The sequence below is a fragment of the Nicotiana sylvestris genome, chromosome 6 (assembly GCF_000393655.2).
Source record: "Nicotiana sylvestris chromosome 6, ASM39365v2, whole genome shotgun sequence".
Classification (NCBI taxonomy): domain Eukaryota; kingdom Viridiplantae; phylum Streptophyta; class Magnoliopsida; order Solanales; family Solanaceae; genus Nicotiana; species Nicotiana sylvestris.
Window position 1 is genome coordinate 143590748 of NC_091062.1, and position 72089 is coordinate 143662836.

Consider the following 72089-nt stretch of genomic DNA (forward strand, 5'->3'; position numbering starts at 1 on the left):
CATTTAGGAATACGGACTGGGGTTCCGGTAGATCCCCGTGCATTGATGATTGGACTACGGGACGGTATCCCGGGAGATCCACTGGACAGTTGATGAAAGGGACTACAGGACGGTATCCTGGGAGATCCTCGTTGTTGCTATTGGTATTGAGTTGTTCTTATTCTGTGTTACTTTGTTCTTTGTATATTTGTTGTTGCCTTGTATAACCTATCTTATTTCACTGTTGTACTCATTTATATTGTCTATTTCATACTGTTAAAACTTTATATTATGTTTAACCTCAGTAGGGCCCTGACCTTCCTCGTCACTACCCGACCGAGGTTAGGCTTGGCACTTACTGAGTACCACGGTGGTGTACTCATGCCCTTTCTACGCATGTTTTTCATGTGCAGATCTAGGTACCTCTACCCAGGCGTATCACTCTTAAGGCGGGGAGATCTATCAGAGACTTCGAGGTACATTTGCCGCGTCCGCAGACCAAGGAGTCTCTATCTTATTCCATCTTTTAGTATTTTGCCTTCTTTCTTACTGTTGTTGTAGACATTCTGGAGTTAGAGCATTGTACTACGTTTCTTTCAGCGTGTGTTCTCGTGAGTTTCTTGGTTTTGGGATAGTATTGTAGGATTTTGTGATGTTGGTATGCCGAGCGGCATTTTTATATACAATTTTCTTCCAGTTGTTCAGTTTTGATTATTTATTTTGCAAGTTAGTTTATTTTCCGCATTGTTAGGCTTACCTAGTCATAGAGACTAGGTGCCGTCAGGGCATGTTCACAGAGGGTGAATTGGGGTCGTGACAAGTTGGTATCAGAGCTCTAGGTTCATAGGACTCACGAAACACATGCCGGTTTATTAGAGTCTCGCTGATCGGTACTGAGATGTTTGTACTTATCTACAAGAGGCTATGTAACTGTTAGGAAAAATCTTCACTTCAATTGATTTCCTTGTCGTGCGATATTTTGACATCACAATTCTAAACTTCTGTTTTCTATTCTCTCACAGATGGTGAGGACACGTGCTACTCGAGATGATCAGGCACCCCCGCCCCCTACTGTAGCCGTCAGATGTCGGGGCCGAGGTAGAGGCCGAGGATGCGCATGTGGTGCAGTGAGAGCACCTGCGCGAGCTACCGCCGAGGTACCGCCAGTAGATCCAACCAGAGTCCAGGCACCTAACACGCCTACTGCCACTACTACTCCAGCCCTTCAGGAGACTCTGGCTCAGTTCATGAGTATGTACACCACCTTGGCTCAGGCAGGGTTGCTTCTCCTTGCCGCAGCCATATCCCAGGCTGGGGTAAGAGCACAGTCTCCCACCACCCGCACTCTGAAGCAGCAAGTGCATGTTGAGCAGGTCCCAAAGATCATTCCAGCACCGCCTGCAGTGCCAGTTCAGCCCGAGGACGGGGCAACTGCTTCAGAGGACGAGCAGCAGAGACTTGAGAGGTTCAAGAAGTATGATCCTCCGGTATTCAGTAGATTAGCATTAGATGATGCCTTGGGATTTCTGGAGGAGTGCCACTGTATTCTTCGCACTATGGGTATAACAGGATCTAGCGGGGTTTGCTTTACTGCTTTCCATCTTCGGGGAGCCACCTATGACTGGTGCACCTATGAGTTAGACAGTCCAAATATGGCTGCTTCACTGACTTGGACCCAGTTCTTAGATATGTTCCTGAAAGAGTTTGTCCCTCATAGCCTCAGGGACGCATGACGCGCAGAGTTTGAGCATTTGCGCCAGGGTGCTATGACTGTTTCAGAGTATGTTATCCGTTATACCAGATTGGTTAGGCATGCACGGGCCTTGGTTGCTACTGTCCGTGAGAGGGTTCGTCGGTTCATTGAGGGCCTTATCCCACCCATCAGATCTAACATGGCTCGAGAGTTGGAGATAGACATTTCTTACCAGCAGGTGGTGAGCATTGCTAGGAGAATTGAGGGTATGCATGCTAGGGAGAGAGAGGAGAGGAAGGCCAAGAGGTCTCGAGAGTCGGGCCATTATTCTGGTGCCCATACCCCAGCTGCAGGTCGTCATGGTAGGGGTTATATGAGTCGCCCTGTTCATTTAGCTCTTCCAGTAGCCAGCAGTGCTCCAGCTCCTCCTAGATCTCAGAAGCCTTATTATGCACCTCCGGTTTCTAGTGCGCCTCCTGCGCGGGGTGCTTTTAGAGGTTAGTCCAACAGACCTGGACCTAGTCATTCACAGCCACCATGTCCTCCCAGATCTTGTTTTGAGTGTGATGACACACGCCATATGGTTAGGGATTGCCCTAGACTTGGGAGGGGTGCACCTTCACAGATTTCTCAGCCACAGCGTGCCCCGTAGAGTTCTCAGGCTATGGTTACAGCTCCAATTGCTGCCCCACCTGCTCAGCCAGCTAGAGGTAGAGGTCGGGTAGGTAGAGGTCGCCCTCGAGGAGGAGTCCAGGCTAGATACTATGCCCTTTTTTCCCTACTCGTACCGAAGCTGTTGCCTCTGATTCTGTTATCACAGGTATTGTTATAGTTTGTCACAAAGATGCATCGGTTCTATTCGATCTAGGCTCCACTTATTCTTATGTGTCTTCTTATTTTGCTCTGCATTTGGGTGTACCCCGAGATTCTTTGAGTTCTCCTATTTATGTTTCTACTCCTGTGGGAGATTCTCTTGTTATGGACCGCGTTTATCGGTCGTGTTTGGTTACTATTCGTGGTTTTGAGACCAGAGCCGATTTATTGCTACTCAGCATGGTGATTTTGATATTATTTTGGGCATGGACTGGTTGTCACCCCATTTTGCTATTCTTGATTGTCACGTCAAGACTGTGACGTTGGCTATGCTAGGTATACCGCGTGTTGAGTGGAGTGGTACTTTAGATCACACTCCCAGTAGAGTTATCTCTTTCCTTAAAGCTCACAGTATGGTTGAGAAGGGGTGTGACGCGTATTTAGCTTATGTGAGAGATGTCAGTATTGATATCCCTTCTGTTGATTCAGTCCCAGTGGTACAGGATTATCTCGATGTGTTTCCAGCTGATCTTCCAGGCATGTCGCATGATAGAGATATTGATTTTGGCATTGATTTGTTGCCGGGCACTCAGCGCATTTCTATTCATCTGTATCGTATGGCTCCTCCTGAGTTGAAGGAGTTGAAGGATCAGTTATAGGAATTGCTTGATAAAGGCTTTATTCGACCCAGCGTTTCACCTTGGGGTGCTCCTGTCTTGTTTGTGAAGAAAAATAATGGGTTTATGCATATGTGCATTGATTATCGACAGTTGAACAAGGTTACAGTGAAGAACCGTTATCCTTTGCCTCGTATTAATGATCTATTTGACTAGCTTCAGGGTGCACGGGTGTTTTCTAAGATTGATTTGCGTTCAGGTTACCATCAGTTGAAGATTCAGGAGCCAGATATCCCGAAGACATCTTTTAGGACTCGGTACGGTCATTACGAGTTCCTTGTTATGTCATTTGGGCTGACCAATGCCCCAGCAACTTCTATGCATTTGATGCACAATGTGTTCCAGCCCTATCTTGACTCGTTCGTCATTGTTTTCATTGATGATATTCTGGTGTATTCCCGGAGTCAGGAAGATCATGAGCAGCATACGAGGATCGTGCTTCAAACTCTGAGAGAGAAGAAGTTATATGCGAAGTTCTCAAAATGTGAGTTTTGGTTGGAATCAGTGGCATTCTTAGGCCACGTGGTATCGAGTAAGGGCATTCGGGTGGATCCGAAGAAGGTAGAGGTCGTGCAGAGTTGGCCCAGACCATCCTCAGCTATAGAGATTCGCAGTTTCCTTGGCTTGGCGGGCTACTACGTCGTTTTGTAGATGGGTATTCATCGATTGCAGCCCCTATGACTAGATTGACCCAGAAGGCTGCTCCATTTTAGTGGACAAAGGACTGTGAGGCGAGCTTTTAGAAGCTCAAGACAGCTTTGACTACAGCCCCAGTTTTGATATTGCCTACTGGTTCGGGGTCTTATACAATCTATTGTGATGCCTCGAGGGTTGGATTCGGAGCGGTATTGATGCAGGACGGTAGGGTGATTGCCTACGCGTCCAGACAGTTGAAGATTCATGAGAAGAACTACCATGTTCATGACATTGAGTTAGCTGTCATTGTTCATGCCCTGAAGATTTGGCGCCATTATTTATACGGGGTTCCTTGTGAGATTTACACTGACCATCGGAGCTTGCAGCATTTGTTCAAGCAAAAGGATCTAAATTTGCGCCAGAGGAGGTGGTTAGAGCTGCTGAAGGATTATAACAACATTATTTTGTATCACCCGGGCAAGGCCAATGTGGTGGCTGACGCCTTGAGTTGCCGGGTGGATAGTTTGGGGAGTTTGGCATATTTACCAGCTTTACAGAGGCCTATGGCGATGGATGTTCAGGCCTTAGGTAGTCAGTTTGTGAGATTGGATCTTTCGGAGCCCAATCAGGTTCTAGCTTGCGTAGTTTCTTGGTCTTCCTTATTTGATCGTATTAGGGAGCGGCAGTATGATGACCCTCATTTCCTTGTCCTCAAGGACAAGGTTCAGCACGGTAATGCCAGAGATGTGACTATTGGAGATGATGAGGTATTTAGGATGCAGGGTCGGATTTGTATGCCCAATCTTGATGGGCTTCGAGAGTTGATTTTAGAGGAGGCCCATAGTTCGCGGTATTCCATCCATCCGAGTGCCGCGAAGATGTATCAGGATTTGAGGCAGCACTATTGGTGGAGGCAGATGAAGAAAGACATAGTTGGGTTTGTAGCTAGGTGCCTCAACTGTTAGCAGGTGAAGTATGAGCACTAGAGACCGGGTGGGTTGCTTCAGCAAATAGAGATTCCGGAGTGGAAGTGGGAGCGGATCACCATGGACTTTGTAGTTAGACTCCCACGGACCTTGAAGAAGTTTGATGCTATTTGGGTGATTGTGGATAGGCTGACCAAGTCCACTCATTTCATTCCTATGTGTACTACCTATTCTTCGGAGCAGTTGGCGGAGATTTATATTCGGGAGATTGTTCGTCTGCATGGTATTCCAGTTTCTATAATTTCAGATAGAGGTACTCAGTTTACATCACGGTTTTGGAGGGCCGTTCAGCGTGAGTTGGGCACTTGAGTAGAGTTGAGTGCAACATTTCACCCTCAGACGGACAGACAGTCTGAGCGCACTATTCAGATTCTTGAGGATATGCTCCGTGCGTGTGTGATTGAGTTTGGAGGGTCTTGGGATCAGTTCTTGCCATTGGCGGAGTTTGCTTGCAACAATAGCTATCATTCCAGCATTCTGATGGCACCGTATGAGACTTTATATGGTAGGCGGTGTAGATCTCCGGTGGGTTGGTTTAAACCGGGTGAGGCCAGGCTATTGGGCACAGATTTGGTTCAGGATGCTTTGGAGAAGGTTAAGGTAATTCAGGATAGACTCCGTACAGCCCAGTCTAGACAGAAGAGCTACGCGGACCGGAAGGTTCATGATGTTTCCTATATGGTTGGAGAGCGGGTTCTGCTTCGGGTTTCGCCTATGAAGGGCGTTTTGAGGTTTGGGAAGAAAGGGAAGTTGAGTCCGAGATTTATTGGCCCTTTTGAGATATTGAGGCGTGTTGGGGAGGTTGCTTATGAGCTTGCCTTACCTCCCAGCTTGGTAGGAGTTCATCCGATATTTCATGTTTCAATGCTTCAGAGGTATCATGGTGATCCGTCACACGTGTTAGATTTCAGTTCAGTCCAGTTGGACAAGGATCTATCCTATGTTGAGGAGCCAGTGGCTATATTGGACAGGCAGGTCAGAAAGTTGAGGTCAAAGAACATTGCCTCAGTAAAGGTTCAGTGGCGGGGTCAGCCGGCCGAGGAGGCGACCTGGGAGACCGAGCAGGATATGCGCAGCCGTTACCCTCATCTTTTCACTACTTCAAGTATGTCTCTATGCTCATTCGAGGACGAATAGATGTTTAAGTGTAGGAGGATGTGATGACTCGGCCAGTCGTCTTAAGAATTAACGCCCCAATCCCCTATTAACTTCTTTCCCCAAGTTTATTTCTGCTAATTTGATTTGCCGGGATGTTCGGTTTTGAGTTTCGAAGAGTTTTGGGATACTTAGTCCCTAAATGAGAGCTGAAGTGTTGGAAAGTTATCCGTAGTCAGAACAGTATGAAGACGGCCTCGGAATGGAAATCCAATGGTTACATTAGCTCCGTTAGCTGATTTCGGGGTTAGGAGCGTGTCCGGAACATGTTTTGGAGGTCCGTAGCTAATTTAGGCTTGAAATGCCGAAGATTTGAATTTTGGAAGTTTCCGGTTTGGTAATGAGATTTTGATCAGAGGGTCAGAATGGAATTCTGAGAGTTGCAGTAGCTTCATCTTGTCATTAGGGATGTGTGTGCAAAATTTCAGGTCATTCGGACGAGGTTTGATAGACTTTTTGATCGAAAGTGTGTTTTATAGAGTTTTTGAAATTTTAGGCTTGAATTCGATGAAGAATGGGTGTTGTTTGTAGCGTTCCGAAGGTTGGAACAAGTTTGAATGATATTTTAGGTTATGTTGGTGCTTTTGGTTGAGGTCCCCGAGGCCTCGGGTGTGTTTCGAATGCTCAACGAGTCATTTTTAGAACATAGAGAATTGCAGAAAATATTGTAGCAGCCTAGTTCTGGTTTCCCTCTTCGCGTTAACGAGTAGGGTCTCGCGTTCGCGTAGGGGAACTGGTTCTAGGGGAGGATTATGCTTCGCGTTCGCGAAGTCTATCCCGCGTTCGTGAAGGTTTGTGAAGTAGAGTAGCTGTTATGTGTTTCGCGTTCGTGATGATGTCCCGCTTTCGCGAAGGTAAGGGCTCATTGGTCATCGCGATCGCATTATGGTCCACGCATTCGCGTAAGGTCTGCCCGTGTAAGCTACGCGTTCGCGAAGTGGCCTCGTGTTCGCAAAAGAGGAATTTGGCCAGCAGGACTTTTGCGCATCGCGTTCGCGATAGTAGCCTCGCGTTCGCAAAGAAGAACGCGCCCGAGCAGATATAAGATTTTAAAAATCGAGGGTTTAGCCATTTTTATCAAAACTTAAGCTTGGGAGCTCGGATTTGAGCGAGATTTTGAGGAATTTTCAGAGATATCGATTGAGTAACGATTCTAAACTCCTTTTTGCTTGTAACCCACTAATTTAAGCATGAATTCCTCCTCTAATTTCGGATTTTGAATGAAAATTGGTAAAACTTCATAGGCCGAATTATTGAATTTTGGTTGGGCAATTGGCATCGGATTTGGATAATTTTAGTATGGTTGAACTCGTGAGAGTAGAGGTTTCTAAAAATATAAATTTTACTCGATTCCCAGACGTGGGCCCGAGGGGCGTTTTGATCATTTTACATAATTTCGCGTATTAGCTTAGAATTTTATTGTAGAATCAGCTTCTTGAAGTATTATTTACATTATGAAATGGAATTGAATAGATTTGGTCCATTTGGAGTCGGATACTCATGGCAAAAGCATGGTTTCTAGTTGATTTTGAGCCAGTTCGAGGTAAGTGGCTTGTCTAACCTTGTGTGGGGGACCTTCCCCTTAGGATTTGCATATTTGGTGATTTAATTGTCTTTTGCATGAGGTGACGACCGCGTACTTGTGTAAATTATTAGAAATTTGGTTTTCTTAAAGTATTTATTAACATGTTCCCTTTCATGTTTTATTATACGTGCAAATTTAGCATGTTGTTAGTTAGAAAAGCATGTTTAGTTGACTTAAATTGCCTTGAGTGCACTACGTGAAACATGTTAGGCTAGAATTACTTGTTTTTCCTTGATATGAAATTTAATTTCTGAAATATCTTCTTGATGTTGCTGCGTATTTACATTGGGACTACGGATGTGGGATTCCGGTAGCTCCCCCCCCCATTGTTTGTTTACTTTGGGACTACGGGTTAGATTTTCGGTAGATTCTCCTGCACAGTTATATGGAACTACGGGAATGCACCCGGTAGATTTCCCTAGTACTGGGTATTTACATTTGGGACTACGGACCGGGGTTCCAGTAGATCCCCGCACATTGATGATTGGACTACGGGACGGTATCCCGGGAGATCCACTAGACAGTTGATGAAAGGGACTACAGGACGGTATCCTGGGAGATCCTCGTTGTTGCTATTGGTATTGAGCTGTTCTTATTTCGTGTTACTCTGTTCTTTGTATATTTGTTGTTGTCTTGTATAACCTGACTTATTTCACTGTTGTACTCATTTATATTGTCTATTTCATACTGTTAAAACTTTATATTATGTTTAACCTCAGTAGGGCCCGGACCTTCCTCGTCACTACTCGATCGAGGTTAGGCTTGACACTTACTGAGTACCACGGTGGTGTACTCATGCCCTTTCTGCGCATGTTTTTCATGTACAGATCCAAGTACCTCTACCCAGGCGTATCACCCTTGAGGCGGGGAGATCTATCAGAGACTTCGAGGTACATCTGCCGCGTCCGCAGACCGAGAAGTCTCTATCTTATTCCATCTTTTAGTATTTAGCCTTCTTTCTTACTGTTGTTGTAGACATTCTGGAGTTAGAGCATTGTACTACGTTTCTTTCAGCTTGTGTTCCCGTGAGTTTCCGAATTTTGGGATAGTATTGTAGGATTCTGTGATGTTGAGTTGTATATGCCGAGCGACATTTTTATATACAGTTTTCTTCCAGTTGTTCAGTTTTGATTATTTATTTCGCAAGTTAGTTTATTTTCAGCATTGTTAGGCTTACCTAGTCGTAAAGACTAGGTGTCATCATGGCATATTCACAGAGGGTGAATTGGGGTCGTGACATGTACAATACATTTTTTTTTAAATTATAAATAAGAATGTCAATAATTATAAAATATCTCAGTTTTTAATTATGAAACAATGACTAAAATTGGTAAATCAAACGAGAAGCGCTACATTTTAAAAGTATTTTTGTAACTTTTAGAGGGTGCCGTATCCTATATGTCATGTCATCATTAGATGCATTACTTAAAATATTTTGGTTATTGTCGATATATTAGATTGCTATATAAAAATATAAAATGTAAGATAAATAAAAACTCAAATCACATGACTTAGTAAAAGAATAAAAGAACTGACTATGCGATAGATCTATCTGTGCTCATTAATTTCATCTATCATCATCTTATTAAGAAGATTTTTATGCAACTAAAAAAATATGATGACGATGAAGAACCAAAAATTCACAAAATTTTATTAATATAGAGCAAAACCAGTAAATCAAAAAAGTAATGTGCAAGTTATATATCATCATTACGATTAAATTGTTATTATCTTATTTAAAAGTTTTAAAATAGGGACAATTTCAGAGACCTCTCTTCAGGTTTTGCTACATCAGACTGACTTTCCTTGTGATTTAAAATATTATGGTTATCTCCCTTATTTGCATTTTCTTATAACCATTCTTTAAATTAAATATAATATGACATATCTGACCCTATTAATTTCTTCCAATTAATGAACACAAAAAAAAAATCTTGCTTAACAAATTTCCTAAATATGAGCCAACACAAATAAGTAGCATAATCAACCAATGAGTAGTAACTTTCCATTCCAAGGCAAAGTCCTAATAGCTTGCGACTTTGGATGCTCACCGCAGCTCGCCAAATTTATGCCTACAGCAGGGTGAAAATCTCAAAATGGCTTGAAACTATAAGAAGAAGACCGTAAACGATGATCCACAACAGACGTATAATGAAATGAGAAAGCAGATCACTACAGGAAATAGAAGAGGAATAAGAACAAAAAAAAAAAAAAAAAAAGGAAACGTCGAGACAGGATTCCATTTGTACATAGCAGAATGATGCCAGAAATTTTTTGACAATGTAATAGAAATGCCTAATGTGGCTATTAGATGGCTGGGAACTGGGTTCAGGTAAGAAGCATCTTAAAGAAGATGGATTTGTTGATATCACACATAAAACACATTATTACTTATTTGTGTCGGTTTATTTTTAGAGCATTTGTTAAGTAAGATTTTTTTTATAGTGTCGATTAATTAGAAGAAATTAATAGGGGCAAATTTTGTATATCACAGTTAATTTAAAGAAAGGTTACAAAAAAATGCAAGAGGTAACTGTAATATCGTAAACCACAAAGAAAGTTAATGTAATGGAGCGAAACCTAGAGGGAGGTCTCGTAAGTTATCCATTTAAAATATTAACATCCTAACCTCTCTGCGTTCTTTCACCTAAAAAAGTTTTTTTGAGAACACTCATAAAATGAATGAGATAGAGAGAACTGCTACTTTCCACGGATGAAGAGATCAATATTTTGTATGCTTATATTTTATAGATAAAGTTTTTTTTAGGTTCAGTTTGATAGATTTCAAATATTTATATAAAAAAATAGAAAATTAATCTTAATTATCGATATGACTGTAGGATTACATCTAAACCTGTTTTCTAAAGGAAAAAACTAGGCGTAACTCCATCATGCTCAATTCAAAGTCGAGCACCTCCTCCTTTTTATTTTGCCTACTATTTGCTCTCATATATTTTTTCCTGCTAAAATGCACCATTTGTTTATTTATGTTATATTAAAAATACAAAAATCTTTAGCGACTTTTCCTTTACGGGCTGTCATTAGTGAGCTGGAATAAGAGATCTTCACTAAAAGTAATTAATTGTGTGTATCTGTCATTCTTTTGCTTTTAAGCCTTGCCTATCTTTGATTGCTACATATTATATTTCACAAGCTAAGTGACCGCTAATACTGATAGATTTTAAGTTTAAGTTTTAATAATGACAATATTATCCTATGTTATATTTTCAGAGCAAACAAAAAGGAAAAAATGAAGATGATTAGCAAGATTGCTACTGGGTTCAAAATAAAGGAAGAAGGAAGAATTAGTTACTGCATTAATGATCATTAAGAGGCAGCTTGACTCGTCCCTAATCAAGAATTGAATGAAAATTCAGTTACAAACATTAATGGTTAATCAATAAGCAGATTGACTCAATCAAGGGAACTCAGATTACCAATCTTGATCATTCCAGGTTCGAAGAACACACTCACTAATTAATCACTCTTTGAATTCAGCTGTGACAAGAAAGGTCACATTCGAATTTGGGTCAGTCAAAGAGCAAGATTCAAAGAGGCATCTCTTGGGTCAAATCCCTTAATTAAAAATCTTATGCCTCCCGTTTCAAAAAAGATTTAACGGCTCTTTTCTCTGGTATAAAAAGGCTGCTCTCTCAAGAAGAAGACCACGCAACTACAAAAAGAGTGTTCCAAATTTGTTTACTTCTTAGTTCAAATACTGTAATTCTGAGTTATTAGTGTCTCAAAAGATAGAGAGATCTAGAGTACAAAAGAAAGTTGTGTCACTTGATTAGATACCATCAACCGTGTAAATTTATTCAAAGATCTTAAGGTAACCCTTGTGACCCAAGGGAACTTGATGTAAGTACCACAATGGTACCGAACCAGTATAAATCGTGTCTGTCTTACTATTGCTCTTTACTGCTTTTACTCTTTCTGTCTCGTGGTTAGTCAACTAATACACATATTAGTCGACTAAATTTTAATTAGGCAATAATTCACTCCTCTCTTGTACTTTTAATTGGTATTAGAGTAAGGCTCACAATCTGTGTTTTAGCGCTAGTGAGAAAAAGATCAATGGGATCTAACACTGTCGTCGATACTCTCTTTCAAGAAGGAACCTCTCAGGTTCGACCTCCTTACTTCAATGGTCAGCATTTTTCACATTAAAAAGTTCACATGGAAACATACACCATGTCATACGACATCAAAGTATGGCGTGTGATAAAAAAGGGAAATCTTCCAATTCCTCCAACGAAAAATGCAAATGGTGAAATCATCACATCAACTGATCCTCTGAATTTGGACGATTACACTGATGAACAAGTTGTTGTCATCACTGTGAATGCAAAAGCAAAAAATCTACTATACAACGCTATCAGTGGAGAAGAATCTAAAAAAATATTCAGTTGTGAGACTGCAAAATAAATGTGGGATAAACTGGAAGTCACTTATGAAGGAACCAACAAAGTAAAAGAGACTAGAATAAATCTCCTGGTTATGGAATATGAATTATTCCAATTGAAGGATGGAGAATCTGTTGAAGAAATGTTTTCCAGATTCAGCAAAATCCTTGGAGACCTCAAATCATTTGGAAGACCTATTAAAAGTGGCAAACAGGTTAGAAAGATCCTCAGAAGTCTACCTACAATTTGGCAACCAAAAGTTATCGCCCTAGAATGTCAAGACCTGGACAAAATCTCCTATGATGAACTTAGAGGTGGCTTGATCGCTTTTGAGAAAACTCATCTTGATAGACAAATTCAAGAGAAAAAGAAAACCGTTGCTTTCAAGGCAACTATGGCTGAACCTGAAAATGAAGATGAAGTAGAAGGAGGAGAACAAGATGAAAACATTGCAATGCTCTCGCAAGTTGTGACCAACATGATGAGAAGAAACAAAAATTGCATAAGAGGTAAGTTTAATTTCAGAAAAGGAAGGGCGAGAAATGAAATAGATAAAAATGATGGAAGATGTTACGAATGTGGAAAGATCGGACACGTCCAAGCTGACTATCTTGAATTAAAAAGGAAGCTTAGCAAGAACGTGCAAAAGAAAAAAGCTTTTGGAGCATGGAGCGATGAGGAGGAATCTGATCATAAGGAAATTGCCAATATGTGTTTTATGGATCTTAGCGACAATGAAGAACCAGATAAACTTGCACTAATAATAGACAACAATGAAGAAAAAGATGATTCAAGAAAGACCCTATTCACCGTTGGATAAAGGAACTAGTGAGGTACGTACTCATTTATGTCCATCTTGTTATGAACTTCAAGAATTTGTTGATATTGCTCTTGTAGACATTGAAAGAGTAGTAAATGAACTCAGAAAAGTCAAAAGAGAAAGAGAAAGAGAAAAGAAGGATTGGGCCCTGAAACTAGAAATATGCGAAGTTGAACGTGATATACTTCAAGAAGAAGTAAACGAACTCAGGCTTCAATTGAATAGTCTACAAAAATCTTCAAGTTCTAGTTCAGTTCAAAATGTTCCTATTAGAAATAAAATAGCGTGCTCCTTGTGTGGTAAAAATGGGCATAGCACTAACAATTGCAGGAACAGAATTAGAGCTGAGAATAATTCTATAAACTTCAACATCTCACCTTGCACCTACTGTGGCAAAAGAGGTCACGCCTCAAATCATTGCAGGTTCAAAAATAACAGGATGTGTATTTGGAGACCAAAATCTTCAAATCAAACTAAAAATCTAACCAGTCAGGACCCAAGTAGGCTTGAGTACCTAAAAATAAGTAATTTTGTTTTGTAGGAACACCGCAAGAAGAGTCGAAAAGAAAAATGGTATCTCGACAGCGCGTGTTCCAGACATATGACGGGTGACAAACAATTGTTCAAATCAGTCACCAAGCTAGATGGAGGAACAATTACATTTGGTGACAAATCCAAAGGAAATGTTATTGGTGTTGGAAAGGTTCCTTTAAGCTCTACATGTGACGTGGATGGAGTTTACTTAGTGGATGAACTCGGGTACAATCTTCTCAGCATCAGTTAACTATGTGACAATATTATGAGGTTCGTTTTAAGAAACATGGCTGGTTCATAGAAGATGAATCAGGTAATATTATTCTCTCTGGCAATAGGGACAAAAATGTCTATACTATCAAAAACCTAGAAAACTTTGGGGATCAAATTTGTCTTTCTTCTATAATTGAAGATCCCTGGGTTTGGCATAGGAAACTTGGGCATGCAAGCATGCACACCATTCAAAAACTTTCAAAACATGACCTTGTCATTGGTCTTCCAAAACTGAATTTTTCAAAAGGTCATATCTGTGATGCATGTCAATTAGGAAAACAAACTCGATCCTTTTTCAAAGTTAAAAACATTGTTTCTACATCTAAACCTCTTCAACTACTGCATATGGATTTATTTAGCCCCACTAGAACTGCTAGTATTGGAGGTAAGAAATATGCTTTTGTTATTGTAGATAATTTTTCTAGATTTACATGGGTTACATTTCTTAGTCATAAAGATGATGCCTTAAAGAATTTTGAAGTCTTTTGTAAGAAGGTTCAACGTGAGAAAGGTTATTACATCTCTACAATCAGAAGTGATCATGGAGGAGAGTTTGAAAGCAGAGCATTTGAAAATTTCTGCAATGATAAAGGAATCTCTCATAATTTCTCTTCACCAAGATCTCCTCAGCAGAATGGTGTAGTAGAGAGAAAAAACAGAACCTTGCAGAATATGGCAAGAACGATGATAGTGGAGAACTATTTACCTCACCATTTCTGGGCAGAAGATGTAAGTACAACATATCATATTATCAATAGATGTCTCATTCGTCCTATTCTCAAAAAGACTCCCTATGAACTATGGAATGGTAAGAAACCAAACATCAACTACTTTCACCCTTTTGGATGCAAATATTTTGTTCATAACAATGGTAAGGATAATCTAGGAAAGTTTGATCCGAAGAGTGATGAAGGTATATTTCTTGGTTACTCTCCCTCTAGTAGAGCTTACAGAGTTTACAATAAGAGAACCTTATGCATTGAAGAATCTGTTCATGTTATTTTTACTGATACTAACCCTCGCCTAAGGAATGAGCATGTTCCTGAAGATGAGGAAATTTTGTGTGCTTCAAAATCTGTTATTATAGGAAAATATCATCAAATTGAGTCAGCTAATCAATAGAATCTACCAGCTGAAGCACCTTCAAAAAATCATGACTTATCTCAACCAGATCAGTCGACTAACATATCTTCTGGGAATACTCCAAATGAATAGAGGAACGAACCAGGATATCCGTACAAATTCGTTATTGGAGATCCACGGGAAGGAATAACTACAAAGGAGATCACAAAAGAACAAGTCTCATGTAGCTCTCATTTCTCAAATTGAGCCCAAGAAGATTGATGAAGCTCTAAAAGATTCACATTGGATCAACGCTATGAAAGAAGAATTAGATCAGTTTGAGAAAAACAAAGTCTGGGAATTAGTTCCAAAACCCCAAAACTCTTCTATTGTTGGGACTAAATGGGTGTTCAGAAACAAATTGAATGAATCAGGCGAAGTAGTTCGAAATAAAGCAAGACTAGTGGCTCAAGGTTACTTTCAATAAGAAGGAATCGACTATGATGAAACCTTTGCACCTGTGGCAAGACTTGAATCCATCAGAATTCTACTTGCCTTTGCCGCCCACAAAGGATTCAAATTGTATCAGATGGATGTCAAAAGTGCGTTCCTAAATGGTTTTATATCTGAAGAAGTATACGTAAAGCAACCTCCTGGATTTGCAAATGCCACTCTTCCAAACCATGTATACAAGCTTACTAAAGCCCTGTACGGTCTCAAACAAGCTCCACGAGCTTGGTATGAAAGGTTAAGTTCTTTTCTTTTGAATCAAGGTTTCAAACGAGGTAACATATATACAACTCTTTTTATTAAGCAATCAAATTCTAGTAATCTCATTACTCAAATTTACATTGATGATATTATTTTTGAAAGCCCTAACACTACTCTTTGTGAAGAATTTGCTCTTTCCATGAAAGGTGAATTTGAGATGAGCATGATGGGAGAACTAACCTTCTTCCTTGGACTTCAAATCAAGCAGTCTCCTAATGGAATCCTTATCAACCAATCTAAATACACCAAGAAGCTTATCAAAAAATTTGGAATGGAAAATGCTAAGGCTATTGGTACTCCTATGAGTCCAATTACTATGCTAGATGATGACAGTAATGGAAAAATGGTTGATGAAACCATGTATAGAGGAATGATTGGATCTCTACTTTATTTAACTACTAGTCGACCAGATATTTTGTTTAGTGTATGTAACTATGCTAGATTTCAGTCAGCTCCTAAGGAATCACATTTGACTACTGTTAAACGCATTATTTGATATTTAATTGGTATTACTGAATTTGGCCTATGGTATTATCATTTTAACAATTTCTCTTTAAGAGGCTTTTCAGATGCTGATTTTGCAGGAGACAAAACTGATAGGAAAAGTACCAGTGGGACATGTCAATTACTGGGAAATGCCTTAGTATCTTGGTACAGCAAGAAACAAAATTGTGTTGCTCTTTCAACAACTGAAGCAGAATACCTAGTTGTTGGAAGTTGTTGTACACAAGTTTTATAGATCATGCATCAACTCCTTGATTATGATTTATGTCTTACTGCTACTCCTATTTTTTGTGACAACACCAGTGCTATTTGTCTATCTAAAAATTCTGTGCATCATTCTAGAGCGAAGCATATAGAAATTAAACATCATTTTATTTGTGATCATGTTGTAAAAGGTGATATTTCATTAGAATTCATTAGCACTGATTCGCAACTTGCGGATATTTTTACTAAACCTCTTTTAGAAGAAAGATTTTGTATCCTTCGAAAAAAGATTGGCATTCTGCCAAATTTGTAAACCAGTTGCTTGTTTAATTAGTTAAATTATTCTATATGTTTTCAGTATATTTTATTTCCTTAATTATCCGTGTACTAATTAATTTTGCTGTGAAAGTGTAATTATTACTTGCTGTCATTCAGAACCATCACTTCCGTCTGTATTTGGCCCTTCCGATAACCAAGATGCCTCTTCACTTATCTCAAATCCTTGATAAAAAAACCTCCATCTTCCAAAACACCTTCCTCATTCCTTACCAAACACCCTTCCGATTTCTCCATGGCCAAAAGAAACCCTTCTTCTGCAACCAGGCGAAGCCATAGGTTTCAAAAACCTCTCAATACAGAAGGAACGGTGGATGTAGAATCGTTTACTAATTCAGACCTTCTCAAGACTGATAATGATAGCAGTGCCTCATCTGAAAATCAACCCATTAGCTAGAAAAAGGCCGGAAAACGACCCATGGAGCAAACCCCCAAAAAGGCTTCATGCAAAAAGGGCAAGATAGAACGCTTGGATTTTGGTCCAAAAGATAAGTTAATCTTTTATGGCCCCAGTGAAAAAAGCAAGGTTTGAGTCCTATAAGTCAAAATCCATGGCTTATGGACGATGTGTAATTCTCTCTCTTATGCAAAGTCTTCATTGTGATGTGACTGAAATTTTTGATTTCTAGCACTTTTTCCCTGTGTTTAACACTCTTGGAAATTCTGTGTATGAAGAACCTGTGAGAATGTTTTATGCAAGTCTGTTTGTGAATGATAAGGATGACTTAGAGTCTATGATCTTAGGTACTAGAATTGTGTTGGACTCCTACCAATTTGAAAAGATCTTTTCTGCCAAATTTAGTGGGTATGATGCGTTTGTCCAAAATTCTTGGCCCAAAAACTTTGACATATCTCTTGAAGAAGCAAAAACCTTCTTGTCTGATAATCCCCCTGACATTGGCCCCAAAAATTTAAAATTTGAACACCGGGTTTTGGCCCATATGATTGCCACTACTTTACTTTCCAGGTCTGGGTCCCTAAGTCCGTTGTCTACTAGAGATGTCTTTGTACTCTACTATCTGGTCAACAACAAGCGTCTTAATTGGTTTGTGTGGATTCGTCAATATATGCTTGAGAGTATCAGGGATATTTCCTCTTCTGCTGCTTGTCTTCCCTATGACATTCTTGTCTCTCATATTCTGGAAGTTATGAAGGTTGATTTAGCACCCTTTACCCCCAAACACATCTCCAGTACCTATGACAAAACTATTTTCTCTATGATGGGTTACTCGTTGGGTGAAAATGGATGGGTTAAAAGGGCCAAGGTTGAAAGTTCTCCAGCTCCGGTAGATGTTCAAGTTGATCAACCAGTCCCTCAGTTGACTAACAACACCTTTATAAAGTCAAGTTGCTACTGGTGGGAATGAAAGAACAGGTAGATAAAATCAGAGAAGTCACTAAGGAGACAGGTTCAGATGTAGCAAAGCTACATATATACATAAGGGCTATAAGGAGACAGGGAACAAGGGCCTTCAATTCCATGGCTGAAAAAATGGACAAGCTTGTCAAGGATGTTGACAACTCCTATGACTCCTTCTGCACCAAAGTGATCAACACCCTCAAATACTTTATGGGACGTCATTAATTATATTTGGCTGTTTTTGACAAACAACTTATGTTTTTTGTGGTTTTTAGACTATTATCTTTTGGGCTGTACTAACTTAAGCCTCTACTGCTCTAACCCCTTTAGTATGTTTATTATATTGCTCTGTGTTGTGTTTCTATATGTTATGTTACTCTTTCCTTTTTGATTAATGTCAAAGGGGGAGAAAAAATGTGAGTAAACACTTAGGGGGAGACATGAGCACAACTTTCCAAACATAGGAATAATTCAATTCACGGGAAGCACTAGCTTAGGGGGAGCAACTCCTAAAGGGAAGTATCTTAAGTTTCTTTAAACTTGTTTACTCCTTCTTGATTGTCATCATCAAAAAGGGGGAGATTGATAGGTTTTAAGTTAATTTTCAATGATGACAATATTATCCTATGTTATATTTTCAAGGCAAACAAAAAGAAAATAATGAAAATGATTAGCAAGATTGCTACAAGGTTCAAAATAAAGGAAGAAGTAAGAATTAGTTACTGCATTAATGATCATTAAGAGGCAGCTTGACTCGTCCCTACTCAAAGATTGAATGAAGATTCAGTTACAAACATTAATGGTCAATCAAGAAGCAGATTGACTCAATCAAGGGAACTCAGATTTACAATCTTGATCATTCAAGTTTCGAAGAACATACTCACTAATTAATCACTCCTTGAATTCAGCTGTGACAAGGAAGGTCACATTCGAATCTGGGCCAGTCAAAGAGCAAGATTCAAAGAGGCATCTCTTGGATCAAATCCCTTAATTAAAGATCTTATGCCTCTCGTTTCAAAAAGGATTTAATGGATCTTTTCTCTAGTATAAAAAGGCTACTCTCTCAAGAAGAAGACCACGCAACTACAAAAAGAGTTCCAAATCTGTCTACTTCTTAGTTCAAATACTGTAATTCTGAGTTATCAGCGTCTCAAAAGATAGAGAGATCTAGAGTACAAAAGAAAGTTGTGTCACTTGATTAGAACTCAACTGCTTATTCTAAATGTTGATGGTAAACACAAAAATACCATAAATCATGTAAATTTATTCAAAGATCTTAAGGGAACCCTTATGACCCAAGGGAACTGGATGTAAGTACCACAACGGTACCAAACCAGTATAAATCGTGTGTGTCTTACTATTGCTCTTTACTGCTTTTACTCTTTCTGTCTCGTGGTTAGTCAACTAATATCCATATTAGTCGACTAAATTTTAATTAGGCAACAATTCACCCCCCCTCTTGTACTTTCAAATATCTCATTCACGTCCTATTTGAATTGACAAATAAACCTTTTTCCTTATGAAATTCGGAATGGAGATATATAAAACAAAACATGCATTTGTTAATTAGGTTTTATTTAGTGGCGCCTTTATTGGATTCAGACTTGACATCCATCTTAAGAAAGCTTGAGGCTGAATTCCATACATAAACCACTTGGAATAAATTAATATATTAAGAAATGTAGCTCAAAGTAACAATATAAAACAAGAAGATAAGTAGAATAAGAGAAGAAGAGATAACTTTCTTATTTCATCAAGCGTTCAAGTGTATTCCATCTCACATTTCATGCCTCTATTTATACTATTACATATGAAGGTTACAAAATGATTGTCTGAAACATGACATTAACAATTGAGATCATGGGGGAAGATCATAGGGAGAGGTTATGGAGGTGTGAGAGTTACAATCATAATAGTGATGAGTAGTGAAGGTTATTCACATCATGGGTGAAAATAGTGGGAGTAGTGGACATCTACATTAACTATAGGTTTTACAACACTCCCCCCTGGGTGTCCAAAAATAGATAATATGCCTCGTTAAAATCTTACTAAGAAAAAATCATGTGGGAAAATCTTAGTGAAGGAACACATATCTGTAATACGCTTTATTTGTTACCTCGTTAAAAACCATACCACAAAAACCCAGTGGGACAAAACATAGGCTAAGGGAAAAAGAGTACAACACGTATCTTACTCCCCCTCATGAAAACATCACTTTATTTCCCGAAGACGGCGCATTCCAATCTTTTGTCCCAACTTCTCAAATGTTGAGGTTGGTAATGCCTTGGTGAACAGATCAAACAATTTTTCACATGAACGAATCTGTTGAATATTTATTTCACCATTTTGTTGAAGATCATGCATGAAAAAGAACTTTGGTGAAATATGCTTTGTTCTGTATCCTTTGATGTATCCTCCTTTCAGTTGAGCAATGCAAGCAACATTGTCTTCATATAGTGTAGTTGGATTATCTGTTTTCATAGGAAAACCATACATTTACTGAATATGCTGATGCCATGATATAGTTGTACCTCTATATGTAAACAAATAGTCTGTTTGAGATCGGGATTTATGTGGATCAGACAAATAACCTGCATCGGCATAGCCAGTCATTTCTGACTTGAATTCATTAGAATAAAACAATCCCATATCTATAGTTCCCCGAAGATATCTAAATATATGCTTAACACCATTCCAATGTCTTCTTGTTGGGAGGAGCTGAATTTTGCTAATAAGCTTACTACAAAAGCAATATCTGGTCGGGTATTGTTGGCAAGATACATCAGTGCCCAATTGCACTAAGATATGGAGTTTCATCACCAACGAGCTCTTTATCATTTTCTTGAGGCCGAAATGGATCTTTATTTATGTCAAGCGATCTCACAAACATTGGGGTACTCGAGAGATGTGCATTATCCATGTAAAATTGCTTTAAAATTTTTTCAGTGTATGTTGATTGATGGACAAAAATTCCATTTGGTACATGCTCAATTTGTAGGTCAAGATAAAATTTTGTCTTACCAAGATCTTTCATTTCAAATTCTTTCTTCAAACATTCTACAACCTTTGAAAGCTCTTTAGAAGTGCCAATGATATTCAAGTCATCAACATATACAACTATGATGACAAATTCAGATATAGACCTCTTAATAAAGACACAAGGACAAATAAGGTCATTTTTGTACCCTTCCTTTAGCAAATTCTCGCTAAGGTGATTGTACTACATCCTCCCTGATTGCTTCAATATGTACAAGAATTTCTGAAGCTTTATTGAACAAGTTTCTCTTGAACTTTTATGTGCTTCAGGAACTTTAAATCCTTCATGGAATTTCATAAAAATTTCATTGTCCAGTGAGCAATATAAGTAGGCTATGACAACATCCATCAACCGCATATCAAACTTTTCATGGACTGCCAGATTTATTAGATACCTGAAGGTAATTGCATCTACCACATGTGAATATGTCTCCATATAATCAATGCCAGGCCTCTGCGAAAACCCTTGTGCCACAAGTCATGCTTTATATCTTACGACTTCACCTTTCTCATTTCGTTTTCGCACAAAAACTTATTTGTATCCCACTAGCTTGACACCTTCAGGCGTTCGGACTATTGGCCCGAAAACTTCACGTTTTTTGAGTGAAACTAATTCCGCTTGAATTGCATTTTTCCATTTTGGCCAATCATTTCTTTGTCTACATTCATCGACAGATTTTGGCTCAAGATCCTCATCTTGTTGCATTACTTCATCTGCAACGCTATATGCAAAATTATGGTCATCAACAATATTATTCCGGTTTCACCTTTTTCCCGTAGAGACATAACTTATTGAGATCTCTTCATTTTCATCATTTTCAGGTACTAGAACCTCCTGTGAGGTCTTATCAATTATTATATCTTTATGCTCCTCTTGAGCAATTGCCTTTATGTTATAATCAACTTGATCATTTGCTCCTTTCTTTTTTCGGGGATTCTTATCATTGGAACCAATTGGTCTACCACGTTTAAGGCGTGGACTAGACTCATTTGCATTATCATACTGTCCAGCTGGGACATCAACTTGAATTGGAGCATTTACACCTGGAATATGCGATTTAGTAACACGTGGAAGGTTAGTAAATGCATCCGGCAATTGATTTGCAGCATTTTGCATATAAATGATCTTTTAAACTTCTTGTTCACATTTGTACGAGGATCCAAATAAGATAGAGATAATACGTTCCAATCTATCTCTTTTTCCAGCTATTTATTTTCTCCCCCTAATGTTGGAAAAACTGATTCATCAAAATGGCAATCAACAAATCTGGCTATAAACAAATCTCCTATCATATGCTCCAGATATTTAATAATAGAAGGAGATTCATAACCAACATATACTCCCAACCTTCTTTCGGGACCCATCTTTGTGCGTTGTGGTGGAGTAATTAGAACATATACCGCACATCCAAAAATTCTTAGATGAGAAATATTTGACTCCTGACCAAAAGTCAACTGTAATGGGAAGACTTTATAATAACTAATTGGCCTTATGCTCACAAATGCTGCTGCATGCAAAATAGCATGTCCCCACAATGAAAGGGGAAGTTTTATCCTCATTAGCAATGGTCTAGCTATTAGTTGGAGGCGTTTAATCAATGATTCTGCTAGACCATTTTGAGTATGAACATGAGCAACCGAATGCTCAACTTTTATTTCAGTGGCCATACAATAATCTGTAAAGGCCTGAGATGTAAATTCACCAGCATTATCAAGACGAATTGTCATTATTTTATAATCTGAAAATTGTGCTCTTAACCTTATTATTTGGGCCAACAATCTCGCAAATGTCATATTACGAGTTGACAATAAGCACACATGTGACCATCTTGTAGATGTGTCTATCAAGACCATAAAATATTTGAATGGTCCACATGGAGGGTGTATAGCCCCACATATATCACCCTGTATATGTTCCAGAAATGCAGGGGATTCAATCCCAACTTTAGTTGTTGATAGTTTAATAACCATTTTTTCTTGATAACAAGCAGCACAATAGAATTTCTTAAATTGAAGAATCTTCTTGTTCTTTAATGTGTGTCTATTTGAATTCTCTATTATTCTGCGCATCATGTTAGAACCGGGATGGCTCAACCGGTCATGCCAAATGATAAAATCATTAGAAGTAGTAAACCTTTTGTTTACTATGGCATGTGATTCAACCACACCAATATTTGTGTGGTACAACCTAGAAGAAAATGCGGGTAATTTTTCGTGCACATATTTTTACCCACTTTTATTGTAGTAATATAAAGGTATTCAACATTTCCTTCATTTGAGGTCTCAACATGGTACCCATTTTGGCGAATAGCTTTGAAACTCAACAAGTATCTTTGAGACTTACTACAATATAATGCATTATCAATAGTTAATATCGTTCCTCCAGGTAGTAATAAGGCCGCTCTTCCAGAGCCCTCAATTAACTTTGTACTACCAGATATTGTATTAACATAGGCATTTTTCATAACCAAATAAGAGAAAACTTTCTTTTCTCTTAATATTGTGTGAGTTGTAGCACCATCCAAACGGCATAAATCTTCATTACTCATCTTGAATTCAATTGAAAACTGGAAAATTTTATTTTCTTCTTAAAAATAAAAGTACACCATGAGAAATATGGAAAAACTAACACCACCAACAACAACATAAGACAACTTAAGTACTACTTGAAAATAAAAATAACTTTAGAAGAGACAAAAAAACACTGAAAATAAAAATAACAAGATAATTCCATTCCCCAGTAAAATGATCAAACTTTAGTTTTGATCTCCAAAGAAGTCTTTAACTTTCAAATGAGTAAGATCATCGAGGCCTTGAAAATCATCATCATTCAAAGCAAGATTTGCCTCAGCATTGTCATCATTTTTATTTGAAGGCCCTGCCTCAAAATTATTTTTAACGGTCAAGTGAGACTCCACTGGGGCATTAGCAGAAGATGCTCCAACATTATTTGCGTTTCTTTTGATGCAGTTTTGATAAAGCCTGACAAAATGCTCAGGTGCACGACATTCAATTTTCCAATGACCTTTCATGCCACAACGGTGACAGTTACCGCTTTTGCCTATTGAAGGATTGTTTTGAGAACCCATATTATTCTCTCGTTTGCCATGACCACATGATGACGACTATTATATCGTCTCTTACCATTGCCATGACCACGTTCATTCATATCGCCATGATTATTATTCTATCTTTTTCAAGAATTATCACGTCTAGCTGCCATATTCGCTTTAGGAAGTGGAGCTGACCCTGTGGGACGGACTTCATAATTTTTCAGCAAAAAAGTATTATGTTGCTCAACCACCAGAAGGCATAAGATCAATTCAGAATACTTTTTAAAACTCCTTTCACGATATTGCTGCTGTAATACCATATTTGATATATAAAAAGTCGTAAGAGTCTTTTCCAACAAATCCTCATCATTCATAACATCCCCACATAATTTCAATTGGGAAGTTATTAATACAACAGAGTTATACTCACTTACGGTCTTAAAATCTTGCAACCATAAGTGCATCCACTCATATCGAGCCCTTGGCTATACCGTAGCCTTAAGGTGATCATACCATTCCTTCAGGCCAGTCCACAATTCAAGTGGATAGCACTGTCAAATATTCAACCTTCAAACCTTCATCCAAATGATGACGAAGGAAAATTATGGCCTTCGCTTTGTCCTGGCCTGATGCCTCATTACCCTGAGTAATGGTGTCACCAAGGCCTTTAGCGACTAAGTGAATCTCAGCATCGAGAACCCATGATAGGTAATTCTTTTCAGAAATGTCAAGTGCCACAAACTCAAGCTTTGACAAATTTGACATAGTGAAAACTATCAAAGAAGATAAATAATTAGAAATCATTAGGATAATAGCATAAAGAATCTTAAAAATTGACATAATATCAAATTTGTGATCTATATACACTAAAATGATAATTCCATAGAAAAGAATACTATTTTTTTCTTCAAATTATTAGTATATCTTTGGTGTTAACTAGAACAAAAATGTCTTCTAACTTTAACACAATTTCAAATGTCGAACAACATAAAACAAGTATTCTTCTTTCAATTAATTCTATTAACATGAAAATTAGCAACTTTCACATGACAATCATGCAAATAACTTAAAATAAAGAAACATATAGGGTGTATTTGGCATAACGAAAATATTTTCCAAGAAAATGATTTCTTGGAAAACAAGTAGTAATCTTATTCATTTTCTGGTGTTTGGTATGCAAATTAAGGAAAATGACTTCTCAAGAGTATTCATAAATAATTTAGATATAATAAACATGAAGCCATAAACTTTCAAACCAATAACCTTCGAACCCACAAATTTCATAAACTTTCGAACCGCTAAACTTTAAAAACCACAAAATTTCGAACCCGTAAATTTTATAATTTCTAAACCCGTAAACTTCCAAACACATAAACCTCCGAACTAATAATTTTGGAACTTACAAAATTTTGAGCCTTTAAACCGATAAATAATAAAATAAAAACTGAAAAATATATTTAAAAAATATTTCTGGGAGGGGGAGCAGGGCTGGGGGTGGGGGACAGTAAAACAAAAAAAATAGAAATTTAAATTACAAAAAGAAAGTAAAATTTCTTTTTTGTGGGGTTGGGGGTAAAGGTGTTTATCGGGCGGGCTGGACGGGCTGGACACAAAAATGATCAGCCCGTTAGGGTTACGGGCGGGTTGTTAGCGGGCTGGAGTTAACGGGCTGGGATTTTTCGGGTCCTATAGGGCCCGTACGGGTTCGGGCCTAGCGGGTTCGGGCGGGTCGGGCTTTCGTTTTTATTTTTTTTATTTTTAACTATCTTATATTTTTCTTTTTCAATGTTATTGATAGTTAAGCACTTAAGTGTTTTCAAACTTTTAAGGGTTAAAATTAAAGATTAGAATTAAACTTTTAAGGGTTAGAATTAAAAGAACAAACTAAAAGTCTAAAATTTGCAAACTAAAAGTATAAAACATAAAACATATTAACATAAATGCATAAGTCTATATAAAAAATATTGAATAAGAGTATAAGACATTATGCAATATAAAAAATTCACAATATTTAAGTAACTTTGATATTTTTATTGAATAATATATAGTACTTCTAATTAATTTGCAAGTTCTTTTTTGATTTTTTAAATATTTGAACTTGCAAATTAAAAGTTTACAACAATTGTTAAAAAAAGAAGTAATAGTAAATCAAATGTTTTGCATCATCTTTGTAAGCTCTTCCATGTCAATGTGAGGTGCTTGGTTTTCGGTATTATAATCGGTACCATAAACCATTATATCTCCAATTTCTTGGTCTTCCTCTTCATCTACCTCGTCGCGCCCTTGATTTCGCCGTTCTGATCTAATCCAATCTCTGAAGCACACTAGAACTTCCAAAGCGTTGCTGCACAATGAATGAGGGTATCTCCTAGCTGCTGTCTTGCTTGGCTAAATGCGCTCTCTGATGCGACTGTTGAAATAGGCACATTTAGAACGTCTCGAGCCATGGCCGAAAGAACAGGAAACTGATTTGCGTTGCTCCTCCACCAACTCAGAGGTAAAAAATCCTTTGTGAGGGCTCCGGTGACTTTTTCAAGTAGAATTGGAGTTCATCAATATTCCGGCTACTGGTTTGTTGATGCTCTCCTAGTGTAGACCAAATCAAATAATCTTGAACATTATCATCATCTTCCAAATTTGTTCCAGATGTTGAAGTATTACTTGAAGGAATATTTGCATCTACAACCGAAGAAGCATCAACAATGTTAGCATAATAATTATACAAAATTTGTAAATGTTTGTGCAGATCAGAAATACAAGTCTCAGTATCAGGAGTTTCAGTTGGTCCAATATCCATATAAGTATATAAAGCACTGATTAATTGGCGACACTTTATCATTTTGATAGTAGGGTTTAAAATAGCACCAATTAGGTAAATAGGGGGAATTGGGAAGAAATATTTTTTAAACTTATCTAGCATGGTTTCAACAACATTAGTATATCCCTCTTTCGCCTTCAACTTATGTAGTAAAAGAGAAATTTCAGCAATGTGAACTAAACCATTTACAATAGTAGGATAATAAGCTCCAGAAAACTCAAGTGTAGCCACATAAAATTTTTGTAAAAATTGTACAACACCATGAACGACATCCCAATTTTTAGATGTTAACAGACGGTTAGGACCGGCCCGATTAACACCTTTAGTTGGGGGGTAGGGCAGGTGGTTGGGGTGGGTGGTGGGTGGTGCAGAAAAATAAAAAAACAGAAATTTGAAATTGCAAAAAAAAATTAATGTAAAAAAAATATTTTTTTTGCAGGGGGTGGGGATGGGAGTGGAGAGGTAGTAGGGTGGGTGAGAACGGAAAAATTGAAATTTAAAAAAAACTGTTTTTGGAGACGGGGTGGGGTGGGTTGGTGAGGGTGGGGAAGGTTGAGAAGGAGTTTTGGAAAATGTTTTTCCTTCTCTTGATAAGGAAAACATTTTCCTCCAATTGGAGGAAAATGAGTTCATAAGGAAAATGTTTTCTAAAATATTTAAGCCAACCAAACATGGGAAAATTGGAAAATATTTTCCGGAAAATGTTTTCCTTCATACCAAACACACCCATAGTTCTTTATTTTTACATATATCTAGAGATGTGAGAAATTATAAAACTACATATTAAAGACACTAATCATGAAATTAAAATATACAACAAAGAAAACTAAATGAACAAATATACCTGAACAACGAAAAGAGCTCAACTTCGTACTGATAACGTATTAAGAAATGTAGCTCAAAGTAACAATATAAAACAAGAAAATAAGTAGAATAAGAGAAGAAGAGATAACTTTCTTATTTCATCAAGTGTCAAGTATATTCCATCTCACATTTCATGCCTCTATTTATACTATTACATATGAAGGTTACAAAATGATTGTCTTAAACATGACATTAACAATTGAGATCATGGGGGAAGATGTAGAAATGTAAAGAAACCAACGTTGAGAATTTTCCTTTTTGTATTGAATTGATAATCTGCTGTACAGAGATGATGTATAAATACAAGGAAGAAAAGAATCTAGGGTAAAAACAGAAAAGCCAAGTGATATTCTATTACTGACTACTCTATAACTAATTTTTATTCTCTATAACTGAATAGAAGATAAATATAAAAGATAAATAATCACAAGTATAAAATGTAATGTATTCTGATCTTCTAGAAGAGTTAGCCTTCCAGTTGCTTCCAGCGATGGTCCAGTAATGAGCCCAATAGAAATGTCCCAGTAGAAAATAAGGCCCAAGTCCAAGTCTTCTTTACAAATCAAAGCATAAAACATATTAACACATTTCAGACAAAACAAAGTTAACCTTAGAAACATCAAACTACTTCTTCGTCTTCTCTAACTTTCTTAGAAACTAGGGTAACACCAACACCCCCCTCAAGTTGGAGGGGAAGGTACGAACACCCAACTTGCCCAATAGATTCCGATGACGAGGACCGGTGAGAGGTTTAGTGAAGAGATCTGCAAGCTGAGAATCAGATCTAACAAAAGAAAGAGAGATAAGCCCAACAAGAAATTGTTGTCGCACAAAGTGACAGTCGATTTCGACATGCTTGGTGCGTTCATGGAACACGAGGTTCTTCGTGATATGAAGTGCGGCTTGACTATCAGAATGAAGAGGAACATGAAAAGAAATGAGGATGGACAGATCTTCAAAGAGGCGAACCAACCAAGTGAGCTCAGCTACTACCCGTCTCATGGAAAGGTATTCTGCCTCAGCAGAACTAAGAGAGATGTAAGTTTGTTTCTTGGACTTCCAAGAAATATGAGAAGAGCCCATGGATATGTAAAAATCACTGACTGATCGGCGGGATTCAGGACAAGTGCCCCAATCAGAGTCACAAAAAGCAAGGAGCTGAAATGAAGGTGAGGCAGACATAAAAAACCAAGGCCTGGGTCTTTTAAAAGATAACAGAGTACTCGATAAGCAGCATCAAGATGTGGTTGGCGTGGGTCTTTCATGTATTGACTGAGGTGTTGGACGGTGAAAGACAGGTCAGGCCTGGTGTGGGTAAGATAATTATGCTTACCGAGAAGATGACGATATAAGGTCAGATCCTTCACAGGATCCCCTGTTTTGGTGAGCAATTTGATAGAAGAATCAAGAGGTGAGGAGGCAGGAGACAAATGCAAAGATGCAAATTCATGCAAAAGATCCAAAGTAAACTTTCTCTGGGATAGGATCAATCCTTGAGGTTCTCGAATGACTTCCATGCCAAGAAAAAAAATGCAAGAAACCAAGATCCTTAATTTTGAATTCCTGATTGAGAAACTCTTTTAAAACATGTAGTTCAGCATCATCATTACCTGTTAATAGAATGTCATCTACATATACCACAACAATAGAGATAGAGGAACCTGTCTTTTTGAAGAATAATGAATAGTCATTCAAAGAGTGAGTGAAACCTTTAAAACTCAAGGTTGTAGTAACCTTGGCATACCACTGACAAGAATCTTGTCAGAGTCCATATAGAGATTTCTTTAATTTGCATACATGATTAGGAGAAGGTGGTGTGATACTACCTGAAAATTTCATGTAGACTTCTTAATTTAAATTCCCATGTAAAAAGGCATTATTCACATCTAATTGATAGAGTCCCCATCCCTTTTAACAGCTGCAGCAAGTATGCACCTTATTGTGGTCATCTTGACCACAGGGGAATATGTTTTATTAAAATCAATGCCTTCTTTCTGAATGTCTCCCCTTACAACCAACCTGGCCTTCAATCTTTCCACAGAACCATCAGAATGTTGTTTAATTTTGTAAACCCACTTACATGGCAAAGCCTTCTTCCCTGGTGGTAACTCTATCACATCCCAGGTCTTATTGAGCTCAAGAGCCTCAATCTCCTTTGCCATAGCATCCTGCCACCCTGAATGGAGTGCTTCTTATGTAAAACTAACAGGTTCATGAAGATTAGAAAGAGAGTTGAGCATATGTTGGTTGGTAGAAGAAAGACCACTAAAAGAAAAAAAATGAGGTGTCACAGGAGTGAGGAACCAGGAAGTGCTCACATTTGTGAGATGTAGGGCATTGCAAATGTAATCCTTGAGATAGGCAGGAGGGTTGTGTGGCCTGGAAGACTTTCTGATGAGATTTTCTAAGTGAGGTTCAGTTCCAAAGGAAGGAAACATAGGAATAGGACTATGTGATGGAGATGAAGTTTCTAAGGTATAGTCAGAGGTAAGGTGTGTTGTAGGAAGATGAGATAACATAGATGAGGCAGTAGGAAGACTAGAGACTGGTGAGGTGAGTGGTGTGTTGGAGGCATGAGAAGAGGGAGCAACTGGTTTAAGTTCTGAAATAGGCACATGAGTAGGATGGAAGTTAGTAGTAGGCAAAGTAGGATTAGAAGAAAGACTGGAACTAATTGTAGCAAAAGGGAAAAATTACTCATGAAACACAACATCCCTTGGGATGAAAGTTCTCATAGTTTTGAGATTAAGCAATTTATAGCATTTCTTACCATGTGGATACCCTAAGAAGACACAAGCTACAACCCTAGGTGCAAACTTGGTTCTGTGATATGAAGGAGTAGAAGCAAAACATAAACAACCAAAACACCTTAACATGGAGTAGTTTGGCTTGGTTCTGAAAAGTATCTCATAAGGTGTTTTAGATTGTAAAATTGTTGAAAGAAATTTGTTGATTAAATAGGTAGCAATGAGTAGACAATCCCCCCAATATGCTATGGGTAAGTGTGATTGGTATAACAAAGCCTTGTAAGTTTCTAACAAATGCTTATGCTTTCTCTCCACAACTCCATTTTGTTGTGGAGTATGTACACAAGTGGTTTGGTGTATAATTCCTTGGGATTGAAAAAATTCTTATTGTATTTTGCCACTGCCTAACTCAAAAGCATTGTCTGTTCTAACAATTTGTACCTTTGTTTTAAATTGCCTTTCTACCATAACTAAGTAGGACTTGAGAACTGTAAAAGCATTAGATTTGGTACTTTATAAGTAAGTCCAAGTACCTCTAGTAAAATCATCTACAATGGTGAGGAAATAGGTAAAACCATCATAAGTAGGGGTGCTATAAGGTCCCTACGTATCCACATGTATCATTTCAAAAGTATTCTTGATTGATATAGAACTTGTGGGGAAAGGAAGCTTAGATTGTCTTGCCATAGGGCAAATAGCACAAGGACTAGAAAAACTAGAACAAAAATGAACATAATCTGATGAGATTTTCTTCATATTTCTCAAAGGTAAATGGCCTAATCTATAGTGCCATAACTTTTCTTTTACATTAGGATCAGAAAAGACAAAACAGGAATTAAAAACAACATTGGAATGTGCATTCCTTTTTGAAACAGAAAAACTACTAGACTTAGACAGATTCCTAGAGGCAATTGCTGAATGACTAGTTCTGAGAATGTAAAGCCCTCCCTCTTCTTTACCAATCTCCATAGGGCTCTTCAGTGAAGGGCCCTGCAACAGAATACAAGAATAAGGAGTGAATAAGACATACTTCTTGAGTTGTTTGCATAATTTATGTACAGATAAGAGGTTATATCTGAAAGATGGTATATACAAAACATCATGTAAAACCATATTAGGAAACAAAGAAACTGAACCTAAGTGTGTCACCTTAACTCTATAGGAATTTGGAAGCTTAACCATAAGGGGTTTAGGTAAGGCTTTATAGTGAATAAAGAATTCTTTGTTGAAACACATATGCTTTGTTGCTCCACTATCTAATATCCATGAATTGCTGTTAATTTGAATAAAACAAGCATAAGAATCAAAGAATTTTATCATACCAGCACAACTCATATTGGCTGAAGGTTCAGAGGTGCTTGCACTCTGTTGTCCCAACTTCACCCGTTGAAGAAGCTGCAGCAACTCTGCCACATTTTCTTGGGTAAGAGACTGAACATTTTCTGCAGTATTACATATTTGCACACTTTCTTCATTTGAGCTGAAAACATTACTTGCTTGCACCTGTCCTTTTCCTTGAAACTTTCCCTGATTTGTAAACTTGAAATCAGTTGGGAAACCATAAATTCTATAGCACTGATCAATGGTATGGCATGGTTTTTTTACAGTAGGCACAAATACCAGTAGCCTTCTTAGAGTTGAAGAAACCATTCTGACCTCTGTTATCCTTGAACCTTTTGAAGTTTGTTGCCTGATTGTTATTTGCTGCCTAATTGTTAGCAATAAAAGAAGCTGATTCCCCGGGATAAACTGGTGTAGCATGGATTTCTCTTTGTTTTTCATCTTGAATGACCAAGGAATAAGCTTGTCCTATAGAGGGTAAAGGGGAAGATAGGAGTATGTTGCTCCTTACCCCAATGAAGGTGTCATTTAGACCCATTAGGAATTGTAGAAGTCTTTCATCTTGATGTGCTTTGTGTGACTTATCCTTAGCCCCACACTTACAATCGCAGACACAAGCAAAGAATGTGTTAAGTGCACCAAGTTCATCCCAAAGACTTTTCATCTTAGTGAAGTAAGTAGACACACTTGTGTTCACTTGGACCACACCACTAAGTTCCCTTTGTAATTGAAACAGCTTTGCTCCATTTGTCTGACCAAATCTGTCCTCCAAGTCACTCCACAAGTCTTTTGCACTCTGGGAGCAGAGCACACTTTCAGCTATTTCTTTTGACAAGGAGTTCAACAGCCAAGAGAAGACCATATCATTGTTACGAGCCCAACCTTTTTGCAGTCCAGAATCTGCCTCAGGAACAACTAGGGATCCATCAATGAACCCTAGTTTGTTCTTAGCAAAGAGAGCAATCACAATAGCTCTCCTCCAACCTCCATAGCCTTTGCCATCAAAGACTGGAGAAACTAAGTTCATCCCTGATAATCTGAGGGATGAAGGTAATAAGGGTGAGCTGAGTCAACAATACCTGCTTTGAGAGAAGCTGCAGGTGCAGTGACTCGCGTAGTGGAAGAAGAATTGTCTGGGGTTTCAGTAGAACCCATTGCTGAGTGAATCAAGAAAGGAAAATGATGAAGATTATGTGATAGATTTTGAGATGTTCAGGAGCAGATTTAAACCTACTCTGATACCATGTAGAAATGTAAAGAAACCAACGTTGAGAACTTTCCTTTTTGTATTGAATTGATAATCTGCTGTATAGAGATGATGTATAAATACAAGGAAGAAAAGAATCTAGGGTAAAAACAGAAAAGCCAAGTGGCATTCTATTACTGACTACTCTATAACTAATATTTATTCTGTATAACTGAATAGAAGATAAATACAAAAGATAAATAATCACAAGTATAAAATGTAATGTATTCTGATCTTCTAGAAGAGTTGGCCTTCCAGTTGCTTCCAGCGATGGTCCAGTAATGAGCCTAATAGAAATGGCCCAGTAGAAAATAAGGCCCAAGTCCAAATCTTCTTTACATATCAAAGCATAAGACATATTAACACATTTCGGACAAAACAAAGCTAACCTTAGAAACATCAAACTACTTCTTCGTCTTCTCTAACTTTCTCAGAAATTAGGGTAACACCAACAGAAGATCAGGGGGAGAGGTTATGGAGGTGTGAGAGTTGCAATCATAATAGTGATGAGTAATGAGAGATTATTCACATCATGGATGAAAATAGTGGGAGTAGTGGACATCCACATTAACTATAGGTTTTACAACATAATAGTAATTCTTAATCATTTGTTGTAACATTAACGTATATTTCCTTAGGAATTTGGAATTTTTAGGGGGGCAGTTCGTAGGACTAAGTGATCATTTAGTAATTTATATTTTATCAGCTCGTAGGACTATGTAGTGTGTGCCAGTGGTTATTTTAACTAGGTATGCAACATTTTCTAAGTTAAAACTAAATGAAAAACAAATTTAAACGAAAAGAGTGGTGTTAATTAAAATTAGAAAGAGTTGTGGGGCTTTATTAGAAGGGTTAACAAATAGTAATCAAAGATGGGAACAAAGCAATGATTCGTCCAGAATGCTTTGTCTCTAATCAGGTTTTAACTGTGTAACCATTTATGGTTAAAGCGTCAAGCTTTAGGCATTTTAGCTCTTATCTACTTGAGTTTGTCAAGAACTAAGGATCATGCTAATATATTATTTTTCCCACTAAAGGTAGAGATTAATTATAATAAATAAATAATTTGAGCAAAGGTGCGTAGGGGTGTACAAAGAAAACCGAAAAATCACACCAAACCGATAACCCGAGTCAAACCGAGAAAAAAAACCCGACCACAATTGGTTTGATTTGATTTTAATTAAAAAAAGTCAAACCGAAACCAAACCAACCCGACATTACATGTATACAAATTTTAAAATATTTTATACATAATGTGACGACCCGACCCGTCATCACGTGAGTTACTGCCCTGTTTCTCCCATTTTATGCTTCTTCATGTTTCGTTATCGGTATTCGGTGTGTTAGAGTTAAATCGGATTGGTTTTGATAGGAAATGAGACACTTAGTCTCTTTAAGGAAGGCTTGTTTTGGAAAAGTCAACCGGATGTTGACTATTGAGTTAGAGGGCTTGGATGTGATTTCCGGTAATTCAGTTAGCTTTGGGGGTTGATATGTGGCTTAGGAGTGTGATCAGAATTGATTTTGGAGGTCCGGAGTAGAATTAGGCTTGAATTGGCGAAGTTAGTATTTTGGCGAATTCCGGTTGGTGGGTGAGATTTTGATACGGGGGTTGGAATGGAATTCCGAGAGTCGCAGTAACTTCGTTAGGTGATTTTGGATGTGTGTGCAAAATTTCAGATCATTCAGAGGTGTTTTGGTCGGGTTTTTGATCAAATGCGTATTTTGGAAGTTTTAAAAGAACTTAGGCTTGAATTCGATGTAATTCGATGGTTTTGGTGTTAGTCGAGGTGTTTCGATGATTGGAGCAAATTTTGATGATGTTTTAGGATGTGTTGGTGCTTTTGGTTGAGGTCCCGGGGGCCTCGGGGTGATTTCGGATGGCTAATGGATGATTTTTGGGCCTTAGGATGTTGCAGAAATCTGCAGATCAGTGCTGCAGGGTTTTGCTCTATGCGATCGCAGGAGTGGCATTACAATCACATAGAAACATTTTTGAGGGGTTGTTTGGTTGTTCAATGCAATCGCATAGGGAGGCATGCGATCGCACAGTGTAAAGTTAATCCGGGATTTTCGTGGAAATTTGTTCAATGCGATCGTAGGAGCAGGTGTGCGATCACATAAGATAAGGTCATTGTGCTATGCTATCGCAGAGGATAGGATGCGATCTCATAGGGTAATTCTGGAGCTGCAAATTTTTATGCTATGCGATCGCAGAGTATTGTGCCGCGATTGCATAGAGTTTGCTACAGTGATCCGGGCAGAATGTTAAAAACATTTCATCCACGAACCCAAACTCATTTCCTCCATTTTTGAGTAACCTTGAGAGCTTTTGACGAGGATTAAAGAGGGTTTTGACTGGGAATCAATTGGAGGTGAGTCATATGGCCTAGAAACATCATTTAATTGTAGATTCAACATCTAAATTCATGGAAATTTGATTTAAAAGGGAAGAATTAGGGCTTGACTTTTGAAATAGAAATTTGGGGGTTTGAGGGAGCATTTGAGCTCGAATTTTGGTAAATTTGATATGTATAGACTCGTGGCGAGATAAGGAATCCGGTGATGTGAATTTTCTGATTTTTCGAGAAGTGGGCTCGGGGCTCGGGTTTTGCCAACTTCGTGATTTTCGATATTTTTCAAGTCTTTTCGATTGGGTTGTATTCCCTTAGCCTATTGTAATGTATTACTTGTGGTTTTGATCAGATTCGACGCTCGAGGAGGTTGATTTGCGAGGCAAGGGAGTAGCGAACTAGGATTTCGGCCTGCTTGAGGTGAGTAATGGTTATAAATGATGTTCTGAAGGTCTGAAACCTCGGATTTGCATAACGTGGTGCTATGTTGAGATGAGACACATGCTGTATGATGAGCGTGGGGTATGTTACTACCGGGGATTTGGACTCGGTCCATCCCGTTTGATGACTTTACTGTACTTTTGACTGAAACTTAATTAATATCATTATATTATGGGCTAGTTGCCATGTTTGGGGCCTTGTGCCGATCTGTAGAACCCTTAGGGGCATTTGTATTGGTTGAACTCACTTTTCTTGTCGAGATCATACCCTCAGTCATGTTCTTAACTGATAAACATAATATGAACCAGCTTTAGAAATTGTTAAATCCTAATTAGAGTAACGGGTGGGTTGAGAACCCCGTCTTATCTTAGTGTGCCGAGAGGCTAAGTCTATATCGACTGAGAGGGGTTGAGAACCCCATTGTGAGGGTATTTGATATGCTATGGATCGGTCTGCACGTCGCAACAGTGTATATATTTATATGGATCGAACTGCACGCCGCAGTAGTATATTATATGGATCGGACTGCACGTCGTAGTAGTATATTATATGGGTCGGACTGCACACCGCAGTAGTATAGCGCTTGGGCTAAAGGAGCCCCTCCGGAGTCTGCACACCTCTAGTGAGCGCAGTCGACTATTCTCTGATCGGGATGCGCGCCGCAGCATTATACTATATGGATCGGGCTGCATGCCGCAGCAGTACAAATATGAATTCGGTTATTGTGAGGAGTAAATGAAATGAATACTGGCTTAAAGGACTTTTAACTGACTTCTTCATTCAGTTGCTATTTTTGATATTCTCACTGTTTTAATATAGGACGTAGTGTTTTTACGAGTTTTCTTTCCGTCAGTCATTATTTATTGCTATTACTCACTGAGTTGGAGTACTCACTTTACTCCCTGCACCATGTGTGCAGATACAGGTATCCTGGAGGCATAGTTTGAGCTTTCTGCTGCCGTTGAGCTTATTCCGGAGTAATCGAGGTAGCTGCATGGCGTCCGTAGGACCCGATTTCTCCCCTTATCCTCTTTATTCTCCGCATTCTAGACAACTCTATGTATGGGTTGCTACACAGACTTGTATTAGAGGCTCTTGGCTCGTGACATCAGATCGGTGGGATTTATATTGATATTTTATGGATTTTCCGTACTGTTTATCTATTGCTACAGAGTTATAATCATTTTAATTTGGCATTAAATCCTATTAATTGGTAATGAATTCTACATAAGGGATTGTGAGTGACGAATTGGTCGGGCTTGCCTAGCATCGTGTTGGGCGCCATCACGACCGGGGATTGGGGTCGTGACAAGTTAGTATCAGAGCCTAGGTTACTAGGTCTCGCAAGTCTTGAGCCGGTTTAGTAGAGTCTCGCGGATCGGTACAGAGACGTCTGTACTTATCCTCGGGAGGTTGCAGAACCTGTTAGAAAAAATTCCACATTCTTGAAATTCTTGTCGTGCGAACTCGTTGGTCCGAATACTAAATTTCTCTTTATTCCATTCTCTCACAGATGGTGAGGACTCGAGCTACCGGACGTGCCGGACGACCACCAGTACCACCTACTGAGGCTACTAGAGGCCGTGGACGCGGTCGTGGTCGTGATAGAGGCAGAGCAGCAGGGGCAGCACCTGTGGATCCTTTAGTTGCCCTAGCTCAGGACCAGGCTCCAGCAGCACCAGTGCAGGCACCAGCTGTGCCCATTGTGATACCGGGTCTCCAGGAGACATTGGCCCAGATATTGACAGTTTGTATGGGCTTGGCTCAGGTGGTTTCAGCCACTACAGCAGCAGCTACTTCACAGGTCGGGGGAGGAAATCAGACCCCCGCTGCTCGCACACCTGAGCAAGTAATGCAGGGACTACAGACGCCGGGGGCTCCTCCAGCTCAGCCGGTTATACCAGATCAGAAGTTCATAGTACCAGCTATGCCGGACGATGAGCAGCGTCGCCTCGAGAGGTTTAGTAGACTTCAGCCTCCTTCTTTCAGTGGTGCTCAGGGCTAGGATGCCCAGGGTTTTCTCGACAAGTGTCAGCGTATGCTTAGGACAACAGGGATTCTTGAGTCCAGCAGTGTGACTTTTACTACATTTCAGTTTACTAGAGCGGCCTTCACTTGGTGGGAGGCGTATGAGCGGCGTAGGCCGGCAGGTGCATCACCTTTGACTTGGCAGGAGTTCTCCACTCTCTTCTTGGAGAAGTGGATACCAAAGTCTCAGAGGGAGGAGCAACGTAGACAGTTTGAGTGGCTTCGCCAAGGAGATATGACTGTGTCTCAGTATGAGGCGAGCTTTTCTGAGTTGGCTCGTTATGCCTCATGGATAGTTCCGACTGATCGGGAGAGGATTAAGAGGTTCGTGGATGGTCTTAATTACCACCTTCGTATTCTGATGACTCGAGAGAGAGTTATGGGTATTTCCTTCGAGGATGCAGTTGATATTGCTCGTGATATTGAGACGACTCGCCGTCAGGAGAGAGAGGAGAGGGAGGCCAAAAGGCCTCGAGGTTCTGGCAGTTTCAGTGGCGCTCCTTCGAGGGGCCAGTTCCAGCAGGGTCGGGGTCGTTCTTTCAGGCTCGCTCAGTCAGCTCGACCTGAGTACCGAGGTGGATCTTCTGGTCGTGGTTATTAGGGTTCTAAGTAGAGTCAGCCATTTCTCAGCGCTCTTCCAGCACAGAGTTCGTCTCGTGCTCCATCTGCTCAGGGTTCTTCCAGGCCGAGTGTATCAGCTAGCCACTCTGCTACAAGGGGTTCCCTTTAGTCCCAGTTCCCAGCACCTGGAAGTTACTATGAGTGTGGAGAGTTCGGGCATATGCGGAGGGAGTGTCCTCGCCGTGCTGCTAGCTCATCTCAGCAGAGGGGTCAACCCTCGACTTCTGCTCCAGTTACTTCACCACCCGCCCAGCCAGCTAGGGGTAGAGGTCAGTCAGCCAGGGGTCGCCCTAGAGGGGGAGGTCGATCAGGGGCGGTCAGGCCCGTTTCTATGCACTCCCAGGCAGACCCGACGCCATTGCTTCGGATGCTATCATTACATGTATTGTTTCAGTCTGCCATAGAGATGCCTTTGCATTATTTGATCCCGGTTCCACCTATTCCTATGTGTCTTCATATTTTGCTCATCATTTGGGTACGACCTGAGGATGTCTTGCCTTACCTGTTCATGTATCTACCCCAGTGGGTGATACCATTATTGTAGACCATGTATATCGGTCGTGTTTGGTGACTATTGGGGGTCTGGAGACCCGAGTTGATTTATTGCTGTTGAGCATGGTGGACTTTGATGTTATTCTGGGCATGGATTGGCTATCTCCATATCATGCTATTCTTGACTGTCATGCTAAGACAGTCATTTTGGCTATACCGGGTGTTCCGAGGATCGAGTGGCGTGGCGTGACTGACTATGTGCCTAGCAGGGTGATTTCTTTTCTAAAGGCCCAGCGTATGGTTGGGAAAGGTTGTCTATCATATTTGGCTCTTGTGAGGGATGTTGGACCTGAGACTCCTAGCATTGATTCGGTTCTAGTTGTGAAGGAATTTCCCGATGTGTTTCCTGCAGACCTGCCGGGCATGCCACCGGACATAGACATTGATTTTGGTATTGACCTGGTGCGGGGCACTCAGCCCATTTCCATTCCTCCATATCGTATGGCACCGGCAGAGTTGAAAGAACTAAAGGATCAGCTTCAAGAACTCTTGGATAAGGGGTTCATTCGGCCTAGTGTGTCACCGTGGGGTGCACCGGTTCTATTTGTGAAAAAGAAGGATGACACAATGAGAATGTGCATTGACTACATGCAATTGAACAAAGTAACAGTGAAGAACAAGTATCCCCTGCCTCGTATCGATGATTTATTTGACCAGCTTCAGGGGGAAAGGGTATTCTCAAGGATTGATCTTCGTTCAGGCTATCACCAGTTGAAGATCAGGGATTTAGATATTACGAAGACTGCTTTCAGGACTAGATATGGGCATTATGAGTTTCTTGTTATGTCCTTTGGGCTGACTAATGCCCCAGCCGCGTTCAAGCATTTGATGAACAGTGTATTTCGGCCATATCTGGATTCGTTCGTGATTGTTTTTATTAATGATATATTGGTTTACTCGCGTAGCCAGGAGGAGCATGCACAACATTTGCGAGTGGTATTACAGAGATTGAGGGAGGAGAAGCTTTATGCAAAATTCTCCAAGTGTGAGTTTTGGCTCAATTTAGTGGCTTTCTTGGGGCACGTGGTGTCCAACGAGGGTATTTAGGTTGATCCAAAGAAGATAGAGGCGGTTTAGAGTTGGCCTAGACCGTCCTCAGCCACAGAGGTTCGTAGTTTTCTTGGGTTAGCAGGCTATTATCGCCGGTTTGTCCAGGGATTTTCATCCATTGCATCGCCCTTGACCAAGTTGACGCAGAAGGGTGCTCCGTTTGTATGGTCGGACGAGTGCGAGAAGAACTTTCAGAAGCTCAAGACAGCTTTAACCACAACTCTGGTATTGGTGTTACCATCAGCTTCAGGTTCTATACCGTCTATTGTGACGCTTCGAGACTTGAGATTGGCTGTGTGTTGATGCAGGAGGGTAGAGTGATTGCATATGCTTCTCGTCAGTTGAAGCCCCACGAGAAGAACTACCCTATTCATGACTTAGAGTTGGCTGTCATAGTTCATGCTTTGAAGATTTGGAGGCACTATTTATATGGCGTATCTTGTGAGGTATTCACCGATCATCGCAGTCTTCAACATTTGTTCAAGCAAAAGGATCTTAATTTGAGGCAGCGGAGGTGGCTTGGTTGCTCAAGGATTATGATATTACCATTTTGTATCACCCCGGGAAGGCCAATGTGGTGGCTGATGCATTGAGCCGGAAGGCGGTTAGCATGGGGAGTTTGGCGTACATTCCAGTTGGGGAGAGGCCCTTTGCAGTTGATGTTTAGGCTTTGTCCAATCGGATGGTGAGATTAGACATTTCATAGCCTGGTCGGGTGTTGGCTTGTGTGGTTTCTCGGTCTTCCTTGTATGACCGCATCAGAGAGCGCCAGTATGATGATCCACATTTGCTTGTCCTTAAGGACAGGGTTCAGCATGATGATGCCAGGGATGTGACCATTGATGGTGATGGCGTGTTGAGGATGCAGGGCCGGATTTGCGTTCCCAATGTGGATGGGCTTCGGGAGTTGATATTGGAGGAGGCCCACAACTCGCGGTATTCCATCTATCCAGGTGTCGCGAAGATGTATCAGGATTTGAGGCAACACTACTGGTGGAGAAGGATGAAAAAGGATATAGTAGGGTATGTGGCTCGGTATCTCAACTGTCAGCAGTTAAAGTACGAGCATCAGAGACCGGGTGGCATACTTCAGTGGATGATTATTCCTGAGTGGAAGTGGGAGAGAGTTACTATGGATTTTATGAGTGGTCTTCCTCGGACTTTGAAGAAGAGTGATTCGATTTGGGTGATTGTGGACAGGTTGTCCAAGTCCGCGCACTTCATTCCAGTATGTACTACCTATTCTTCAGAGCGGCTGGCAGGGATATTTATCCGAGAGATTGTCCGATTGCATGGGGTTCTAGTGTCTATTATCTCAGATAGGGGTACTCAGTTTATTTCACAGTTTTGGAGAGCCGTGCAGAGAGAGTTGGGTACTCGGGTAGAGTTGAGCACAGCGTTTCATCCTCAGACGGACGGACAATCTGAGCACACCATTCAGATACTGGAGGACATGTTGCACGCCTGTGTTATTGATTTCAGAGGTTCTTGGGATGAGTTTCTGCCGCTTTCAAAGTTAGCCTATAACAACAGCTATCAGTCCAGCATTCAGATGGCACCATATGAGGCCTTGTATGGGAGACGGTATAGATCTCCAGTTGGTTGGTTAGAGCCTGGCGAGGTTAGGATGTTGGGAACAGACTTGGTTCAGGATGCCTTAGAGAAAGTGAAGGTGATTCAGGAAAGACTTCGTATAGCTCAGTCACGTCAGAAGAGTTGTGCGGACCAGAAGGTTCGAGATGTGTCCTATATGGTGGTGAGAAGGTCTTGCTGAAGGTTTCGCCCATGAATGGTGTTATTTGGGAAGAAAGGCAAGTTGAGTCCGCGGTTCATTGGGCCTTTTGAGGTGCTTCGGAGGATTGGGGAGGTGGCTTATGAGCTTGCTTTGCCACCCAGCCTGTCGAGTGTGCATCCGGTATTCCATGTTTCTATGCTCCGGAAGTATGTTGGGGACCCGTCTTATGTTTTAGACTTCAGCATGGTCCAGTTGGATGATTATTTGACCTACGATGTGGAGCTAGTGGCTATTTTGAGTCATCAGGTTCGGAGGTTGAGATCAAAGGATATTGCTTCGGTGAAGGTGAAGTGGAGAGGTTGGCCCATGGAGGAGGCTACTTGGGAGACCGAGCGGGAGATGCGGAGTAGATATCCTCACCTGTTTGAGGCTCCATGTATGTTTCTTGACCCGCTTGAGGACGAGCGTTTGTTTTAGTTGGGGAGGATGTGACGACCCGGCCCGTCGTCACGTGAGTTACTTCCCCGTTTCTCCCATTTTATGCTTCTTCATGTTTCGTTATCGGTATTCGGTGTGTTAGAGTTAAATCGGATTGGTTTTGATAGGAAATGAGACACTTAGTCTATTTAAGGAAGGCTTGTTTTGGAAAAGTCAACCGGATGTTGGCTATAGAGTTAGAGGGCTCGGATATGATTTCCGGTGATTCGGTTAGCTTCGGGGGTTGATATGTGGCTTAGGAGTGTGATCGGAATTGATTTTGGAGGTTCGGAGTAGAATTAGGCTTGAATTGGCGAAGTTAGTATTTTGGCGAATTCCGGTTGGTAGGTGAGATTTTGATACGGGGTTCGGAATGGAATTCCGAGAGTTGCAGTAGCTTCGTTAGGTGATTTTGGATGTGTGTGCAAAAATTCAGATCATTCGGAGGTGTTTTGGTCGGGTTTTTGATCAAATGCGTATTTTGGAAGTTTTAAAAGAACTTAGGCTTGAATTCGATGTAATTCGATGGTTTTGGTGTTAGTCGAGGTGTTTCGACGATTGGAGAAAGTTTTGATGATGTTTTAGGATATGTTGGTGCTTTTGGTTGAGGTCCCGGGGGCCTCGGGGTGATTTCGGATGGCTAACGGATGATTTTTGGGACTTAGAATGTTGCAGAAATCTGCAGATCAGTGCTGCAGGGTTTTGCTATATGCGATCGCAGGAGTGGCATTGCAATCGCATAGAAACATTTTTGAGGGGTTGTTTGGTTGTTCAATGCGATCGCATAGGGAGGCATGCGATCGCACAGTATAAAGTTAATCCGGGATTTTCGTGGAAATTTGTTCAATGCGATCACAAGAGCAGGTGTGCGATCGCATAGGCTAAGGTCATTGTGCTATGCGATCGCAGAGGATAGGATGCGATCGCATAGGGTAATTTTGGAGCTGCAGATTTTTATGCTATGCGATCGCAGAGTATTGGGCCGCGGTCGCATAGAGTTAGCTACAGTGATCCGGGCAGAATGTTAAAAACATTTCATCCGCGAACCCAAACCCATTTCCTCCATTTTTGAGTAACCTTGAGAGCTTTTGACGAGGATTAAAGAGGGTTTTGACTGGGAATCGATTGGAGGTGAGTCCTATGCCTAGAAACATCATTTAATTGTAGATTCAACATCTAAATTCATGGAAATTTGATTAAAAAGGGAAGGATTAGAGCTTGACTTTTGAAATAGAAATTTGGGGGTTTGAGGGAGCATTTGAGCTCGGATTTTGGTAAATTTGATATGTATAGACTCGTGGCGAGATAAGGAATCCGGTGATGTGAATTTTCTGATTTTTCGAGAAGTGGTCCCGGGGCTTGGGTTTTGCCAACTTCGTGATTTTCGATATTTTTCGAGTCTTTTCGATTGGGTTGTATTCCCTTAGCCTATTGTAACGTATTACTTGTGGTTTTGATCAGATTCGACGCACAAGGAGGTTGATTTGCGAGGCAAGGGAGTAGCGAGCTAGGATTTCGGCCTGCTTGAGGTGAGTAATGGTTATAAATGATGTTTTGAAGGTTTGAAACCTCGGATTTGCATAACGTGGTGCTATGTTGAGATGAGACACACGTTGTATGATGAGCGTGGGGTATGTTACTACTGGGGATTTGGACTCGGTCCATCCCGTTTGATGACTCTACTGTACTTTTGACTGAGACTTAATTAATATCATTATATTATGGGCTAGTTGCCATGTTTTGGGCCTTGTGCTGATCTGTAGAACCCTTAGGGGGCATTTGTATTGGTTGACCTCACTTTTCTTGTCGAGATCATACCCTCAGTCATGTTCTTAACTGATAAACATAATATGAACCAGCTTTAGAAATTGTTAAATCCTAATGAGTGTAACGGGTGGGTTGTGAACCCCGTCTTATCTTAGTGTGCCGAGAGGCCAAGTCTATATCGACTGAGAGGGGTCGAGAACCCCATTGTGAGGGTATTTGATATGATATGGATCGGGCTGCACGCCGCAACAGTATATATATTTATATGGATCGAACTGCACACCGCAGTAGTATATTATATGGATCGGACTGCACGCCGCAGTAGTATATTATATGGGTCGAACTGCACGCCGCAGTAGTATAGCGCTTGGGCTGAAGGAGCTCTTCCGGAGTCTGCACACCCCCAGTGAGCGCAGTCGACTATTCTCGGATCGAGCTGCATGCCGCAGCAGTATACTATATGGATCGGGATGTACGCCGCAGCAGTACAAATATGAATTCGGTTATCGTGAGGAGTAAATGAAATGAATACTGGCTTAAAGGACTTTTAACTGACTTCTTCATTCAGTTGCTGTTTTTGATATTCTCACTGTTTTAATATAGGACTATGTAGTGTTTTTACGAGTTTTCTTTCCGTCAGTCATTATTTATTGCTATTACTCACTGAGTTGGAGTACTCACTTTACTCCCTGCACCATGTGTGCAGATACAGGTATCCCAGAGGCATAGTTTGAGCTTTCTGCTGCCGTTCAGCTTATTCCAGAGTCATCTAGGTAGCTGCATGGCGTCCGCAGGACCCCATTTCTCCCCTTATCCTCTTTATTCTCCGCATTCTAGACAACTCTATGTATGGGTTGCTACACAGACTTGTATTAGAGGCTCTTGGCTCGTGACACCAGATCAGTGGGATTTATATTGATATTTTATGGATTTTCCGTACTGTTTATCTATTTCTACAGAGTTATAATCATGTTAATTTGGCATTAAATCCTATTAATTGGTAATGAATTTTACATAAGGGATTGTGAGTGACGAATTGGTCGGGCTTGCCTAGCATCGTATTGGGCACCATCACGACCGGGGATTGGGGTCGTGACACATAAAAATAATAATTGTAATGTAATTTATAAATATTTTTAACCTTTTTCATAGTTCTCTATTTTAATGTATTATTTCAAGCTTTGACTTAGAACTTTTGAATGGTCAAATATGTTTTATAGCCTATAAAAGTTAGTGATTCAAATAAATTCCAAAGCAAAATCAAATCAATAAAAATGCTAACAAAAAAAAATCAATTCAATGCTAGGAATGACAATAGTATTAGATATTTATTTTCTTAGTTTTTCATTACTTTAGATAGTGAAAATACATAACTTACTTTTAATATTATTTAGTCATGTAATTAATACTTCGTACTTATTAGTCGTACTTATTTATCATGATTTAGTACTTTTAGATTATATTTATTTTTATTATGGCTTATTAATTAGCAATATTTATCTGCATTGCATAAGGCTACCTTTCTACCTTTCGAGACTAAGCATTGTCTCCTTCTGCATTTCCCTGAATTGCATAAGGCTACCTTTCTGCCTTCCGAGACTAAGCATTGTCTCCATCTGCATTCCTGCATTGCATAAGGCTACCTTTCTGCCTTTCGAGGTTAAGCTCTACCTCCATCTGCAATCCAGCATTACATAAGGCTACCTTTCTGCCTTTCGAGGTTAAGCTCTACCTCCATCTGCATTCCAGCATTGTATAAGGCTACCTTTCTGCCTTTCGAGGTTAAGCTCTACCTCCATCTGCATTGTTGCATTGCATAAGGCTACCTTTCTGCCTTCCGAGGTTAAGGTCTACCTCCAACTGTATTTCTCTGCATTGCATAAGACTACCTTTCTGCCTTCCGAGACTAAGCACTGTCTCCATCCTGCATTGCTCTGTATTGCATAACGCTACTGTTCTGCCTTCCGAGACTAAGCACTGTCTCCATCATGCATGGCTGAAATATCACCACTTTATCACTCTTGCATCGGCTGAAATATCGCCACCTTTTATTTACGTCTTGCATCAGCTGAAATATCGCCACCTTCTGCATTTCATGGGCTGAAAGATCGCCAAATTGTCCAAAGGCGTCATTGTTCGGAGGCACCATTTGCATAGCCCGAGAACGCCATGCCATGGACTGAGGACCTCATTCTATCTCTTGCATATCATTATTCAAAGGAATCATAGTTCGGAGGCAACATTCTCATAGCCCGAGAACATCATTTCATAGCCTGCGAATCCTTTATCATACGCTTTATGGCCCAGGACGTCATGGTCCGAAGACGTCATCCTAACCGTCCGAGGACAACATTCATGGTTCAATGGGAACTTGCATCACATTTAAATTTATGCATAATGCATGCTCACTTGCAGGTAAACCGGCTAGAAACGGCCGTCTCAGCAGGGGCGATCTCGCTCCAGTTCCCGTAGCCTATCAGACTTTGACCATCCTTCTCAACTCGAACATCACGTCCGCTTTTCGAAATCTTCATCGACATATTCCGCCAATAGATCCTGAACTACATATGTCCTGATAATGCTTAGTCTCGGAAGGTAGAAAGATAGCCTTATGCAAGGAGTAAAAGGGCAAAATGATGATAGAATATTCTTAGCTGATAGCGGATCGAGATATTGCGACTGCTGGGGATACTGTGTCTACTGGGAACACTGTGTACGGATAGCAGCTGTGAATAAGTGCAACGGTTCTGAGAGTTATATTCCTGAGCAATGTGAGTCTCGTGAGTGTATAGTATATTTGATGATTTTGCAACTCAAGTGCGTGCATTCAAAGAAAAATCATGAGTTTTGTAAAGAGGGGAGGTTAGTTCGTATTCCCGCTGGCTTTGCTTGACCTGCTCGACTCCGTTCCGATGATATTGGGTGTATCATTGGGGTAGCGTTTCTAAACGAAGCAACTTTAGTAATAGACATGCATGATTTGGTAAAGAAATGTGACAATAAATACATAATTAAAAATAGTTTTCTTTAGATGAACTGACGACTGCGACGTGGTCCAAGATACTGCAACTTCTCTTGCTCTGGAATTTTGAGGTCCTCCTCAAAATTCTACCCCACTTTACCAGGCTGCTGCTTCCGACGGCTGCTTGCGTCGAATGGCTGAAATCACTTCGGAATTTTGAGGGTCTTCCTCAAAATTCTGCCCTAGTTTCCAATAGCGGGGGTAGATGAAAATTTTATTAAATTATGACCGAACCCATAGGGCTGCCTATGTATCCCCTCTTAAACGGGAATCAGGTCAGGCGTAGTTCAAATTACATCATATGAGGAAAGCATAAAAGTCACACATAGTATCGCTTCACTACATCTGAATTGATTACCTTCGGCCAAACTTCACTGTCCATTTCTGCAAGTATGAGGGCTCCTCCGGTGAGGAACCCGGTGAACCATGTATGGAACCTGCCAGTTGGGAGAGAACTTCCCTTTGGCCTCCTCTTGATGTGGGAAAATCTTCTTTAACACCAAATGCCCCGGTGTAAATTGTCTTGGCTTGACTCTTTTGTTGAAGGCTCTGGACATTCTGTTCTGATAGAGCTGACCGTGGCAAACTGCATTCATTCTCTTTCCGTCTATAAGAGCTAGCTTCTCGTAGCAACTCTCTACCCATTCTGCATCGTCAAGTTCGGCTTCCTGTATGATTCTTAAGGAGGGAATTTCTACCTCGGTGGGAATGACTGCTTTTGTACCATAAACCAACATATAGGGAGTTGCCCCGGTTGATGTGCGGACTGTGGTGCGGTATCCCAACAAGGCAAATGATAACTTCTCATGCCACTGCTTATGCTTTTTTATCATCTTCCTCAGTATCTTCTTGATATTCTTATTGGCGGCTTTTACAGCTCCGTTCATCTGAGATCTGTAAGCTGTAGAATTCTTGTGTTTGATCTTGAAAGTTTCACACATGTCTTTCATCAGGTTACTATTGATATTGGAACCATTATCAGTGATGATTGACTCCGGAATTCCGAACCGACAAACAATGCGGTCGCGAACAAAATATACTACCACTTTCTTAGTCACTGCTTTGTAGGATGCTACTTCAACCCATTTGGTGAAATAATCAATTGCCACTAGAATGAGCCTGTGCCCGTTTGATGATGCTGGCTCGATAGGTCCAATAATATCCATTCCCCAAGCAGCGAACGACCATGGAGAGCTTGTTGTCGTAAGCTCGTTTGGAGGCACCTTTATCATGTCTGCATATATCTGACATCGATGGCATTTTTGGACATACTGGATGCAGTTCGTTTCCATATAATCTCCGAAGTATGCGTTTCTGAGTAGGATATGCGAGTTCTGAATATTCTCCTTTCGTCAAATATTCCTTGATATCATGAAACCAAAGTTTTTCATCCGCTTCTTCTTCTACATGAGTGCAACAAGCTGGCTGATCATAGATCTTTACCAGAATAGGATCAATGAAGTTCTGGTCTGAGTGTTGTATCATGGATGATAGGATAGCCAATGCATCGGCAAATTCATTCTGAACTCTGGGAACATATTGGAACTCTGTCTTTGTGAACCCTTTCCTCAATTCCTGTACATGATGCAGATAAGGGAGTATCTTGGAGTTCTTGGTTGCCCATTCTTTTCGGACTTGATGTATAAGCAGGTATGAATCTCCGATCACTAGCAATTCCTGAATGTTCATGTCAATGACCATCTTGAGCCCTAAGATGCAGGCTTCGTACTCGGTCATGTTGTTGGTGCACGGGAATCTGAGCTTGGCAGACACCGGATAATGCTGGCCGGTTTCTGATACTAGGACCACTCCTATGCCAATTCCTTTGAAGTTTGCTGCTCTATCGGAAAACATTCTCCAACCATCATAGGGTTCTGCAATATCTTCCCCTATGAAAGATACCTCTTCATCGGGAAAATACGTCTTTAGAGGCTCGTATTCTCCATCCACGGGATTTTCAGCAAGATGATCTGCCAGTGCTTGTCCTTTGATTGCCTTCTGAGTCACGTAAACAATGTCGAATTCACTCCGCAGGATTTGCCACTTGGCTAGCTTGCCAGTGGGTATGGACTTTTGAAAGATGTACTTCAAAGGATCCATTCTTGATATGAGATAAGTAGTATAGGCACAGAAATAGTGCCTCAACTTCTGAGCTACCCATGTCAGGGCACAACAGGTGCATTCCAATAGAGAATACCGGGCCTCGTACGAGGTGAACTTCTTGCTGAGATAATAGATGGCTTGCTCCTTTCTTCCCATTTCATCATGCTGCCCCTGAACACAACCGAAAGCTCCATCCAATACTGCAAGGTAGAGTAATAGAAGTTTACCCGGCTCGGGTGGGACCAAAACTGGCGGCGTTGACAGGTATTCCTTGATTCTGTCAAAGACTTTCTGACAATCATCAGTCCATTTGGTAGCGGCGTCCTTCTTCAACATCTTAAATATTGGCTCACAAATGACAGTGGATTGAGCTATGAACCGGCTGATGTAGTTAAGCCTTCCCAAGAAACTCATAACCTCTTTCTTGTTCTTTGGTGGTGGCAATTCTTGGATGACTTTGACCTTTGACGGATCCAGTTCTATTCCTCGACGACTCACAATGAACCCAAGTAGTTTTCCGGCAGGAACCCCGAATGCACATTTGGCGGGATTCAACTTCAAGTTGTACCTTCTTAGTGTGTTGAAGAACTTCCTCAGATCTTCCATGTGGTCATTGGCTCTCTTGGATTTGATGATGACGTCGTCTACATATACCTCGATCTCTTTGTATATCATGTCATGGAAAATAGCAGTAATAGCCCTCAAGTAGGTGGCCCCAGCATTCTTTTACCTGAACGGCATCATCTTGTAACAATACATCCCCCACGGCGTAATGAAAGCCGTTTTCTCCGCGTCTTCCTCATCCATCCATATCTGATGATACCCAGAAAAACAATCAACGAACGACTGCAGTTCATGTTTGGCGCAGTTGTCAATTAGAATGTGTATGTTCGGCAAGGGGAAGTCGTCCTTCGGATAGTATAATCATGACTCATCTCACAATATTTTGTATTATTTTATTGGGTAACATCTTATATGGTTTTATCCTACTAGGACCTAAGAAATATTAGAGCACAAATTATAAAATTTATGTTATGAATATTTTGTCGAAAAAACCCCGAAAAATCCGAGAAAACCGAAAAAAATCCGAGAAAAATCGAGATTGAAAAATCCAACTTTTGTTGGTTTGGTTTGGTTAATATATTTAAAAATCAGAGACAATTGGTTTGGTTTGGTAATTGGAAAATCCGAACCAACCCGGTCCATATACACCCCTAGGTGCCCATGAGATCTTGTACAATCCAATTTGGGAGATAGTTTTACCAATATACTTCCTTTAACAAAATAGTAGAAACTTATCTCAGTTATGTGCTAGTTTGTTTAGACTTTTAGGAATATAAACAAAGTCGATACGATCAAGCAAAGTTGATAGTTTTCAAATATCTTCGTAAGGAACTTCTATCTCCCATGAGTTACTAATTATTTTTTCTGGATCATATCAATAACATTCTTTGCATTTGATAAAATTTTCACCTTCTTTCAATTATTTGTAATTACACGTTCAAGAGTCATTCTTATAGCAAGCATTTCAAAAGTCATGACTTTTTCCACAAATTGGGTTGGGGATCTATGACATGAAGCAGTTTTCCAAGACCAAAGCCGTAACATGAATACTCCCTTGTCTAGCATCCACTTGTTAACCTGTATATCATGCTAATATTTTTTAATTTAGAAAAAATTTAACAAGTTACATTTAAGAGTAAGATAACTTTAGTATCACAAGTTCAATATTTGACTATCACGGTGATTGAGGGACATGAACAACAAATTAACTATGTTAAAAAATTCGTTAATATTCTATAAGTACTTCGTACTAGGTTTTTTATTGATAATAATTATTTACCGCTTGTTTTCCTTTGAAATGCAATTCATAAACAAAAACAAAATTTTATGCATGACAAAAGTTGTGGAGTTATTTCTAATGAATATTTAACGCTTATTGTTCCTTGCATACGTTCTTCTGAATTTTGTTTAATTTGCTCCTTGGTATAGGCTCTTTTAATTACAATAATTATGGTCGCACATCAATTATATCTTTGGTAGTTTATCGGATAAGAATATTACTCGTCGATTCTTTCTTTTTTGTCCGAACACATAAAGAAATTAAGAAAAATAACATATATAAAGAGCTTTTCCTTTTGCTATTTTACCTTCTTCTTCCTGCTATAAATAGCATTTGTCTTCTTTTACTATATACTAGTGTTAGTACCCGCACAACGTGCGGATAATATTATGATCCTGCTATATTCTGTAAATTAAAAAGAATAAATTATATAAATAACTATTGGTATAAACTTAAATATTATAATCTCATATATTGTCGGTGATACAAACAAATAAAAATACAATATGATTCAAAAATAAATACCCATTTCCTTTCAATTTTCATAAAGTATTTTTCTTATTAGTCTATTCCAAAAGAATGACAGATTTTTATATTTGGAAATAATTTAACTTTAGATTTTTTATTTTACTCATTTTATCCGTAATGAGAAGCTCTTACACTCATACAACTATCACGGCCCCACAAAGCTTTTACGACCACAAATTTCAAAAGTTTTCTTTTTCTTTTTTAAACTTCGTGCCAAATCAAATAACAACATCTAGGGAGGGTAGTGTATATGCAGACCTTACCCCTACTCCGGAGGAGTAAAGAGGCTGTTTCCGATAGACCCTCAGAACAAGAAGAAGGAAAGAGATAGTGTATCGGTAACAGCTAAATTCAAACTATCTCATCGAAATTGAAACTGAGTGAAATAATACTATATGGAGTAATAACTAATAAAAATACATTTAGTAATATCTTAATTTAAATTATAAAAATATATTATATTATTATCTCAACATAATAATTTCTCACATCAACATCAACTTCTACCGACCTAAAATTTTACAATAACAAATTAATATATACACACACGATGATTTATTGACAACCAATTTATTCTAACTTTTGGGAGTTACCAACATATAAAATAATTGGATCGTAATTTGCTCAATAATTTTAATGTCACCTCGATTTTTAACCACACAATTAAAGCCACTTTATTTTTAACAATTTAAATAATGCTTTTGGGATATAGTTAAGATTAGTATATTATAATTAAATAAATGTTAAACTACTTTAAATGTACCATGCACATGTAGTAGAGGAAGATGAGTTCTTACATGTAATTCTTAATTAAATGAATTTTACGTTATGATTTTTATAATTCACTTTATTTTGTGTAAATAGTAATCCCAAATAATGCAATTATATTCCTGTATATGTTTACTCTATCTAAATCTATTTCATTCTAATTGACACACATATATATTGACCTCATCAGTTGCTCAATCAATTAGCTCATACGCTTTGAGAGAACATAAATATCAATAACATAAATTGGCAAGTGGCTTTATATTAGGTTGCCCTTGCTAGATGACAAGGCAAACTTTCATATATATATATATATATATATAACTAACAAAAATAAGTGCATTCTGGGTAAGAATAGGCACATATAAATACAGTAACAGAGACCGACATATAGAACAAGAAGAAGAAGAAGCAAAAATTGATCTTTCTCAAGGTGCGTGACATAGAATTCTCAAAATCTTTACATCTAGGTGATTGTGTTATTTTTGGTACATTTTTTTCTTTCTTGTGAGACTGTCGATCCGTTCGAATTTGGTTATAATGCTATATTGCTATGGAAATTATGGGGTAGATCCAGATAGGAAAAAGGTCTTTATCAATTTGCTATACTATTCATTTCCTGGAAATGTTACCAATGTGGTTTTTGAAAGACCAATTCTTTAATTTCTTCAATCTATTCTTGTCTGGTTTTAAGGGTTTGAGCTGTAATTTTGGTGGGTGTGATAATTTAGACAAAGAGATGAATGTCTCATTATTTAACGCGTTTCAAGTTTGATTGCCGATTACTGATATTTTGGTTGATTAGAACATGGAGTCAGATTTTAGATGTTAATTTAGAGGTAAAAATATGTGAAACAATGGGATTTCTAAAATATTGATATTTAGATGTCTGATTCTGATTTTCTGGAAGAAAAATGTGAAACAATGGGATTTCTGAAAATCTTGATATTTAGCTCAGTTTTCATTAAATTGTCCAATATTGATATTTGTGTTTTGTAGCGATGATATTCAAAAGTAAAACATAGACTATAGTTGTATCCCTGCTTTACCTTTTCATTTTTCAGATATGTAATTCATTATGAGGTTTCCATAAAGTTTGTTCTGCGATTGGCACAATTTATGCAACCCCCCCACATCTTGATTCATATATGATTGTCCTGTAGGTATTATGTATAACTACATGCATATTTTTTGTGTTGGACTCAATGCGTGGAGGTGTTATGATTGGAGTTTACTTCCCTTTCTATCTCTGTGTTCTCCTTGTTTCATTAATTACTGGGAAGCAAAATGATTCTGGCTCTTTCTTTTTGTTCCTTAGTATTAGGACACCCATCCTTTGATCCTAAACTACACTGTATAAATTTGATTTTAGTATTACAAGGCTTCTCGCTTACCACTTTAATTTGTTAGAAATGTGTGCTTGAATTTATTTAATCTCAAACGCACAATAGCTGGAGAAAGCGACTCAGAAACTGCTGCTGGATAGAGAGTCCGTGTTATACTGATCAAAGCAAATGTTTCACCCTTCTCAATATAACCTGGATCTTAGGGAAATTTGGTTTACTTTCATTAGATCTCTTTGTGTAACAATCAAGGTTTTTGATGGATATGACAGGACTTCACTAATTATTTATCACAGAAATTATAAAGGCTATTTTTTCTTGGAACAATAAGATCTTTCCGCCTTGTCTGACAATGTACATTTTTCCAAAATGAACATGGCACATCAGTATGCTGATTCCTAGTACCTAAGAGTTAATCTGTCCTATTGCTATCATGCTTCTGAAGATGGGTATCTTTAAGTTCATTTTGTGCACAATTTAGTGGGTCAAAACAAGGATGAATGTGCCTCTAACTGAAATGTTCGCAGTTGGCTGTTGCCTGATTTTGCCTATGATTGTTTATAAAGGACAATTTCGAGTGTCTATGCACTTGTGTATTCAGTATTTAAAGATTGTTTAAACATTAAATAGAAAATTGGCATCTATATATCATCAACTGTGCAGAAAAGAGGAAGTATTCGGTTGTTATTTTCGATGAAGAACTATTTGATTATTATTGAGAGATCCTATATTGAAAGAAGGAGTCCTCTTGATACTGGAACGTAATATCAAAATGGTTTCCGTTTCACTAACTCAATGGAACCATCCAAACCTGTTTGGATCAAGAAATTTATGTGGTTAGTGCAAAGTTATTAACACATACAGGAGCAAGCAATTTTTCTAGGATAACAAATTAATCAAATTACTTTACCACTTTTGATGATGAATCCAAAAGATATTCTAGCTTGATGAAGCCCTTAGCTATAAGTAATGTTTTCTTATTTTATTTATATTATTTCAGAGGTTGACGGGATCAGAAATTACAGACATCTGTATGGAAAAGCAGCAAGACTGTACCATAAGTTATTCAGATGGTGTTTCTCCAAATTCAAGTTACATGAGAGACAGTAATCAAAATGTGTTACAGTCATCTGAGCATGTTACTGCGGAGCAGAGAATTGATATGCTGAAAGAGAACGTTGAGATAAAGGAGTATGAAATGAAGGAATGCACAGCTGAAATGTCAATTGAGATCTCTGAAGTCTGTGAAGCTGAGCGCAGACAGGAACAAGATAGACCAAGCTCAAATTGTGAGATTGAATTGCCTTCAAAACAGAAAACATCTGACGCCTCAAAGGTAAAAGATGATAACAAGAGACCAAGAGCTTCAGTGAAATCAATAACCAAATCTGTAGCTGGAAGCTGTAAAACAAAATGCACGGTTCCCCAACCATTTGCTCTGGCAACTGAGAGGCGTGCTTCTCATGGAACTCGTCTTGTTGGGAATGATGCAGGCATCGTTAGTGCTGCGCAGAAGTCATCCGAAGGAAATAATTTGCAAGTCCCAAGATCTGTACAAAACCAGGTTTGCCCCCTATGCTTCATGTGCTTTTTCACCACTGTCTACTGGACTATGTCATTGAAGGGAGAGGATGAATCCATAACACCTGATACTGCAAAATGACAAAGTCCTCACGTTTTATTTTGCTTCCGCTCTTGGTTAATGGGAAAAGTTAATTTTAGATGAGCAGTTAGTGCATAACTACTGGAGTTAAGGTCTATGGATCAAACAGCATGTTTATCTCTGAATTTGTGGCTATGATATTCTTTCTCAGGTTTCCTTATCAGTTGCACTTAAGAAGCCACTACAATCTGATAACAAGCATTCTGATGAGGAAGACTCATCGATTGCCTCTTGGTATGATCTTTCTCCTTAATCTAACTTGATGAAGTTTTCGCTTTTCTGAGTTGTATCCTTATTTTGGGATTCTGCTTTGCCATTTGATGATTTCCTCAACAATGAGAAGTTCTGTGATCTCAGCAAGAAAATCCAGGGCCACTGTTGCGTCCGCTCCAACATTTCGGTCATCTGAACGTGCAGCGAGAAGGAAAGAGGTAGCTGTTGATTTGTGCTTCTGCTTAGGACTGTTGAAACTGCTGATAAAGTTCTACCATTTGATGGGTTTTGACCTCATTGTCCCCCCTCTACTCGTCCCCTCTAAATGACATGAAAAACAAAATAACAACAGAAAAGGAAATACTGGTTCTCCTTAAAGTGAAAAATCTGAATCTTGGCTGATTCTTGCTTGCTTTTTGTTTTTTCCCTTATTTCAGTTTTACTCAAAGTTAGAGGAGAAACATCAAGCTTTGGAGGCTGAGAAAATTCAATGCGAGGAAAGAACAAAGGTATATGTTGTTTCTGCTTTACGTTGCTGTCACCTGATCCTGGCTGTAATAGTGGAATATAGATCAATGAACACCATCCGACAGAAACCGAATAAATGTGTACATTATCATTTATATTTAACAATATTTTTCGTTCTACCTTCTAAACTCAGGAAGAGAGAGAAGCAGCTATGAAGCAACTGAGAAGGAATTTGTTGTTCAAGGCAAACCCAATGCCAAGCTTCTACCAGGAGGGACCTCCACCTAAAGTTGAATTGAAAAAAGTAATGCCATCGCCAATAACTTACAGAAATGTCAACCTCTAGTTGAGGTTAACCATAGTTTAGTCTGCCGTGTGACTGAAATATTTTTTCTTGTGGCCTTCTGGCATGTTAAAAGTTCACATTGGGTTGCTGATTTGTTGACACATCTCCTGCTGTTTATCAGCTTAACCACCTTATAATTCTATTTTCTTTTTTTGGTACTGCAGCCACCACCAACGCGTGCAAAATCACCAAAGTTTGGCAGAAGGAAAAGTTGTGGTGACACAGTTGGCTTGGATAAAGGTGTCGGAGCTTATGACCAAGCAAGTAAGCATATTCTTGGTTGAAATGCAAATACCACCTTTGCTTCTCGAAATAGTAAAGACTGTCCTAATATCCAAAGAGGTTCTGCTACTTACAACTTGAATGAGTCCAGTCATGGAGGGGAGACAATTGAGTCATATATGACTAAGATGCAAGAAGAAATCAATACGGATAATATCCTACATTCTTGAGCCTTTGGTGAGTTTTCTAATTTAATAAAGGGAGAGCCATTATTTTCTTATGTTTCAGATCTTTTGACAGCTTTAAGGGGTGTACGATTGACTTATTATTTAAACTGCAAAACCTTTTTTGCAGTGGTCTATGTAACTTTAATTTATGAAGTGTAAATTTCTGTAAGTTATTCCCATTCTTGTGTAAAGAGACTCCAATTTCTATAAAGTTCTATTTCAGAATACATCCATCTTTTATATTGCAATTTGAATAGTATCATTTTCATATTTTTGCTGCCTTCTAGCCACAGGGGTTCACTGTTATTTATTTTTATCCAATCATAGAAGTCATTTGCAGTCGCCTCATAACATGCCTGTTAGTGAGATTCCAAAAGGTAGGTTGTGCAGAAAGTGGGGATATCAAGTTTGCTAGGTTTTTTCCCATACCTAGTGACGGGGAATACAACTCAGGGAGAACCACACCTCAAAAGCTAGCTATTAAGGTGGGAGAGCCCAAGGTTATATAAACCCCATATCAACACATTACCGATGTGGGACTCAAGTCCCATACCTTGCTATGGACCATAACAAACCATCACGCTCCGCATCTGTCATCCCCGACGGCTGTGCGCTAGACTTTTCTAGCCCCGAGCGAACACTGCAATACCGGCGTCACCATCCATGGCACGGTGGGCACGGAGGGCGGTGGGTGATACCATTGATACAACCCAGGGAGAACCACACCTCAAAAGCTAGTTATATAAACCCCACATCAGCACATTTCAATTCCGATGTAGGACTCAATTCCCATACCTTGCAATGGACCATAACAAAATGCATGGTTAGTGGTTCTACTTAGTGAGGGAAATACCAAGTGAGAGGCACAGGGCCCATTAGGATGTGCTTTAGTGGTGCAGAGAACTTTTGTTTCTATCAAATGGCTAGGAGTAATAATGTAAAGTTTGCAAAGCAAAAGGGGAATATGTAAACAGTGCGTAAAAGCAAGTTATGCTTAAGTTTTTGTCTAGATATTGTAAAAGGTGGCTTTTGAGTCAGAAATTAGACTTGTACATGTGGAAACAAAATCGCAGTAAAAAAGGTCCGAATCTTAAAGTTTGCATATGCCTTTTAAATCTTGAAGTTAGCGTGACTTTTTAGGTAGTTCATATTATTTATATTGCATTTCATTTTTATATTGGATTTCTTAAGAGTTGACTTACAACCTATAAAAGAATTAATATATGGGTTTATCTTGTTTAATTGGTCAACATGTGTTTTACAAGGTTTATGAGTTGAATTTATGTAGCCTTCGATAGCTGCGATATGTGAACATCTCTAATATTTGATTGCTGTCAAGTTATTACTAGTATTTTGCATGCATTTCAACTCCAGGGAGTTCTGATGTCTGATGCATGACATCCCTTGTGGAGTTATGTTTGGAGCTAGGAATTTTGTTGCACAGATTTGCTAAAATTCCGAAACTCAGCTTTGAGATCAATGCTGCAAAAATACAGAATACTTGAATACCTGTTTTCTTTATTAGTTGGATGTGTAAATTTCCCAAAGATTATCTCATTGCCAGGGATGGATGGATCTGCAATATGATTTGTGAAACATTAGTGTTGTGTTATTTGTTGGGGTTTGGGTAGGGTTCTTGGGTGCTGTTGGCTTCCATTGTTTTTCTGTGGGCATTTGTTTTGGACAGCAAATCTGTTTGTTGCTACAGTTATTACTCTGCACCGAAAGGCAAAGACTTGGTTGATAGCACAGATTGATGACATAATGAATGATAGAGAGTTATTGATAGGCTGAATAAGAACGAGCTTCCTAGTTCACATATGCTGATGAAAAAGTTGGGAAATTACTGTCTGTAAGAGTTGCTTGTTAGTATTAGGCTGTTAGATCTGCAATTATATGTTATTGTTCTGGATGGCATTATATACTGTTTACTCTAACCTTGTTTGAATACTAAATTGAGATATACAAGTAATAAATCAGAATAATTACACCAAATACAATGTAATTTCAAATGGATTGAAGTGGACTACTCTTTTTAAAAAGATCCGAAAGTTAAATTGAAAACAGCGGATACCATTAGTTCAACACGTACAGTTAGCATCACTAAATAAACCTCTGTTCTTGCAATCTCAACTTTTCATCTTCCTATGCCACTTCCTATTTTCCTTTAACTTGTCTCGGAATAAAGCTTTTCTTAGTCAACGCATTATGTTTTTGCCTTTTCATTTAAGCTTTGGAATCATTGTATTTGGGAAAAAAAATGAAAATGGCACTTCACCAATTACGTTTGCTACCCATTTCTCATCTTCTCTTTTAAGTGGGATTCTAGGGAAACCTGTATGTATATACACTTCTTCAATTGCTTAGTCCATAAACAGTAATTAAGTTAACCCAGTTCAATAATAATCGAAACCTCTTGATCCAGATAATAATGGGGCCTTCTATAAATCATCTCCACTCCCGTGGATCTCAATGAATTAGTTCTCCTTATCTTACCTTCATATATGTATATATATATATATAGAGAGAGTGAATCTGGCTCTTTTTTTATGTGTATCTTTTGACTATGTGAATACAAGGCTTTGTAGGGCTGTTAGAGGTAGGTAATACTAATTGTTGGTTTTCCTAGGCTTTGTTGCTTTAAAGAACTCTTTCATTGACTTCAAGAGCAAAAATCCAGACATATTACGCTCCATCTGTTGCAAGTAGCAAATGGTCTTAATTCTTAACCCCTTCACCAAAGTAAAACAATTAATTAAATCTCTCTGTTTTAGCCATCTGCAAGTAACAAATATCTCTTGCAAAAAAAATTGAGCTGATAATGTGTTATGGACTCATTTGTGGGACGTATCTATGCTAGGCGCAATAAGTGAATTCAGTATTTCAATAGGTTTAGAATAAGTTTATATATGTATTTGTGTTTTTAAGAAGCCTAAATTATAGGTTTCCTACTCTTGTAAGAAGTCTAGTCCTATTTAACAGAAGGAATAAAACAGGAAGCTGTATCTAAGGTTTCAAACTCCCAGTTTGATTGTTTAGGTAGATCAAGGGGAATCGCCCTGTGACACATCGCGGGACCTTAACATAATGCATTCAGAAAATTTTAGTGGAGATTTCGCTGTACATATGGGAGAGGAATGCCAACAGTTTAAAGCACCTATATATAATGTTGTTAGGCGTTCGTCTTATTGCGCTTATATTTTCAAGTCTAGCTCAAGTTCGGGGTTTCATCTCACTTTAAGTAGTGTCTCAATGCACATACCAAAGAGTTGAGGTATATGTCTCATTGCCACGTACATCTTTTTTAAGATGATATAACTAGCAATATGATATATTAGTTAGTTTCTTGGCACGACAAATTTGTATAATAATAATATTTTTATTAAACAAAGCTTTGAGTAAATAAGAATACATTATAATTTATTTTGTGAATAATTAATATGGATCGTCATATTAGAAGTCTCACATAACAGTAGTAATTGGAATTAGGAAATTAGAACTCTCACATAGAAACACTTATAAATAAACTAAAATAAGAAACTTAGTGCTACAAAATGTCTTGTATCAGACTCAATAATTTTTTACTTCGCAGTTCGCACATGCATCATTCAACTGCAATATTATATTATCAAATCCTTTGTCCAGATATTTGTAATTTCTGCTTAACAATAATTTTTTCTTGCATTACATATTTTCCTCTTTTACATTTATCATTCATCAAGATCCTTGTTTTATTTCTGCTCTCTGCTTATAAAATTTCGAGCAGACCTCACTACTAGAATTCCGAAAAAAAGCGATCAAACTTTAGCGACCAAAGTTGGTCGCTAAATTGGCGAAAATAATAAAATAATTATTTGATATAGATTAGCGACCAAGGTTGGTCACTACTTGATCGCTAATTTCATCAAAATATTGACCGGGCCGGTCAGACTTGCTTGGTCAAAGGTATTAGCGACCAACGTCGGTCGCTATAAGGGGACCCACTTATAAAATTATAATAATTATTTTTAAAAAATTATAAAATATAAATAAATATAATTTAAAATTAGCGACCAAAGTTGGTCGCCAATTAAGGGGTAAGCAGATAGCGACCAACTTTGGTCGCAAAAGATGGGACCCAGTTATAAAATTTTAATAATTATATTTTTATTAAAAAAATTATAAAATATAAAAAAATATAATTCAAATTTAGCGACCAAAGTTGGCCGCTTAAAAAAATATAGACCAACTTTGATCGCTAATCTGGGACCCAGTTCTAATGTTTAACAATTATATTATTATTTTTAATATTCTATAAAATATAAATAAATCTGATTTAAATTTAAATTTATGTATATTTAGTGACCAAAGTTGGTATCTTTTCAGGTCAACAATGGTCAAAATTAAAAATTATTTTTGTATATATATATATATATATATATATATATATAAGTTATATTCGATATAATATTAGCTAATGCACTAATACTTAGTGCATAGTATAGTATAGTATATATATACTAAGTGTATTATATATTACACTATACTATATATATATATATAGTATAGTTTATTATACATCAAGGTATATTCGATATATATAGTATAATATAGTATATAGTATATAAGCTCTCTCTCTCTCTCTCTCTATATATATATATATATATATATATATATATATATATATATATATATATATATATATATATATATTTAGAGAGAGAAAGAGAGAGAGAACATGAAGCGCTCGGAATACAGGGACGGGTTCTTTTAGGTATTGATATACTTGTAAATTGATTTATCGACTTATAACCTGTGACGACCCGACCCGTCGTCTCATGGGTTACCGCTCCGTTTTTTCTATTCTCAGCTTCTTTATGCTTTATTATCCGTATCTTATGTGATCGAGTTGCTTTGGAGTGGTTTTGATAAGAAATGAGACACTTAGTCTCTTTTAAGAAAGCTTAAGTTGGAAAAGTCAACCGGACGTTGACTTATGAGTTAGAGGGTTCGGATGTGAATTCTGACGGTTTGGTTAGATCCGGGAGGTGATTTGTGACTTAGGAGTGTGATCGGAAGTGGTTTTGGAGGCCCGGTATAAAATTAGGCTTGAATTGGCGAAGTCAATATTTTGGCAAATTCCGGTTGATAGATGAGATTTTGATCCGAGGGTCAGAATAGAATTCCGAGAGTTGTTGTAGCTTCGTTATGTCATTTCTGATGTGTGTGCAAAATTTCAGGTTATTCGGACATCATTTGGTCGGATTTTTGATCGAAAGTGTATTTCGGAAATTTTTGGAAACTTAGGCTTGAATTCGATGAGTTTTGGGTAATTTGATATTTTTTGAGGTGTTTTGATGATTGGAACAGGTTTGAATGATGTTATGAGTTATGTTGGCATGTTTGGTCGGGGTCCCATGAGACTCGGATATGTTTTGGAAGAGTTTTTGGAAGATTTTGGCGTTTTGATTATGAGCATGTAATGATCCAAAGGTCCATTTTTAGTTCTAGAGATTGAAATTTGATTTGAGACTTCCAAAATTTTGATAATGAATTATAGGAGTGATCTGGAAAGTTTGGTCTAATTTCATCAAGTCACGATTGGGTTTTTGACGCGAAACATGAGTTAATTGTTTAACGAGCAAAATGGGTATTGAGAAAATGAGCTCCGAATTGAGTTTCGACTGAAGGGATATATTTGTATTATTATTTGTGACTCATAGGAACAAGAATCATTGAATTCCGAGGTCCCAGGCCCGAGAAATGAATTTTTGAGTAAAATTGCTTTTTAAAAATATTTAAGGAAAATGGAAATGAAATTTGATTAGAAAGTGATGATATCGGGCCCGTATTTTGGTTCCGGCGCCCAGTACAGGTATTATATATGATTTAAGCACTTTCTTTAAAGTTTGGTTGAAAATGGACGTCGTTTGACGTGTTTCGGACTCAAAATGAAAAATTTGATGTTTTATGAAATTTGAAGGAATTCTTGGATTTTAAAGATTAATTCGTGGTATATGACGTTATTTTGGCGATTTGATCGCACGGTTAAGTTCGTATTGTATTTTGGGACATGTTGGTATAATTGGTTAAGGTCCTGAGGGCCTCGGGTGGATTTCGGAAGGTTAACGGAATGAAAATCGGATAAAAGGATTGCTGGAATTTTCTGCTGCAGAAGTTGTCTTGGACAGCAACTGTGCAATCGTGGAGCCTATTTCAGAAGCTTATATCTCAAAATACATAAGGAATTTGTAAATTTACAAAACATGAAAGTTGTAGACCTTGCATCCTAGTTTCCAGAAAGCTAAACTATTAATTATTTCGACATTTATACAGAAAGTTATGATCAATTGAATAAGGGTTGGTAAAGCTGCTTTGAAATTTTCCAGAAATGTTTGATGTGATGGAGCTACTTTGGAAGCTTATACCTCGAAATCTATAAGGAATCTAAAAATTTGCAAAACATAAAAATTATAGCCCTTGCATTCTAGTTTCCAGAAAGTTAAAGCATTCATCATTCAGATATTTGTACAGAAAGTTATGACAGATTTAGTGAAGGCTGGGACTGCCTTTTGTTTTGGTTGGAAATAAGTGCAAGTCGCATTTCATAGATGCTACTTGCCTGGAAAACAGCTTATATTCGGGAATTAGCCATTTTTATTCATTTGTGACGATTGTAGAGCTTGGGAAAAGCGATTTTCAACAGATTTTTCAAGGGAAACATTTGGGGAAAGTGTTCTATATCCGAAAGTGATTATATTTCTTAAATACATGGTTATATTCATCGTTTAATTCAGATTTAAATGGAAGAAATTGAAATTTTTGCAAAACTTTTCAAAAATGAAAAATTAAGATTTGGAGGTCGAGTTGTTGTCGGAATTTGATAATTTTGGTATGGTTGAACTCGTATCGGAATGGGTTGTCGGATTTTATGAGTTTCGCTGGATTCCGAGACGTGGGCCCCACAGGCGAATTTTGAGTGTAATTTCGGATTTTTGATGGGAAATGTAGAATTCCATATGGAATTAATTCCTATAATTTTTATTAACCGAATCGAATCGTTATGGCTAGATTCGAGGCATTCAGATGTCAATAAGGGGCAAAGGCATCGCGAGCTAGAGAATTAGCCGGTTCGAGGTGAGTAATTGATGTAAATGATGTCCTGAGGGTTTGAAACCCTGGAATTTCACATCATAACGCTATATTGAGGTGACTTGCACGCCGGATAATGGGCGTGGGGTAGAGCACCATTGGGGATTGTGACTTGGTCCGTCCCGAGAGATGTTTGTACCGTGTTTTCTGCTTGAACTAAATTGAGAATCATCCTTACTTAGATTTAATTGTTACATTTGGGCTTCTTGCCAATTATTTGAATCCTTCAGGGATTGATATCACTGCTTTCGCATATTTTGCATATCATTTGACCTCAGTCCAAGGTTTTAAATATTGTTTTGCAAACTCAGCCATCTTTCTAAGATTTAAAAACTTAAATGATATTTCTAAATGATATTTCGAGCTGAGAACTACTGTTTTACAAATGCCCAGGGGGCTTATGATGGTTTCTGGACTGAGCATGGATCGGGCTGCGCGCCGCAGCAGTATTACATTGATATTGAGGCCGAGAGCCTGGTTTAGTACATTGATATTGAGGTCGAGAGCCTGGTTGATTATACTGAGATTGATATGAGGCCGAGGGCTTAGATTTGATGCCTCGAGATGGCTTGATATTGCGCTTGGGCTGTAGGAGCCCCTCCGGAGTCTGTACACACCCCCAGTGAGCGCCGTCGACGATAAATAAATGGATGGCTCGGGCTGCACGCCGCAGTGGGTACTAGAGTGTACCATCATATGCATTGCATTGCACTCATGCATTTGTTTTTATCGATTATACCTGTCTCAGTATTTGGTACTCTGATTTAATTGACTTGTTGCTTCTCTATTTGTTGTTCTAAACTGCCAGTTATAATTTACTTTGTATTTTTCCATGATTTCTTATTCTCAGCCTTTATTTATATTTATTACTCACTGGGTCAGAGTACTCACATTACTCCCTGCACCTTGCGTGCAGATCCAGGTACACCACAAACTGAGTGAGGATTTGTTTAGCTGAACAGCAGTATTCGGGAGTATTGAGGTAGCTACATGGCATTCGCAGCCTTGATCTCTCCCCTCTATCTCTATCTTTATTCCGTATTTTTCCTAGACAGACTTGTAATAGGTGGATATTCTGTATTAGAGGCTCATATTCGTGACACCGGATTCTGTTGGGCTATGGTATGGTATTTTAATTGAACTTCCGCAGATTTTATTATTAATTATACACTTGAATGAAATGGCTTAGTAAATTCTCTGTGATATTTATCTATAATCTGAATAAGAATTTGGGATAATGTTGTTAAATGGTCGGGCTTGCCTAGCAGTGTGTTGGGCGTTATCATGACCGGGGTTGGGGTCGTGACAAGTTGGTATCAGAGCCTAGGTTAATTGGTCTTGCGAGTTATGATCCGGTTTAATAGAGTCTCGCGGATCGGTACGGAGACGTCTATATTTATCCTCGAGAGGCTGCAGAACCTTTAGGAAAACTTCATATTCTTGAAATTCTTATCGTGCGTCTTTGATTCAGCTTGAAAAAGTGACTCTTACAATTCCTTCCACGTGTTCGTATGCGCGAACGAGCGCTCGGTATTAGATGTGCCTTGATGGCTTATGATTCCCTGATCGAAGGGAGAGATGTGACCTCTGTGAGTTGATGTTGGGCCAGTCTGAAGGACTTGAGGACAGATCTTTTGCCTATGGCTTGAGCACCGAGGTGCTAATTGTGCAAGCAAGTGTTTTGAACTTATATGTCTGGTATTGTCCCTATTAGTGGGAATGATGGTTGGATAGCTACGTGAGGAGTATGTTAGTACTGCGAGATGTATCTATATGACTTGGAAGTGACGAGGAAGGGCTGCAGGATGATAGATGAACTATTAAGTGTTTGATTTTCATTGTGATTAGATGTGTAGCCCCGAATTATGGGCGCGTGGAGAATCTTTTCATGTCTCCTATTTGGAGTGAAGTAAATTTCATGTTACAGTATGAGTTTAGACTCAGGAAGATTAAGTGATCGTGTAATGTGTATGATAGTGGAAGGTATACAAAAATATTAATTGGAGGTAAAGCAGGTGGGTAATCTCCTGAGGAGTGTTCTAAGGTGGTGTGATCCTTATGTTGTCTATTAGAAGATCTCATTTACAAGTGAAGAATATGCATTGAAATCTAAATTGGGCCGCCTAAAGAGTGGGCTTAACAGTTGTGTGAGTGAATGCAAGAATTGCAGAAGAGTTAAAATTCCAGATGATTCGTGTTTCCACAAGCTTATGAAGGAGTGAGTTTAATCTCACTATGGTATTACGGCAGCAATAGAGTATATGCGTTGTGAATTATTGAGTGCGTTTTGATCTATGGCTTTGAGCCAAATTGGGGAGTTTGCTATTAATTAAGTTGATTGCACGGTTATGTGCTATATTGGTTCCAGTTTGAGACGTGTTGGTGAATCAGTTATGGCTTACGGAGATTTAAGGTCGATCAGGCGGTGGCCGGGCCCGTTTTTATGCTATTCCAGGAAGGACAGATGTTATTGCTTCAGATGATGTCATTATAGGAATTGTTCCAGTCTGCCACAGAGATGCCTTTGTATTATTCGATCCTGGTTCCACCTATTCTTATGTGTCCTCATATTTTGCTCATTATTTGGGTACGCCCCTAGAGTTTCTTTCCTTTTCTGTTCATGTATCTACCTCGGTGGGCGATACTGTTGTTGGTGTGTACCGGTCATGTGTTGTGATTATTGAGGGTTTGGAGACCCGAGTTGATCTATTGCTATTGAGCATGGTGGATTTTGATGTTATATTGGGCATGGATTGGTTATCTCCGTGTCATATTATTCTAGACTGTCATGCTAAGACAGTTACTTTGGCTATGCCGGGTGTACTGCGGATCAAGTGGCGCGATATGACTGATTATGTTCCTAGCAGAGTAATTTCTTTCTTGAAAGCCCAGCGTATGGTTGGGAAAGGTTGTCTGTCATATCTAGTTTTTGTGCGAGATGTTGGAGCTAAGACCCCTAATATTGATTCTGTCATAGTTGTGAGGGATTTTTCCCGATGTATTTCCTGCAAATCTGCCGGGCATGACACCGAACAGGGATATTGATTTCGGTATCGACTTGGTGCCGGGCACTCAGCCCATTTCTATTCCACCGTACCGTATGGCACCAGCGGAGCTGAAGAAATTGAAAGAGCAGCTTCAGGAACTCCTAGAAAAAGAAATGGGGGGGGGGTTCATTCGGCCTAGTGTGTCACCATGGGGTACACCAGTCTTATTTGTGAAGAAGAAGGATGGCACAATGAGAATGTGCATTGATTACAGGCAATTGAATAAAGTAACAGTGAAGAACAAGTACCCTTTGCCTCGTATTGATAGCTTGGTTATGTGTGGACAGATTTGAAAGTTTTCTTAATGGTTTTTACCATGGTTCGAGCCGGATATCTTCTACCGATGCGCGAAACATATTGTATATTATGAACCCCTCCTAAATGGGAGCAAATAGAAGATTTCTAACTACCGGAATGTAATTTTCCTATAGCCCGGAAATTCTAATGATATTCTTGCGTTTGCAAAATGATGGCATAATAGACGTGGTATGTTGTGCATGTTTAATATTTTCATGTACGAGGTGGCAGTTCATTCTTGAAGAAAAGGTCATGAATTCTGGATAGAATAGTCAGTTTCAGATATTTAGATTGAATGTTATAACTGCTCGGTAAGGCCTGAGAAGGGTGCACATTACATTCTGATTAACAGATGTCTATTGGCATTTCAACGCTCACTTGGTTGATCGACTACCAATATTTCGATCTTGTTATGTATTTAGAAAATTTTTGAAAATAATTATCTTGAGATGATCGTACTTGAGGGATGTGTCAGTCATTTGGGTGCTGAGGTTGTGATCAGTTACAATGATTTATGTGATCTATGAATTTGGAGACGGGGAATTCTCAAAAATATACTATTTCGGGATTGTGGCATGTTGAGGAGAGTATTTTATCTAACTCATTAGATGCATTAGTCGAGCTAATTTATGGTGATAACTATATGCTGTGAGCGCGGATATATGTGAGGTTTGAACCTGTGTGCAAGCACCGAGCCAATATTCATGCTCGGAAGATACGTAGGCTATGATATGCCTAGAGTGGGATATTAAGCTTAAAGGTATAATGTTTCTCGTATTCGTAACTCTGTTAAGAACTATCTGGACTATACTTGAGATTTCCAAGATGCTAAATTCCAGAACAAACTTGGTAATTACTAATTCTGTGTTAACTTGCTGATTTGAGCTATGACAGCGCAGTTTGCTCATGCCTACGATATAGAGTGTTATTTATGCCAGTCCAGGAGCATGAGAATCTTGTTTCACTTAGCATATACATGTGTACTTGTTAGATTACTTCTATATGATATGCTTGGATTGGAGGTCTGTGACCGTGCCAGGTGGATTATGTTATTGGCAACTAAGTTGCTCGTGAAGTTAATGTCAATGTGAGCTATAGGAGAGCCGATTATTATTATTCTATTTATGTATCTTGGTTCCACTGTGATTGACGATCTCATATCATATCGTTGGGGTGGTACTTGTGGAACTTGCAAAGCGGCTCTCTTCTTTGAGGTATTTTCCCTTTCTGGGGTAACCGGATGGTGCAATAGTGAGGTTTACTAGTATGGCATTGTATTATGTACTTCTCCGTGGGCATGATTATTCGCTTGTGGTACTAGACATCAAATTGCGCTTGGTTAATATGTGAAATGGTTATGGTTTACCGCGTAATTTAGTTATCATTGGCAGCATATGAAAGTGTGAGATGAGACTTTAGTTGATAAGAGTTTTTCTATCGGCATTCGGGTGTTGTGTGTAGCTGCTGTGATTAGGAGTTATCACTACAAGCGTTTGAGTTATGTGGTCTATCATGTAATAGCACCTGAGGTTGCAGGTGTGGGTTATTATAGCTTGTTCGAGCTTATTCACAGTATAAATGTGGGATTCTGATCATATGAAACATTTCAAAAGTGGAAACGTGGTCCTATGGATTATGGGCTAGATTGGATTGCAAAATTTCAATTACAATGTGTTGTCGGACCTATATGAGATAGGGTGACGTGTGATCACCCCCGGGTATATGCGTGGCGAGGTTACTAAGCGATTGTTTGGCTTTTGGGACAACTCTGGGCACGTTCGAGGACGAACGTTTGTTTAAGTTAGGGAGGATGTGATGACCCGACCCGCCGTCTCATGGGTTACCGCTTCCTTTTTCCCATTCTCAGCTTCTTTATGCTTTATTATCCGTATCTTATGTGATCGAGTTGGTTTGGAGTGGTTTTGATAAGAAATGAGACATTTACTCTCTTTTAAGAAGGTTTAAGTTGGAAAGTCAACCGGACGTTGACTTATGAGTTAGAGGGCTCGGATGTGAATTCCGACGGTTCGGTTAGCTCCGGAAGGTGATTTGTGACTTAGGAGTGTGATCCGAAGTGGTTTTGGAGGTCCGGTGTAGAATTAGGCTTGAATTGGCGAAGTCAGTATTTTGGCGAATTTCGGTTGATAGGTGAGATTTTGATCTGAGGGCCAGAATGGAATTCCTAGAGTTGCTGTAGCTTCGTTATGTCATTTCTGATGTGTGTGCAAAATTTCAGGTTATTCGGACATCATTTGGTCGGGTTTTTGATCGAAAGTGTATTTCGGAAGCTTTTGGAAACTTAGGCTTGAATTCGATGACTTTTGGGTAATTTAATGTTGTTTGAGGTGTTTTGATGATTGGAACAGGTTTGAATGATGTTATGAGTTATGTTGGCATGTTTGGTCGGGGTCTCATGAGGCTCGGATATGTTTTGGAATAGTTTTTGGAAGATTTTGGCGTTTTGATTATGAGCATGTAATGATCCAAATGTCCATTTTTAGTTCTAGAGATTGAAATTTGATTTTGAGACTTCCGGAATTTTTATATTGAATTACAGGAGTGATATGGAAAGTTTGGTCTAATTTCATCAAGTCGCGATTGGGTTTTTGACGCGAAACACGAGTTAATTGTTTAACGAGCGAAATGGGTATTGAACTGAGCAAATGAGCTTCGAATTGAGTTTCTACTGAAGGGCTATATTCATATTATTATTTTTGACTAATAGGAACAAGAATCATCAAATTCCGAGGTCTCAGGCCCGAGAAATGAATTTTTGAGTAAAATTGCTTTCTGAAAAATATTTAAGGAAAATGGAAATGAAATTTGATTAGAAAGTGATGGTATCGGGCCCGTATTTTGGTTCCGACGCCCAGTACAGGTCTTATATATGATTTAAGCACTTTCTTTAAAGTTTGGTTGAAAATGAACGTCGTTTGACGTGTTTCGGACTCAAAATGGAAAATTTGATGTTTTATGAAATTTGAAGGAATTCTTGGATTTTAAAGCTTAATTCGTGGTATATGACGTTATTTTGGCGATTTGATCGCACGGTTAAGTTCGTATTGTATTTTGGGACATGTTGGTATAATTGGTTAAGGTCCCGAGGGCCTCGGGTGGATTTCGGAAGGTTAACGGAATGGAAATCGGATAAAAGGATTGCTGGAATTTTCTGCTGCAGAAGTTGTCTTGGACAGCAACTGTGCAATCGTGGAGCCTATTCCGGAAGCTTATATCTCAAAATACATAAGGAATCTATACATTTACAAAACATGAAAATTGTAGCCCTTGCATCCTAGTTTCCAGAAAGCTAAACCATTAATTATTCCGACATTTATACAGAAAGTTATGATCGATTGAATAAGGGTTGGTAAAACTGTTTTGAAATTTTCCAGAAATGTTTGATGCGAGGGGGCTACTTTGGAAGCTTATACCTCGAAATCCATAAGGAATCTGAAAATTTACAAAACAAGAAAATTGTAGCCCTTGCATTCTAAATTCCAGAAAGTTAAACCATTCATCATTCCGATATTTGTACAGAAAGTTATGACAGATTTAGTGAAGCCTGGGACTGCCTTTTGTTTTGGCAGGAAATAAGTGCAAGTCGCATTTCATAGATGCGACTTGCCTGGAAAATAGCTTATATTCGGGAATTAGCCATTTTTATTCATTTGTGACGATTGTAGAGTTTGGGAAAAGCGATTTTCAACAGATTTTTCAAGGGAAACATTTGGGAAAAGTGTTCTATATCCGAAAGTGATTATATTTCATAAATACATGGTAATATTCATCGTTTAATTCGGATTTAAATGGAAGAAATTGGAATTTTTGCAAAACTTTTCAAAAATGAAAAATTAAGATTTGGAGGTCGAGTTGTTGTCGGAATTTGATAATTTTGGTATTGTTGAACTCGTATCGGAATGGGTTGTCGGATTTTATGAGTTTCGCCGGATTCCGAGACGTGGGCCCACGGGCGAATTTTGAGTGTAATTTCGGATTTTTGATGGAAAATGTAGAATTCCATATGGAATTAATTCCTATAATTTTTATTAACTGAATCGAATCTGTATGGCTAGATTCGAGGCATTCAGATGTCAATAAGGGGCAAAGGCATCGCGAGCTAGAGAATTAGCCGGTTCGAGGTGAGTAATTGATGTAAATGATGTCCTGTGAGTTTGAAACCCCGAAATTTCACATCGTAACGCTATATTGAGGTGACTTGCACGCCGGATAACGGGCGTGGGGTAGAGCACCATTAGGGATTGTGACTTGGTCCGTCCCGAGAGATGTTTGTACCGTATTTTCTGCTTGAACTAAATTGAGAATCATCCTTACTTAGATTTAATTGTTACATTTGGGCTTCTTGCCAATTATTTGAATTCTTCAGGGATTGATATCACTGCTTTCGCATATTTTGCATATCATTTGACCTCAGTTCATGGTTTTAAATACTGTTTTGCAAACTCAGCCATCTTTCTAAGATTTAAAAACTTAAATGATATTTCTAAATGATATTTTGAGCTGAGAACTACTGTTTTACAAATGCCCAGGGGGCTTATGATAGTTTCTGGACTGAGCATGGATCGGGCTGCGCGCCGCAGCAGTATTACATTGATATTGAGGCCGAGAGCCTGGTTTAGTACATTGATATTGAGGTCGAGAGCCTGGTTGATTATACTGAGATTGATATGAGGCCGAGGGCTTAGATTTGACGCCACGAGATGGCTTGATATTGCGCTTGGGCTGTAGGAGCCCCTCCAGAGTCTGTACACACCCCCAGTGAGCGCCGTCGACGATAAATAAATGGATGGCTCGGGCTGCACGCCGCAGTGGGTACTAGAGTGTACCATCATATGCATTGCATTGCACTCATGCATTTGTTTTTATCGATTATACCTGTCTCAGTATTTGGTACTCTAATTTAGTTGACTTGTTGCTTCACTATTT

The 72089-nt window shown here is 38.9% G+C and overlaps 5 protein-coding genes across 6 annotated transcripts; 4 read left to right on the forward strand and 1 right to left on the reverse strand.

Moving 5' to 3' along the window:
* Positions 1-11952: 11952 nt before the first annotated feature.
* LOC138871417 (uncharacterized) lies at positions 11953-12750 on the forward strand. The gene has a single exon (XM_070149294.1). The coding sequence runs from the start codon at positions 11953-11955 to the stop codon at positions 12748-12750; it is 798 nt and encodes a 265-aa protein (XP_070005395.1).
* A 19270-nt stretch (positions 12751-32020) lies between these two features.
* On the reverse strand, positions 32021-32808 carry LOC138871418 (uncharacterized). Its single transcript, XM_070149295.1, has 2 exons — positions 32733-32808; positions 32021-32682 (listed from the first exon to the last, which is right to left on the reverse strand). Exons 1-2 carry the CDS (start codon positions 32806-32808, stop codon positions 32021-32023), a joined length of 738 nt encoding a protein of 245 aa, XP_070005396.1.
* Positions 32809-37732: 4924 nt separating this feature from the next.
* On the forward strand, positions 37733-38323 carry LOC138871419 (uncharacterized). The gene has a single exon (XM_070149296.1). The coding sequence runs from the start codon at positions 37733-37735 to the stop codon at positions 38321-38323; it is 591 nt and encodes a 196-aa protein (XP_070005397.1).
* Positions 38324-39132: 809 nt separating this feature from the next.
* LOC138871420 (uncharacterized) lies at positions 39133-47938 on the forward strand. Its single transcript, XM_070149297.1, has 5 exons — positions 39133-39424; positions 39506-39878; positions 40708-40851; positions 41146-41617; positions 47900-47938. Exons 1-5 carry the CDS (start codon positions 39133-39135, stop codon positions 47936-47938), a joined length of 1320 nt encoding a protein of 439 aa, XP_070005398.1.
* A 4580-nt stretch (positions 47939-52518) lies between these two features.
* LOC104222804 (protein WVD2-like 3) lies at positions 52519-56897 on the forward strand. 2 transcript variants are annotated; one of them, XM_009774103.2, is made up of 7 exons: positions 52519-52621; positions 54532-55095; positions 55346-55428; positions 55538-55625; positions 55845-55916; positions 56069-56179; positions 56386-56897. In XM_009774103.2, the coding sequence occupies exons 2-7, from the start codon at positions 54565-54567 to the stop codon at positions 56503-56505; spliced, it is 1005 nt and encodes a 334-aa protein (XP_009772405.1). In that variant the 5' UTR covers positions 52519-52621; positions 54532-54564; the 3' UTR covers positions 56506-56897. The 2 variants fall into 2 exon arrangements, with proteins under 2 accessions (XP_009772405.1, XP_009772406.1); XM_009774104.2 differs by having other exon boundaries at positions 52587-52658.
* The last annotated feature ends 15192 nt before the right edge of the window (positions 56898-72089 follow it).

Bases quoted from the DNA above. Each gene is read 5' to 3' on its own strand.
- LOC138871417 (XM_070149294.1), top strand. From the start codon at position 11,953: ATGTGGGATAAACTGGAAGTCACTTATGAAGGAACCAACAAAGTAAAA.
- LOC138871418 (XM_070149295.1), bottom strand. From the start codon at position 32,808: ATGGGTTCTACTGAAACCCCAGACAATTCTTCTTCCACTACGCGAGTC. The intron at 32,683-32,732 runs GTATTGTTGACT...TCAGATTATCAG, and splicing joins TGCAGCTTCTCTCAAAGCAG to GGATGAACTTAGTTTCTCCA.
- LOC138871420 (XM_070149297.1), top strand. From the start codon at position 39,133: ATGGTTGGGAAAGGTTGTCTATCATATTTGGCTCTTGTGAGGGATGTT. The intron at 39,425-39,505 runs GTGCACCGGTTC...ACAAAGTAACAG, and splicing joins GCCTAGTGTGTCACCGTGGG to TGAAGAACAAGTATCCCCTG. The intron at 40,852-41,145 runs GTTGATATTGGA...GATTGTGGACAG, and splicing joins AATGTGGATGGGCTTCGGGA to GTTGTCCAAGTCCGCGCACT.
- LOC104222804 (XM_009774103.2), top strand. From the start codon at position 54,565: ATGGAAAAGCAGCAAGACTGTACCATAAGTTATTCAGATGGTGTTTCT. The intron at 55,626-55,844 runs GTAGCTGTTGAT...CCCTTATTTCAG, and splicing joins GTGCAGCGAGAAGGAAAGAG to TTTTACTCAAAGTTAGAGGA. The intron at 55,917-56,068 runs GTATATGTTGTT...TTCTAAACTCAG, and splicing joins AATGCGAGGAAAGAACAAAG to GAAGAGAGAGAAGCAGCTAT.
- LOC138871419 (XM_070149296.1), top strand. From the start codon at position 37,733: ATGCTTAGGACAACAGGGATTCTTGAGTCCAGCAGTGTGACTTTTACT.